Below are 72089 nucleotides of genomic sequence, written 5' to 3'. Positions count from 1 at the left end.
TGCACACATTTATTTGTTAATCCATTATTGATAAACTAATGAATGTTTCGGAAAGATTTTTCACAGATGAGAAGCGATGAGTGGAAAATTTTCCGGTAAATTCACAGCATGGTTTTGCTAAATTTGAGTTGCTTATGAGTGTTCATGAAATACGTGCGAGGTTATTGTACATATATGTCTAAACAATATGTAAGGGTATCAAACCCAGCATATATGCATGTTATGATGTAAAAGTGGGAGGTCATATATTTTATTGGAAGCTTCTCCATCCATGCATGAGAACATTATAGTCACCTTTTGATGTCATAAGCTTGTAGACATGATAGGCTGGCCACCAATGTTCTTTCAGACAAGAAGGATAACAAAATAATGGAACAAGATAAGTGAGCTATTCAGCAAAGGTCTTTATTTTATGTTAACTGGGCATAAGCTCCAAGGGATTTCCAAATGCTTGAACAGCTGGAAAAATAAGTTATCAAAAAGCAATCTATGAAACAGTTTGAGTTTTCCCATGTAGCCCACTCTTTTGAGTTTGACTGTCAAATTCAGCGTAGTTACAATCTATGTGTGTTAATATTTGTTACTTTATCGTTCAACCCATATGTTAACTTGTTGGGTTGGGACATTTCACATTATTTATACATATTCTAACACTCCCCTCGCGTGTCGGCTGGACAATTCAACTGCCCAACATGTGCACAATAAACGAGGCCCAACACTAGGACTACTCTGACACAAGGCCTTCACTTGAGCCACCAAAAAACACACACAATGGCCCACAGTTGGGATAACAACAAATGGGAGTTTAAATTGCAAAAGCTAAGGTTTGAACCCAAGACCTCCTACACCGATACCATGTTAGGATTTGTTACTTTGACATTCAACTCAATAAGTTAACTTATACGATTAGGGCATTCACATCACTTATACAACTTACATACTTGACAAAAAATTTTGAGAAAAGTTGGAGAAAACATCAACATTAGAAAAAAATAATAATAATATAAAAATAACAGCTCACAAAAGAGAAGTAACAAGTCAACATCATTTGTCAAAACAATTGATTTCCTCATTTCATTTAAAAGCTTTAAATTTCATACCCGTTCTAAGATATACTGCTCTTCAATTGGCAGCCGTGTGTTTGTGTTGCATCTCCCACTGACTATTTCCACCAGAAGAACACCAAAACTATATATATCTGCTTTTCGTGTTAACTGCCCTCGTATTGCATACTCTGGTGCCAGATAACCTCTAGAGCAACAAATGCAGACATAAGCACATCATAGTAAATTTTTGTACCAAAATAAAAGGAAAACGATAAAAAGAAATATGTACGGTCTAGAATTGACATGTGATCGGTGGTAAAGTGTTCAATCAAACAATGTTTTGAGTCCTATTTCTTGGAAAAGGAAGACTACCATTAGAACTACAATTTACCAGACAAAGATTTTAGGCCCTATGTGGTAATACATTGTGGTGTGCATAAAGCACTCTTTTACTATGACAAGTACTTTTCATATTTTTGGTTATAATTGAAAAAAAAAAATTCAAAGTGAAGACATAGGAAGGTTAAAACCTCTATTAGGGGAAGCACAATTTAGGTGCTTTTGCTGGAAGAGGAAGAATAAAATAAGGAGGATTTATATGAAAGGACTAGGAAAACATATCTTTATCTATTGAAATTTAAGCAAAATGAAATCTTCAGTATGGATATTATCATTTATATCTACTAATTCCAATATACATTTAGTTTGTTATAAAGGTCTTCCTTAAGATCACCACCACATTTAACATCTAACCATTGTCTTTCTAAAGCTTTTGTAAATACAGTGTTTCATCAAAATCACTGCTGTACGAAATGAGCCCGTATTTGGGAGGCATGTCGAGACCAAAATTAACAACAGTAATTGCGGTTTTAAATCCTGTAATTTCCCTTAAAAAGTGTTTAATCCTTAAATTTTAAACTATTTTTGCTTCAAATTCCTTTTCATCATAAACATAGTAAGACTGTTAAAATATCCACAAATCAAATACATCTATAGATGGATACTCTTGTAAAAAACTATTACTATTTACTACCCATATGACATCATAAAACCTTAAACCCCAACTCTGAATTTCAACAATCAGGAATGACAACAACGATGCATGATACAACATGGACTCGATCACAACTGTTGACAGTAAATATTTTACCATGGTTTGAACCTGCGCAGCACAATGCTTGCTATGAAGCAACTTTCCCACTAACCAACCACTTAACTTTACCTCTAATGGCTTATATGTTAATTTGAAAATAAATGCAGAATCAGAGCATTATGACTAAAAGCTGTGACTTACATGGTTCCAGCCACACGGGTGCTGACATGAGTCATGTGAGACGGGATAAGCTTTGCAAGACCAAAATCTGAGATTTTAGGGTTTAGATCTTTGTCTAGGAGAATATTGCTAGCTTTGATATCCCTGTGAACAATGTGAGGTCGTACTTCCTCATGAAGGAAAGCTAACCCACGTGCAACACCAATGGCTATTCTGGATCTTGCCCGCCAACTAAAGTGAAGACTACTATGACCCCCACCTACAAATAATACCATAGTAGAGAGTGAGCTCCAGATAAGGAAAGAAAGGATATCAACACTGAATTTCTAAACTTATTCATTGAAAGTATCTTCACAATATAATATCATCACAATATATCTAGCAGAATCTGCAAAACAATGCTCTAAAAGCTTCCACTTCATATTATTACCAAGAAGAGTTTGTGCGAGGCTATTATTTTCAAGATAGTTGTAAACCAGAATCCTATGATTGCCTTCCACACAGCAGCCATAGAGCTTAACCAAATTTTCATGCTCTATTTCAGATATCACATTAATCTCTGTCAAGAATTCCCCAACACCTTGTCTTGATTCAGCAGAAAGAACTTTTATGGCAGCGATCTTTCCATTTTTAAGCCGTCCCTGGCAATCGAAAATATATATTTTAGTAGACATATAGTGAAATGCCAAAAGTTCTTTGAGCATGAACAATGCAAATAAGTAGTTACCTTATAAACAGAACCAAAACCACCCTCTCCAATTTTATTGGCAAAAGTAAAATCATTAGTGGCAATGCTTAGTTCTTTGTAACTATAAGTTTTGACATTGTGGATTCCTGCAACTTCTGTACACAATACAAACTAATTACAATCTTCTGTACATGAATTAGCCCAAAAGTAAGGGAAATCAAGAGACAAGAGACCATGTGCTAGTAGAAGTATAGAAGACGTCAAGACAGTTAATCTAGGAATAAACAAAAAAGACAACTACAGAAATCTAATACGTAGCCTTAATTCTTAGCAAAAAAGTGGACTTGAGATTTCCGATATTTCAGTAGATTACCGTCATCAACTTCATAGGATCTTTCTGTGGAAAAACCCAGCCTCCTACTCAATCTTGGAAAACAGGTCATAACTTTATGGTACTACCGGGCCCAGATAATATATGCCAGATGTCAAAAAATGCTTGAAATATTCACTCCCAAGGCCCAGCAAACTAGACAATGAGAAATGCAAATGTTATTGCACATATTGCAAAACACAAATAAATCAAATTCAAAATATTGTGAAACTTAGCCATGAATTGCTTCAGGTTGCAACTAACTTCAAAGAATGTATTCAATATATGGAGGTCATAAGTTCAAATCTGCGTATGGCTGAGGCAGGCTAAGACCTCCGGCAGATGGGAGATGATAAAATAAAAAGGGAATATCTGAAGACAGAGGGCAGCTAAATCTGTCAAGAAAGTAAGATTGCATGAACAACATTTTAGCTTTCTACATCCAGTTAATTTAACGTCCAACATAAAAAAAAAAAAACTAAAGGAGTCTCCCCACTTCTAATAAGCATATAAAATAGAAAAATTAAGGTGCAACGAATTTAACATACCTAGATAGACTTTTATTACAAACATGCCCTAGTGGTTATTATGTAAGCTACAATCAGTAATCAATAAATAACAACATCTGTCACTGTTATCGTTGATCTCCAATTGATTGTATTTTCTTAGATATGGAACCAACAAAAATGTTCAGTATTGGCTGCATCTCTCCAAAAATTAAACGAAAGATATAAATACGAAAACTTGCATCAACAAAAAACATCTATCAGACTATCACAAAATACGTAACCAGAATTTCCTGATTATATTAGCTCCTTACGATTTCCCTTTGGAACTTATGTTGGGCATGGGTCAAAGTCAACGAACAAGCCACCCATACATGGAGCAACCAGGTTAAGGATTGCCTGAAGTACAAGCTAACTTGCTCAGATTTTACAGGAGCATAGGTAACTTAAAAGAAAGTTGATAGCAAACACCTACAGGATGAAAGGTGTCTCCTTATTTGAGTATTAAACTGATTGACAAAGCCCCTGCATAAAAAAAAACGTAATAGGGAGGGAGAGAGAGAGAGAGAGACCTGGTGGGGGGAGGTTAAGGGAATGAAGGCCCAGGCAATACTTGGCTAGGAAAATAACATCTTATTTTGAAAGGAGGATCCAAGACCATGGTTTATACAACTAGGAGAAAGGCACAGTGATAGTTACACGAGTCATTTACAAACTGATTTAGTACGTTACTGACTTTAGTGTTAAAAGAATATTTTGGAGAATTGGCTTTCTCATTCACAGTTAGATTATAGTATCGTAGGTAAATAGTTAGGGAGAGTGTATGGGCCACCATAAGCCAAATTTAACATGGTATCGGAGCAGGCCCCTAGATATGTTCTGGACAGCCTTACCTCCATCTGTTTTTTGGGCCATGGTTTACCCGTTTGTTGCACTTGTAGGGCCTTCGGATTGTCTAGCCCAAAAGTGAGGAGGAGTGTTAAGAGATAATGTTCCACATCACCTGCCAGCCTCAGGTGCACCATCCTTTCCTAAGCACAGGTCAGGCGTGCCTTTTACACTTTTCTTTACAAGGCAAGCTTCTCGCCTTATAAACCTCCAGTGTTTTTTGCATTATGGACCCACTTTATGTGTGATTAAATTTCACAGTGAATCCATGATGTGAAATTGTGATTCAACTTGTTTATGATGCTAATGTTTAATAATGATTTAGTATGTTATTTAATCATTTTGTCCTGGATATGCATCGTTGAATATGTTTATTTTATTATTTATCTTAATTATGTGCCTCGCCTCTCTAAGGCGTGTCACCTTGAGACTTTAACTCTCTGATAACAATGATGAAGGGTTTAGAGTATTCAGAAATATAACCGCAAGGCACACCAAAGGCGTAAGTGCCTTGAGTGCACTTGAGCCTTTAACTACTCTGATGATAATATGGTGTTCAAGTATTGAAATAAGTATTCAGCGATATAACTGCAAGGCACATGCCAAAGGCATATGTGCCTTGAGTGCACATTGAGCCTTTAACTACTCTGATAATAACAATGGAGGGTGTATGAGTATTGAAATAACTATTCAGCAATATAATCAGTAGCAAAATGACACAAGAGATTCTTGGAATTTCAGGTTGGAAACAAAAGTAATGATTGGACTAAAACTGGAATAATTCTAGACCATTCAACGTGCTATGCATATTAGAACAAATTCTTAACTACTTTTGCCCTATCCTCGAAGTGGACCATTCAAGGTTCTCCTAGACCCTCACGGATCACAAAATAGTTGGATCTTACTGAAGATGGTCTGGATAAACAATTCATCTCAACATAACAACAGATGTTGTAGGAAGTTCATAATTAAATAGAAGGGAGAATCAAACTGCGGAGGTACATAGAATATTGCACCAAACTGTCCATGCAACTACAAAGAACTTTCAAAAATATCAAGTTTTTCACCTGTTGGAGCCAGGTAGTAATTAGTGGAAATAAACAACCAGCAGGAGAAAAGTCTGCCAGATATATAGTCAACTAAAATTATTCTAATGGCTATCTTTAGAAGAAGTATCTTCATCCATTAAAAAGGTAAACAACTCTCATGCACAATGCTCCTACAGTGAATGGGATCGGGACAGACAGTATGTACGTAGACCTTACCCCCACATAATATGTGGAGAGACTATTTCCAGCAATTGAACCTTTGACCTCTAGATTGCACCACTACAACTCTACCCATGGGTCACATGTTCGCCTATAAAGGTAAATAGCTCCCATGCACAAGACTCCCAAAGTAGGCCGGGTCGGGCATAAGTAGGATGTACGCAGATTTTACCTCATATAATATGTGGAGAAGTTGTTTCCAGTAATTGAACATGTGACCTCTAGGTTGCATCCTTGCAACTCTACCACTGGGCCACACGTTCGCCTGTAAAGTAACAACTCTTGTGCACAAGACTCTCGCAGACCTCATCCCCACATAATATGTGGAGAGCTTGTTTCCAGGAATTGAGCTTGTGACTTCTAGGTTGCACCACTAGGCCACATGTTTGCCTAAAAAGGTAAACAACACCCATGTTGTGCACAATACCTCCGTAGTGGGCAGGGTTGGGGTCAAGCAACATGTATGGAAAGTAAAAAACTTTGCTTAAAAATATTATCATTACTCTAGTAATCAAGTAACCATTAACTACTTAGTCCTAGTTGTCTGTCAGTGAAACTTCTTGATTTGTGCAAGTATGAGTCCAAAAATGAAAAGCATCAATGAGAAGTCTAGCAGTCAAAAGACATGAAAATAATCAAACCATTCAAAGACCCTGAAAACCAGGAGGTTTGGGCATTAAATCTTCCACTCTTTTTACTAAAAATTGCGTTATGGAGATTCGCAAAGGAGGACAACGGATTACAGAGAAGGCTCATACATGTCATTTCATATGGGGATGGAGACAAATGGATGGAAGTTAAGTGAGGCTAGAAGGGCTAGAGGTCCAAGGTTTTGGGAAGATGTAAAGATGTAGAGAGAACACTTTGAAAAGAAAATTTTCAAGAATAATCAATGTGGTGAAGCAAAGGAAAAGAAAGTGTGAATCATAATTCTCCTCTAACAACCAGCTGGGCAAATATGGTGGGGGCCAGGGAGTCTTCTTTCTCTGATTTTGAATATGTGACGTTTTATGATCTATTAATTTGGTATCAAGGTATGGGGGAAACAATTGGTGACTTGAGAGGAATTGTTTTTAACATGAAACAGCAATACTGTACTATTGGCGCCTTCTTGGCAGCTGGTGCCCTGAAATACGTTTGTCTTATCCTATCAAAAGAAAACAAAGACGACTGGGAAAGCCTATAAACTATAAGGAGGGGGCTTTGTATAAATGAAAGTCAAGTATACTTCACCATCTATCACTCTTATCCTCCCCAACTTATCCAGAACCCAAACACATCATGTGCCTTTGAAAAGCCACACTAAACTCCTAAGAAACTCTAAGCAAGAGGCATAGTGACTGCTTTCCTATGCCTTAGTTTTAACAAGTCAAGAGCACCCAAACACTTACGCAATTAAGAAAGATAACCTTTTCAGGATTCATCTTAGGAGTCCATTTATATACATCTGCATATTCTCGTTATCAAAAGGGCAGATGACTACAACAACAAGCTTTAAGTAAATTTTCAATTCAGTCTTCTTCTTCTTTCCCTGGTATTAGAAAACATTGTCCACGGAATACTGTCCACCCCTCTTGATAGTTCCCATATCAAACTCATCTCAGCCTAGCAAAGTCAATTCAACCCCTTCTTACAACTTCTCAACCCAAAAGGCCAGCTCAAGTTAGCTTTTAATACCATGTAAAAAATTATACCCTTCTAACATAACCAAAAACCAAATTGAACCCTAAACCCAACATATTAATATAACAAATTCAGCACATGGAAACCCCTGTACAGATCAAGACAAGGAAAAATCTCGACCAGAAATAATACAGATCAATACATCAATCGCAGAATTCATCAACTAAAAAACCCAAAACTCGAAAAGAAGCACCACGAAGACATAAAAACAAACTAAAAACACAAGCGGGATAGAGTAAAAAAGAACAGCCGGAAATTAAGACGAACCCAGCTAATCAAAAACGTAAACAAACAAACCCAAATAACAAACGTACCTCAGAAAAAGTACAGATCGAAAGAGAACGAATGATGCGCTGCGCAAGTTGAGAGAGTTCAAAAAGCGCAAGATAAGAGTCGGAGAGCAGCAGTAATTTTCAGATGTGGTTGTTGACAAAGTCCAGCAAGGAAAAGACACGTTTTGGCTGGAATTCAATTCTTTTAACTCGGAGTCTCGGAGGCCGACAGAGGAGAGAAGACGGGTGCCGGGGCTTCGCTGTAAAAAAATTACAGCAGGCCCCGTTGTAATAACCATTTTAAACAAAAAAAAAAATTTATTTTATTTTGAAAAAATTATAGATGTGTAGTTTATGGTCTAACGAATCTAACGATATTTTTTTTGTTCAAAACAAAAATCATATGATATATGAAAAATGCTTAACAATTTTAGATCGTCGTATGTAAACTCAAAACATTCGGTGTCTGGATCATGATGAATTTGATTTTTGTTTCTAACAAAAAATATATCGTTGGACTCATTAGATCATAAACTACACATTTATAATTTTTTCAAAATAAAATAAAAAAATTTTGGGATTCAAATTATCTACGGCGGGATCTGCTGCAATTTTTACTACAGCAGACCCCTGCCACCCAGAGAAGACTTGACTTGGAAGCGCATGTCAGATGTGGTGTTCCCACTAAAATGTCAACGATTCTTCATCATGACGATAATAATTGCTTATCCAATTATGTTTATTGATGACAAATATTCAATTAGGGGACCGTTAAATACACCATTGTTTTTCTTAAATACAACCCTATAAAGTTTTAGAACCTTTTGGACTATAATGCTACTTTACAAAATGATTAAAAAGTACATACTCAAAATTTAATATGAAAAAAATATTTAATATTGTTAAATACACCCCTAATTAAAGAGTTTCACTACCATGATGAGTATCTCACATCGAAAAAATTGGGATACCAACTCTAGTTTATAAGGATCCAAGGCACCCTCACCTGGTAAGCCGATTTTCTGGGTTGTAGTTCTACCTTGGGCCTTATGGGTCGGGGTGGGTATTCATCATTGGTGCTTTCATTGAGAGAGTCACGTTCCAGGAGAGGGTTGTCGTCTGAAGGGCGAGCGGAGCCGCCGTGGAAGTCGGCTGTCCAAGGGGGTGGTTTGATGAGTATCCCACATCGAAAAAATAGGGCTACCAACTCTAGTTTATAAGGATCCAAGGCACCCTCACCTGATAAGCCGGTTTTCTGGGTTGTAGTTCTACGTTGGGTCTTATGGGGTGGGGGTGCCTTGGATCCTTATAAACTAGAGTTGGTAGCCCTATTTTTTCGATGTGGGATACTCATCATACCACTAATACTCTATCTTCTCCGTTGGAATTCTATATTGCATATGCCGTCATATACAATCGGATGCTTGCAATCATGAACTTTGATGAGAATTTTAGTACCACCAATACAACTACTACGATTTCATTCAATATTTTATGAGAGTTCCACTACTATTTCACCAATACCACTACCAGTATGATTTGATGAGAGCTCCACTACCACCAAATCACCCATACTATTACTTCAATTTCATTCTAGTAGAGTAGAATTGGTCATCAAGCTCCAATCATAAATTTTTATGATTTTTATTGCAGGTCCTTGAAACGGTAGGTATGATCGTCAATGGATCTAGAGAGAGATGTTGTCAACCATGCAAATAATGATAATTTATAGTGTATAGTTGATTACACTTCGAATTTCGCAACACATGAGGTACTTTCAAAAATTTGTGTTTTTATTTAGTCTTATTTTTTTTTCTTAGTTATTTAAAAAGTTAATGCTCAACCTCATAGATGTTCAATGGCAAAGATGCGATGATAAAATGAGCTCGTGAAGTTGCAAGGAGGAATGGATTCGTATTAGTGATCAAGAGGTCGACAATGACTGAGAAGCAAAGAAAACCTCAACTTACCCTTGCATGCGAGCGAAGTGGAAAATATAGAAAGTTTGTCGAAGCTGATCATGATATACCCGAAAATAAGAGAAGAAAGGGAACCGAAACAAAAAATGTAACTGTCCATTTACTCTAAGAGGGAATAAAGTTTCAGACAAAGACGAATGGATGTTGCATGTAGTGTGTGGAGTTCACAATCATTTAGCGGTGGTGAATATGGAGGGACATTCGTTTATTGGGCGGTTGAGTCTTGAAGAAAGTAATCTTGTTGCCGACATGTCAAACTCTATGGTACGACCCAGAGACATCTTAGCAACACTCAAACAAAGGGATCCTAATAATTGTTCTATCATGAGAACTGTTTATAATGCACGTGTAAAACATGGTGTGAAGGAAAGGGCGGGTAGGAGTCAAATGCAACAATTGTTGGGAAAGTTGAAAGAGAGAAAATATCTTGAATGGCATAGAAGGAATGATGATACACAAACAGTGAGAGACTTATTTTTTGCACATCCAACAAGTGTCGGCTTGTTACGTACCTTCCCTGAGATTTTGATAATGGATTGTACGTACAAAACAAACCGTTACCAACTTTCGTTGCTTGAAATCGTTGGGATAACATCTACTAACTTGACATTCTCAGTTGCATTTGCCTACTTAGAGGCTGAACGCGAAGAAAATTACATTTGGGCACTATCGAGATTGAGAGAATTGATGAATGAGAATGAACTGACTAGATGCTTTGTCACTGAAAGGGAGTTAGGATTGATTAATGCAGTTTCAATAGTTTTTTCAGATGCACGACAGTTGCTATGTAGGTGGCATATTGGGAAAAACGTGTTGGCTAGATGCAAAAAATTGTTTCGCACTACATAATGGGAGAAATTTAATAGTTGTTGGTCTAATTTGACATGTTCAACAGATGAGTCAAGCTATATTCGAAATCTAGCTGCAATGGAACAAGAATTTTCTTCAGTTCCACAATCATTGAGTTATATAAAAGAGACATGGTTGTACAACTATAAAGAAATGTTTGTGTCTGCTTGGATAGACAATTATCAACACTATGGTTCTACAACGTCAAATAGGTGAAAATTTTATTGCTCGTTTGTTTGAGAATGTCATAACATTAATTTACTTAAAAAATTATGATTTACTAATATGATAATTTTCTTGCAAGGCTGAGAGTGCACATTCGAAATTGAAAAGCAAACTTGGCTCAAGTCAAGGAAACTGACACATGCTGGAACAAGATCCATACTCTTTTAGAGTTTCAACACACCGATATAAAAGCATCATTTGAAAAGAGTATGAATGTGGTGCAACACAACTTCATACCCAGGGAATTCAGGGAGCTTAGAGGGTTTGTGTCTATTACTGCTTTGGAACACATCCTGAAAGAACACAAAAAGGAGGATGGCATTGGCTTACCTAATTCAAACACATGCGGTTGCCCGATTAGAAAAACTCATTAGTTACCTTGCACCCATGAGATTGTAGAGTATAGACTGGAGGGATGTCCTATAACTCTATCATGTGTGGATATTCATTGGAAGAAGCTGCAAATAATAACAACTCATAAAAAATCATATGATGATATAGGGAATACTCACGTCCCTGAAACACAGATACCTTCTGTTGTGGAAATCATTGAAAGGCTCGATGAAGCTGGTGATCATGAAAGACATATTTTGATCGGGAAGTTGACAGAGATTTTACGACCTGAGACAACCCATTTAGTAGAGCCAATTACTAAGTTGAAAACCAGAGGACGCCCAAGTTCAAGGAAACATCATAAACTAAATAGTTGTACCCATAGCGAACCGTCTGCATTTGAAAGGAAATTGTCGATAAATGAAAGTGTGCATCCCCCTACACACAATGTCCGTCCAAAAAATCATGTACAACGGAGGCTTGAGCGTCCACGTTTGAGTTATCAAAATCTTATTGTAGGTTTCTGTAATATCCTGGTCTAATTTTACACTATTCATAGTATCTTCTCGTGGTGGTTGAGGTGGAGGGAACCTCTGTGTTGGTGAACCGGTATTTGAAGGAGTAAAAATTAAATTGTGATAAAATTATAAAAATATTTTTAATAAATGGGGAATTTTAAAGGAAAATTTTTAAAGTAAGAATTACTTAAATCGGATTTAAATTTGATTTGTTATGAATTTTTGAAGTTAATTATAACAATTTAGTTAGGGGCGTTTTTGACAGATGGGTGTTTTTGGTAAGTCAAAGTTATTATAAAAGAAAACTTAAAATCAAAAAAAAAAATAATAAATAAAAATTCTTACGCAGTTTCTTCTCTTCTTCCTTTTCTCTCTCCCGTACATCTTTGTTACTATTCATTTTCCGAGTCCGACGACGGTGAGCGACACCACCGGTATCAAAAGAAGCGTATTGACGAGACGAGTATAACCCAACTTGAATCACGTCGATCGGAGTTGTGGTTAGGGAGATATCAGAGTTTGAAGTTCCGATTTCCTCGGATTTCTTTTGGTCGATCCGGCCGATTCCGGCAACGGTTTGACGTGTTTCAGGTACCTATGAGTTTATCTCATCGAGTTCTTCAATTTGATATAAGATTTGACAGGTTTGGGTGGTCGGATCGCCGGCGATGGGGTTAAATGGGTTTCCGGCGAGTTGACCGAGTCAGGCCGAGTTGACTCGGTTGACCGGAGAGTTGACTCGGCTGGGTACTATTTGACCCGATTTGACCCGGTCGGGTACTATTTGACCCGGTTACTGACCCGGTTACTATTTGACTATTGACTTTGACTCGGTTACTATTTATACGTTGACTTTGACCAGTACTATTTGGCCGTTGACCATAGTTGACCGACCGTGTTTTTACAGTATTTACATATATCGTGTTTTTCGGTGTAGACGGTGGTCACGGTTGAGATTCGGAGCGGGTTAACTTTTGGAGTTAGGGGTTGTCTGGGACGCGTGCTTGGTTTTAGCACTCTGATTTCCAGGTAGGGGTTTCCTTACTCTTGCATGTGACTTTAGAGTTCCGGTTTACGGACTCTGGTGATATTATGGTTTTGTCGGTTTCCGGGGGTGGAAATACGACATATTTTGCATGTTGATTTTTATTCCCTGTTATATATATATCACTGTTGGTATGTTTTCTGAGAGTGAGGTGATTGGAGGTGTTGGATGTGGATGTGGATATGGATGTGGATGTGGATGTGGATTGTGGGCCCATATAGGCGCCCAAATGATCAGATATGGATTTCTGATGGATGATATATATACATATACAGACCGGATATATACCGGTGGACCGTCTGAGATGGGGTGCATCACAGGGGACGCCCTCTGGTGTAGGCTATGCTATCGGGATACCCGATCCTCATCCAGTTTCGGTGTGGACCTGGATTGGGAGACACCCTACGGGGATTAGGGTGGGTCCAGGGGTGTGATGGATTGTTGGAGATTGATGTGGTGATTACAGTGTTGGATAGCCTTATCGGCTACCATTTCACTTGATTGGATTGGTGTATGGATTTCTGGAGACCAGTGTTGGTGGTTCCAGTGTTGCTTAGCCTTATCGGCTACTGTGCTATTTGGTTGACTTACTGATGGATGTATATTTCCTGTATTGCATACTATGCGTTTCATTTCTGGATTTATCATTATTATTTATGGGTATTGGCGTTTCCTCTCTACGCCCTACTGAGCTTTGTGGCTCACCCCTCTTCTTTATCCCCTTTCAGGTGAGTTGGATGTAGGTGATGGCGGTCAGCAGCGGGATGCGTGAGCTGGTGTGTAGCCTTGGGCTGACTCTTAGTGGGTGTGGGAACTTTTTGTATTGTATTTGTATATATCCTATATGGTTTGGTATCGGGTAGATACGTTTTATTCTTCCGCTATTGTATATGTATACAGGTGGATGTACCTTGTGGATAGTATGGTAGTTCTTATTATTATTATTATTATGTCTGTTGGGTTTAGTCGTAGATTTGGGATCTGGTTCGGGGGATGGGGTGTCCCCTGCCGGTCACGTCCCTGTGGTATAGGTATACCTCGGTGTATCTTAGGAGAGAGGGGCGTGACAGTTTCCCTGCAGGTCTACATCCGTATATTGAAAGTGTCCAAGATGTCATTTCTGATGGGCATTGTGGCTTTAAAGCAATTGCTGGGTTAGTTGGCTATGGTGATGATGGTTGGTATAGAGTGAGGACAGAGCTATTAGCAGAGTTAGACTCACATCCAGTTACATACGAAAGGTTGTATGGAGGGGATTCCATAGTCCGTGAACTACGATATGCATTGAACTACCATAAGTTCAATGCCCCATATGATAGATGGATGATAATGCCTGATATGGGACATATCATAGCTACGTGCTACACTTGTACATTGTGTTTGATTTCAACAACAATGCTTGACTTTTCTTCCATTACGAAGAACAAAAGCATCAAGTCGCCATCCACTAGAGTTGACAATTGGCTTTATAAATGGAAATCATTTTGTAAAGGTGTATCTTAGCTCTCATTCCACCAATAGCAGTGTTTTGGCAACATTTTCGAGACATAGATATGTTGGGGTGGGAGGCTATTTACACACCACGCATTAATCGGTTTAAGAGTCTTGTAGGATCAGAGACAGCAACAACAGATTCGATTGATCTCACAACAGATGGACTTATCTAATGTACTATTAGTGCGTGGAATTTTTGGGCTTTGACGTTTTGGCCTCTGATGTCTATTTAGTCTACTATTGGGTAAATGTTTGATGTGGGGTATCCTTTTCTAGTGGAGTGGTCTATATACTTTAGCTCTGGTTTTGTGGGCTTTGGTTTACTTTTGGCTCTACAGTGGTTTTCTTGCTTGTGGCGTTGTTGGGGCTCATCTTCTATTTCTTTTGGTATTTATGATGGTTTGTTGGGCATTATTTGGCTTTTGATGTTTTGGGAATTCTCAGTTCTGGCATGCTGTGGGTTTGGGTTACTCTTGTTTTGGGTTGCTTTGTAGCCAGTGGCTTGTAATTTATTTTCTCAGTATCAATAAAATGCACACAGATTTATCAAAAAAAAAGTGCTTGGAAATTTAAGCATTTGATTCTGAAGTATTTTCTGCTGTTTAAGGTCAACATCAATAATTAATATACATGTTAGCTTCTTAATTTGCTTGTGTAACTACACTCTGGATTACTTATCAATGATATTTTCTTAAATTTTCTAGTTACAGTGACACTTTTGATATTCTTCTTACCTCAAATAGTGAACTTTTTCATGTGCCTTGTTGTTCATTTCATTTTGTTGCTCATCATGTGCCTTGTTGTTTTGCATTCTTTAGATGACGAGGCACTTAGAATAACAAGGCACTGCTGATAGTTTTAGTTTGTGATTTCCAAGCCCACATGTTACTACTTAATGTCACTATAGGCCACTAGAAGGAATCATGCATTTTTAGTTTGGAATTTTTTTTGTCGAACATGTTTCTCAAACTTGTTTCTTGACAGAACAATGTTTAGAACTAATAGATTATTTAGTCAAAGTGTTGTATTTAACAAAAATAGTGTGGATGTGCTTTAATAAAAAATGATTAAGGGTATAATAATAAATTTAGGGTGATGTATTTATAAAAACACATATATTTTAAATTTATGTTGTAGTGTATTTAACAAAAGTAGCGGTGCATTTAACCGCCCCCATTCAATTATTCTCCCTCCCCCACAAGACCCTCTCCTCCCAGACCTCATAAAATGTAGTAGGCTTTTTTACTTGTAGATGTGTTTGGTGCACTATTGCTATCAACGGTTGGTTCTTGTAAATATTTTCACTCGGGCCGATTTTTTTATTATTCAATATGTAATAATCAATGCCCGATCAGTCATGTGGAAACTTCGGTATAATCGACCATTCGGTTTTGGGTCGGGATTTTTAGATTTTATAAAAATGGTCTTTTTTGGTAATTGTAATGGAATGAAAAACTTAATCAGCAAATGCCATATTAGTATCTTTTTGATAAATGTCGAACACATAGGTACAACTAAAATTCTTTCTTCTACATAAATACATGTGATTCCACATAATCCCGAAATGGTCATTTTCCAAAAAATATGATATATCTGATATGTATTTTGTTTTTTTGCGTTTTTCTTCTTCTTTCTTGTTCTTCTTCTTCTACATTGGTTCCAATAGAATTGGTATCAAGTTTAAAGTTAGGGTGATTATGGATTAAACGATATGAAGGTTGAGTCTTGACTACACAAATTTGAGTAGTGGACACAAAGCCAACCATCCTAGGCTACCAACAAATATCCAGAGAAACAAAAAGTAGATGCCCAAAGCCTTTTTCCAAAATCATACCTACAAAAGCTAAGAGCATCCATGGCAAGGGTATTGTTACTAATGTTATTGTTTTCAAAAAGTAATATTAGACTAATATTTACATATATTATAATATTACGGTTTTGAAAAAAAATAACATTAGACTAATATTTATCTACATTATAATGTTATTATTTTGAAAAATAAAAATATTAGCATACCTATTTATAATGCTATTGTTTTGAAACAGTAACATTATACTAATGTTAATGTTTTGAAATAATAACATTAGACTAATATTTCTATAGACTGACTTTACATTCAAGCTAAAACACAATATTTTGTAATGGAACCGCTAATAGAAACTCATGTGACAATCACAATAAATAACAATTAAATTATTTAACCAATTAAAAAGGAATAATCATAAAAGTTTGATGGGTAAACTAACTTCTTATCTCCATATTCGATAAAGTATTATTGAAAGTGGATTGTACATGTGTAGAGATAGTAATAGCTATTAGGTCCAAAGTTGAGCAAATGTCAATACTTGTTGAAGAAAGTCTTAAGCCGACATGACTTGGATTTATTGGCCGAAAGAATGGCATTCTATGCAGGGCATGTTTGCAAATATGAATAGTTATATTAGGGTAAAAATGTAATTAATCATTTTATGGGTACTTAGGTGCCCATAAGTTTTTTTAGTTCCACCTAGATATCCAAAAACTCTAAAATGGGTACAACAATTTCTAACCACAATTATGGTTCCAGTACCATATAATGTTGGGCTGCACCAAAATGACACTTGCATGGTTAGAATTCCTAGACAATTCTTAAACCATATTTTTGTCATTCCAGAATTGTTCATTTTTGGACAATTCTCAAACCATTTTCAATCCAAATTCCTAAAATATCGTTGCCTTTATATGTTTTTAAGCTAATACCCTCACAATCCTCACATTAATACCCTCGCAATCTCCTGTTCGGCCACCAAGATGAACCACCATGTCTGGCCATTGATTCTAGCCAATGACCACCCAAATTTATATCCCATGCCACCAGCAACAAAACTCGATCATCCCCAGCTCAAACAATGCAGGATTTTAGCCAAAAATTGCCATTGAAGTCATTGGCCATCGTGGACAAAAAAGGTTGAACCGGTCGCCGCAGGTCGCTTCATCAGTGACCACCACCACCATGAATCAACTCTCAAGGCCAAAGGCTACATGTTCCACTCCTTGGCCGGCCATAAAATTCACCAAAAAGTGCAAACCCAGTTCAGACCTGATTGGAACCAAAATGGGTGAAGCATAACTTTTTTTAATCTTAATTAATTTATTTAATCTTTTTTTATTATTATTATAAATTTTTTCTTATTTATTTTATTCAAATTTAATGCATAACACCCCTACACTTAATTTACAAAACAATTTTAACACCATATATGCTACCAACAAAAGTGCAACAAAAGACTACCAATATTTCAGGAACCATATATGCTATTTTCAAAATTGTTTACCGAACGGACCCATTAAAAGACTTTTTTGAGCACTTCACTTGCATTACCTTGGCGGCACACAGAAATCACATATACTTTGCCGCCATTAATTGTAAGCAAGTAAATTTCCATGATCACTACAAACCACATTGAAGTACACAGAACCATGAATCAAAATTATAGAATTCTAACTCACTAGGTTAAATCTTCATTACAGACTACGAAAACAGATTGAACATTTAGAAACACAAAACAAGGAATCAGAGTCACAAAATCTCAATCAATAAAAATGGTAAGAGAAAGAGAGAAGGTCGGGAGAGATGCAATTGAAGAGAAAGAGAGAGAGTTGACACACAGAATGATTGAATGCCTATAAACAATAATACATACCATAAGTCACAGGTGATATACTATATATAATTTATATATTAGTATGTTAAGTGTTAGGTAGTATACTAATGAAGAGAACCACGAGTAGGTCAGATGTCTCATAGAGGTCTCAAGTTCGAGCCTCCCCCATCCTCCTCCTCTGTATTAAAAAAAAGAGTAGTAAACTATAATATTTGTTATATTGGTTGGTTCGGTTTTAACCGATGATTTTTTTAATAACCAACCTAACAGTCTGTTCGGTCAGCCAATTAGTCTTTTTTTAACGGTCCTATTTAGGGAGAAGGTTGTGAGATTGGGGCAATATAAATTCTTGAAAATTTATGTGAAATTTTCAACTGTCAATGTTAACAGTTTTTCATTTACCAAGGTTCAAGGTTTTTGGAGGGAATTAAAAAAAATAAATATATGGTGAGAACGAAAAAATTGAAACACTCGATGTAAAAAAGACACTTGATCAAGTGGCAGATTTAAGGGGGAGGAGTACCAGTCAAGGATGAGGAAGAAACCCGAAAAATCAAATCGAATGGACCAAATTCGGTCTAAATGGTTCGTTTTTTCGCATTCTCAGTTCAATTCGGTAAACATTTTAGGTACACCTCAATTTTTGGTATTCGATCGATTAAAAAAATTGTCACCAGCCTACTGAAATAACCAAATATGCATTAAGTATAAAATATTATATATTTGTTGGCCCTCTTTTGGGCTCAACTAGAGATCTGTCCATTTTGACCTTTGGGGATAGGAGTGTTTGTAATGTGATAATGTGTGTTTCGAGCATGTCAGGACTTATTGTTAGTCTAGAAGAAAAAGATGTGTGATGGATGATGGGCCACATCAAATTATGTCATAGATTAGCTTGCACATATAAAGAATAATTTTTAAAAATATATATATATGAAACACCAAAGATTAACTTACACGTATTACCATACAAGTTGCACACACTTGTCATTCAACAATGACAAATCTGTTCTCAACTTGTCAAGTGTTACATTATATATAATTTAGTGAAAAAGTAATTAAATACAACTATATAGTATAGTTATGTATAACTATTTAGTATATTATGTACTTCTATAATATAACTATATACTTACATATTATACATTTAAATATATATTAATTTATTATGTATTATAAACCCGTGGTTCAACCTTCATCGTGTCGGTTGAATCTCGAAAATCTTGAACCTTCATACTACACGGTTTAATATATGAAACGGTTTTTAAAACTATGTTATAAAGGGGAGAGTGAGAATTCTACTAGAAATCCATAGGAGAGCTCTGATTTATTTAGGACATAGTCTCCATTCTCCACTTGAATTAGACTAATCCATTTTCATCCTTGAATAGGATTTAAACACAACGTTTTATCCATATCCTTGAGTTGGATAGGATCTTATCTCTTATCAATATAATATCTATGGGGCTTATATTAATTGTTTAGCTCAAACCCATATTGGACGAACCTGACCCAATATTTCCAATAACTACCACGAACTTCAACTAATTAACAGTGAATTGATGGTCTATTAGTTAGTGTTTGATTAATCTTCTTCATTATTTGCTAATATCAAATACGTATTGGTTGATTTGTACCTTAAAATTAAGGTTTCCTGTATTTCAACATATACCTAATTTATAATAAAAATGCCTATTTATAGTTTGATGAAAATTAATCAATAAAGATGATAGAGTTATAATAGTTTTAAAATAAAAAAAATCATCCAAAATTATTTTTAAAAAATAATATTATATTCTCAAATTTTGTAAATATATTTTATAATAGAAAATTCTATTTAAAAAATAGTGTTATATTCTCATATTTGATTCCCCTTTTGGATTGACTATTAAATATTTTATAATATTACATACTTGAGCCAAGAAAAAGAAAGGGAAATACTGTGTAGAGAAGTCTTTCAACCTTCAAGCACAAGAATAGCTAGATTGTATGATTGGAAGAGTGTTATTCATCTAGATTGTCATTTAACCTTGATCGAAATCCGTATGTTATGAGTTCTTACTTTTATGCTGTCAATAACAGTATCAGTGAATATAAACCTGTAGGGTACAACTTTTAAAAAAAGTGTGATTGTGTAGAGTTTGTTGCTTTGAATTAAAAGCACATAAAGTGAGAAAGCGTTAAAACTTGCAATAAATGGATGGAGTGATGCTCAAAGGAGACCAATTATCAATTTTATGGCGATAATAGAAAGATGTCATTCAAGAGTTGGGTCATTCAAATGTGATTCATGTAATTACGGATAATGCGCTTGATTGCAAGTTTCTTGGACTTCTAATTGAGGCCCAATATCCACATGTTTTTTGGACCAATTGCATTGTCCATATTTTGAATCTTGCAATGAAAAATATATGCTCTGCGAATAACACTTAAGAAAATACATTTATGCATGATGAATGCCATTGGATCACAGATATTGTTGGAGATGTCATGTTTGTAAAGAATTTCGTCATATGTCACTTAATGAGGCCGACAATGTTCAATGAGTTTGTGAGTTTGAAATGCTTGCATTTGCTCTTACACAATTTGCTTTGGCTATTGTGATGCTTTGACGGTTTAAGCTTATTAAAGCAGGTTTCCAGTCTATGGTTAACTGTGAGAAATAGTTAATCTTATAGGGATGAAGATGTTGAGAAAGTAAGAATTGTGAAAGAAAAATATTGGATGATCTATGTTGAAATAATATTAAATACATTATCTCTTACACGTAACCTATATATGGAATGCTTAGAGTTGTTGACACAAATATCCATTGGATTCACTTAGTCTATGACATGTGGGACTTAATGATTGAGAAAATGAATGCTTCAATTTATAGGCATGAGAGGAAGAAAGAAAAAGAGCCTACATTTTATTCTGTGATGCACTTAATATTAGTGAGTCGTTGGACAAAGAGTATGACATAACTTCATTGCTTGACACATTCTTTGAATCCAAGATAAGAAATTAAAAATATTTTTATATTTGAGTTTAGATTAAACATCTAGTGTCCATGTCCGTGTATGTGTTTCCAAGATTGTTGACGCAATAATTCTCGCAAATGCACAATTGATTGAAATAGTATAGATAATTCAAGTACGAGGTTGAATCTCTCAAAGACAAGTATAGCTTAATTGTATTACCTAACTCAATAAACTAAGTGAATACAAGCAAAGAAAAGAGAGAAGATAATTAAGCTAGAAAGAAATAAAATTCAGAATGTTGTTGGAGATTTTGTAGACAATACGAGAAAAGGCTAGGAGTAGTGAATTCACCAAGCAGTCAAATTATAAATCATAAAGATCAAGCAGACAATATCAGTCCCAATTCAAGGGTTGATTCTTTCTCAATTATGTTGGATCATTCAGTAGTGGTGCCAACAAGTATCATTAAGCAACGAATTAATCATGTTCGGTCGCAGTTGTTAACCCAAAGTCTATGACCCATCAAGATCTAAAGAACTATATAACCAATTAATCCTCTAAACCGTGGTCTAGGCCTTCAACAATAATAGTTTCAATTTTAATTCCATTAAGACACGTGAATTCTGGTAGTTCCTTAGTCTTTGCTGCTTCGTGCTTGAGCCACAAGTTTTCTTTTCCATATTAGTCTTGGATTCACCTCAAAGTAAGCATTGAACTTGGGCTTAAATCATGGGGTTAAGAAAGCTTTTTTCACCACTTTTGTACCAATTAACATACAAACAAAACCCACAAATATTCATATAATATTCATCTTACTACCAATGAAAAGAGAAAAAAAACAAGTGTGTAAAGTATGGTATAAAAATATATAAAATATCATGCTATTTGCTGTTGTTTATTAGCTCTTTTATGCAATGGAAAAAATCTAATGACTTTGACGGAAGTGGCATGCCGATAGGGAGCTTAGACAAAATGAACTATTTAATTTTCATTGCGGTGATTCTTGACCCAAGGCACAAGCTTGAATTTATTGAGTTTTCATTTAATCACATGTATGGGAAGGACGTTGGAAAGGAAATGAAAGAGAATGTGTGAGTGTTGCAACTTTTGAGATGTTCAATGATTATAAAAGAACATAATCACCTAACCAAAGTGGCTTGTGTATCATCGTTTTTTTGTTTGTGGTGTAAATCCTATTTACAGTTTCTCAATTTGTATGTAGAATATTGAGAAATTGTCGAGTGGCTGAACAAATTCCAGAGCAACTTGGGCAAATTCAAAATTAAGAATATGTAAATTAAAAAAAATAAAATAGATAAATTTTTTTAATTGATAAAGATACCAAAATGGATAATTTTTGGATACCTGTTGAAACATGTTAAATTGGTAGAGATACCAAAATAGATAATTTGTTTTCCAGCCATGGACATGGTCTTAGAATATGTCCAACCCGTAACACAAAATAGGTAAAAAACTATTTTTGGTTATCTTTTTCATTTTCACCCTTATAATCGGTACCCTAAAGTCTTACTCATTTTAGGTATTTTATTTTTCGTACCCCAAATCTGGGGTATTAGATAATCTTTTTTTATTCACTATTCTGGTTCTTCAAAACACTTCGCGTGAATCCAACATATGAAGCTAAATTAAAAGTACCCAAACATTAGATGCATTTGTAATTATAAGTTAAATTAAGCCCCTGTTTGGTATTAGTGCTGTTTTTAGTTTTGGTTTTAAAAAATAGAAAATAAAAATAGTGTCTGTTTGTATATTGTTTTCGTTTTCAAAAATTTTAAAAACAAAAAAAGAGGTTTCAAAAGTTTTTAAAACACCAAACACACAACGATCCCTTTTCTCTCTTGCATGACATGCATGCAGAACTTTGGGCCCGGGCCCTGGCCGGGATCTGTCACGGGCCGGACTTTAGGATTGGGCATCGAGTCGACTACAGGCCAGGGTCGGTTTCGGGCCGGACTATGGGACTGGGCATCGGGCTTGAGTCGATCCCGGACAAGGCTCCGAGACTTGGCCGGGCTACATGCGCTGGTCGGTTCAGAGCCGTACTGCTTGCCCAAGTCGATCTCGGCTGGGTTTTGAGCTCGATTAGATCCCGAGCAGGGCTTCGGGCCCGGGTTGTGTCTGATCCGGGTTTCAGGCCTAAATTGATCTTGGGCTTCGACACTGGTCTGTCTTGGGCCGAACTTCGGACACTGACTTTTTCTATCAATCAAGAGCAAAACTTCACGATATCTCACATGTCGATCTCATATTGAATCAAATTTAGATTTTCATTTTTTGTTTTAGATACGCAACCAAATAAGTAGTTAAATTTATATTTTTATATTTTATGTTTTTGTTTTATATTTTTGTTTTCATAATTTTTGGAATTGAAACCAAATATGACGTAACAACACTTAAAAATAATTAAGTTGAAAAATATTAAAATATTTGATATGATGAGGAAATGGTATATATGGTTGAAAAATAGATTTTCTTTAAAATAAGGGAATTGTACATCAAAAAATGGGGTACAGTGGTAGAGACTAGAGACTAGAGACTAGAGATGCGCTTACATACGTAAAGAGACTGTAAATGAGCCGGAGGCAGGCCCATGTAGAGCTTCTTTTCAATAAGAGCTTTTTAGGGCTTCGTCAAGGGTTAGCTCACTCACTTTCAGACAGTATCAGAGGCCAGAGAAAGCTTTAGGGTTTCTCTTCAATGGCAATTAAAGTCTCTTGATTATAACTGAGTTGTTAAAGCAGTTCTGGGGATCTAATGTGAAGACATGAAACACTTTCACTGTTGGTTTTGTTTTTTCCAATTTTTATTTACACTGGATCACAGACACAAGTGTCAGAAAAAAAGGAAACTGTGATATTATTATTCAACTTCTGAATTGTTCCTTTTCGGAAACTTTCATGTGAAGCAATTTGGGTTGAATCATCAAACGCACTGTCTCTCTGTTTTGTGCTTTTTTTTAATCTGTACTGTCGGAGCTGTGTGTGGTGTTTCATTTGATACCCGTGAAGTCGGTGTGAAGCTTTTTCGTAATTTTTGACTGATTGAAGCTCGCAGTAATGGATTCCATCAATTATTTGATGTACCGTATTGCGGAATACGGAGTGTCACTGGTACATTTCTATGTCTATCGATAGCGGAATTCTGTGACTCGGATCGGAGGTACTTTTGTAGGATTTCCTTTGACCTTCTTTAGTAGCAGCGATGGAGGATATTGGGTTGGTCCAGCAAGGCTGGAAATGGCTTCAAACGCAGAAACATGTAAGGTTGTGCACGAAAACTGCAGTGGCGACTGTGAGGGATAAGGTTGGAGTCTTGATGGAGCGGCATTGGCCAAAGGTGTGCAATTGGTGTTCTAGGTTTGGGCGATTAGTGTGCTTTGTGCTGATCTACTGGAAGGACTGTGTTGTGAGGGGTGTTCAGTCTGTTACCGAACTGGGTTCAGCTGCATTGTTGGTTATAATGTGGAGTTGCTTTCTTAGCCTCACTTCGATGTCTTGCTTACTCTACGTGCTTCTGAGTATGGTATGTCTTTTAACGCTATTTCCATAATCTCTGCCAGATTTTGGCTAGTTGAATTTATGATGTTTTTAATTATACTGTGGCACATTTGGGTCATGCTAAACTGTCAATTAGAACTTGTTGTCATTATTATTGTTTTATCAAACTCATAGAAAATCTAGATGCCGGTGGTTTCGCCCTTCTACATCTCACCAAAGACATCCCCATAAGTAGGAGGATATGGTTCAGCGATTCATTATCTGTCTTGCATAAAAACTTTTTCATGTAACTGGCACTTCTTTTAGAGATTGTCCATCATTAAAATATGCTCCAAGTTAATTCCCTAGTGAATATTGCCATTTTGAATGTGACACTATTTGTGATAAGGATGGGTTGGCGCCTTGGGGGTGGGGCGCACAAGGTGTAGTCTAATTGATTTTGTCACCCAAATACAAATTAGGTCTGATTGAATTGTAATGAACAAAAAGGCCTGCAAATTCTTCTAGCCCTTTGTACATTGCTTCTCTCATAAATTCAATGTTCCACACCACTTCATTGCTAATTTAAATGAAGCAATCTGGCACAGAAGCAGTTTTTCCCCTAGCAAGAGTAAATATGGTAGGGAATCTTTGAGGTCGGCTGCACTACACTATAAATCTCAATCAGTTATGCTTCTTCTCCCACTAATGAAGGAATTATTATTCTATTAAAAAAAAAGGAATTGTTATTGCTCCTTTCCCACAAAAGGCCTAATTTATTTCTCTCTTCTATACTCAATGGAGGTGGACGGATCTGTTTGATTACACCTGTCGTTGTTATTTTTGTTGTTATATATGGTTTTTTTATTTAATTATCATGAATTGAGTTTCCCATTTGGTTAATCGTGGAAGCTAGTATGAACATGAAGCATTTTTTTTTTGTTTCAATTTGTAAGATTTATCAGCCACCTATTGAAGACTCCAAAACAATTAGGCAAGAGACGCAAAAAGTTTTGAATTTATTGCATGATTGAGATTCTGGACCACAACTTAAAGATCTCATTTATACGAATGTGGTACTTCTAGTTCTTAGTTTTTCATCCTAATATTCATAGTCCTTGTGGGATTATGAAATTTGCATGGCTTAGTATTTGATTAAATCACACTTTTCTGCCTTTCTTGTCATCTTGTAACCATTTAATGGCTTTGCTTTCTGTATGCTGCATGCAATATGTTCCCTGAAAAATTCATATTTATGCATCTTTCCTTTTATGATGGCTAGTTTTTTTTTCCCACATGCCCACGAGTGAGTTGTCAAGTGCCCTCCTATTGCTGTGAGAGTAAGTTCAGGAAAAAGGACCTTTAGAGGGGACAATGACCAACTTGATTAATCTTGATGAATATGACTGTATTCTTTTATGTTCGCACTGGTAATTTATCGAATAGCGCAGCTTGTATGAAACAAATCTGAATAATGTGCTGACATTTGGAGTCCATATTTTTTAGGGTGCTGCTGGAGTTGCTGTTCGGTATTTGGGTTACACTCCTGGAATTTTCATCGTGGGGCTCTTTGCTATTTTGATAATATGGATGTACGCTAACTTTTGGATAACGGGAACATTGTTTTTAGTTGGAGGTATGTTAAAGTTCTTTATTTTTGGCCTTTGGACTTTAATTTTATTACTGTTTTCTGCTGTGTTTTTAAAACTAAATTAATGTTATTAATATTTTCTGCTGTGTTTTTACTTACTAAACTAAGTTAATGATGATAATTTTAACGATTTGATGAATGATCATTAGTTTTGTCAGCACTAGGGATCCTGCATGATTCTGAACAATGAACGGCAAATCTTGGCCTAGTGATAATGTTGCTTCACCAAAACCTGGTTGTCACATGTTTAAACTGCGGAAATAGCCTCCCTGAAATGTGTGGATAGGACAGAGTACATATTGCCTTGTTGGACCCACCCACCACCGTTTGAGCCTTGTGCTCATGGTGTTGTTTCCTTTTTCTATGACCGCATAAAATGGTTGATCTATTTTTTGTATAGAGTTAGCTTTCCAAAAATGACATGAATATAGCTATGTTTCTTGAAATTTTTTTTTTCTTTTGCAAATATATGTTAGGTAGTGGGAACTCAGCTAAATTGTGAAGTATGCATCTTCATATCTTTCTCTTTCTTTCTGCGGGCCCCCAACCATCCCCTTGCGCACCCGCACGCCAATATTTCTTCTGTTTGTGCTGTGTTTGGTATTGGTTTCCATTAGAATTTAATTCCATTTTCACAGCTTTTATATTCATTCATTTACATGGAGAGCTAAATATGTTGATCTCAGTTGGTCATACGTTTTAAATTAAACTACTCGAAAAGTCAATGTGGTTTGTGAAAGACATTTTTTTAAAACTGTTCATTGATGTTACAAAATAGTGTAATCAAGTCATTCCGTCAACTTGGTCAGTGTATGTAACAGAAAATGCCGACTTGACCATTACTTTTCATAGGAATACTTTTACTGCTCGGCTAGCAATATCTAATGTGACCGAATGACGATGAGATTGCAGAGAAATGAATCATTAAACGGGCTTTGATCTCCAGTTAAGCTGTTAACTGTATCTTCTGAAAAGTAATGGCCAAGACTGCATTTTCCATCACAACCCATTGACTCTTGTTGACAGAGTGACTTGACTGCCCAATTTTGTAACATTCAGTTACCAATTTGACCAATAAATCTTTCATTAACCAAATGGAAAATTTAGACATGTTTTGGGGATCTAATGTGCACTTTCCCCTAAATTTTATCTCTTGCCAAAATAGGAGAAAATTCTAAAATTTTAATCTTAAAGAAAAGTAAGTTAAATGTTTTCCTTTGAAATGAACGATAAAAAAATAATATTAAATGGTGCCACCCCTTTACTAGGTGAATGAGATAATAAATCTATAACATATAGTAATATATACTCATTAATGCTAAAATGTATTTGTTGTTGTTAACATTCAACCTATACCAAAAACAAAGATAACCATCTGTGCCTAACAACCAACCAAGGTTACTCCTCTTCTTGGAAAATTCATTTGTTTTCTTTCATCCAAATAATCCACCAAATGATTGTGGGGAGATGATCCATAAAAACTGGTTCTCCGTACTGTTTGGGAGTAAGGTTGTGATGTTGTGTGCATTTGCTCTCCTAAGATCCTGTCATCACCATGAGGGCCTTGTACATTGAGTGTCATTGACTAATACTATAACCTGGATGGATGGAAAAACAATAGTTTAAAATTTTGCTTTGTTCCTTAGGCTGTATGTGTAGAAGAAGTTTTTATAAAAGTGTAAAGTATGACTCCATGTTACCAAATCAGATTTAACATGTGTTTCTGATTTCCAGATTGGGTATAATGGAGTACAGAAACCAGTGAAAACATTTTTTCACCACAGATCAACAGTATTGATCATGGTTTCATATATGACTTAACTTGAAAAAAATAATTTGTAGTCTAAACCCAGTGAACAAATTTGATAGGAAAAGAGGTTTATTCTACCATTCGCGGATGACTGTCAAAAATTTCTTCAAATGGTGGAAATTAGAGCAAAATAGATTCTTGGACGTTTTGAAAGGGAAACAATATGACCAAAAGAATTTTGAAATTCACAGTGAGATGGTATTATGGTCTTAATTTTATACCTGTGCAGTTTATGCAGTCTTTCCAATTGTTTTTAGTCTTTTTCCTTTAACATTAGGTTTAAATGTTGGATTTGTTTTATTTGAGTTCCTCCCTGTTTTAGGATAATAGGTATATGGGGAGTTTCAAGTTTAGTGGAATTAGGAATTAGAATGTCCGCAATTTTAAACGAGATTGATGACTCATGATAACATTCTGAAGGCTTACCACTTGAGTCAAAACAATTGCCAACAGTATTTTCTCCACAATGATTAAACTTCTAAATTTCTATATGATCACCAACCCCTCTGGAATGGATCCCTCCGGTCATCCATTCTTCTTCCTGCTACTTGGATGCCTAGAAAAGCCACCTGGCCTGCTTTGAGGAAAGGAACTTACCTGTCAAATGGAGCAAAATTAAGAGATTCAGGCGAAGCTTGTAGTACTCTGCAGAAGCACTACTGAAGGTAGGAATCAATCACAACTACTGCCAACCATCAAACCTACAATAGATCAACTGACACTCACTTCCAATATAGAGATTGAATGTACTCTAGTGCACTACACTCAATTGCTGATTACCTAATGCTGTAGATACCCCATTCGGTATCACAATAGGATGTAAATTAACAGGCACGGACAATTGGTCAATCAAATGAGGAAGATATTGCACAATTGTAAGGCGAAGGTGACTGCACTAATCTTGTTCAAAATTCAAATAAAAGAACAAGTATTTCATCAATGAATTTCTCAGCACTGCTCGGGCTTTATCATTACTGCATTTTTCTAAGACTCTAAAGAGAATGGATTGGAGTGTAGATGTGCCTTGTTTCATTAATGCATGGTTTGGGGCTCATTGCTAGATGCAGTAGCTTGTGAATCTCCCCGTTTGTCCTGTTTGCACCTCCTTGGTGCTTCAATAAATCCTGTTTTGCATACCTTAGATTATCTTTAGTTGTTCATTATTACTTAGATCTATAATCTATTATGCATAGTTAAACTCTTATGGGTCTGCTTTTTTAGTACAATTCTTCTTTTGTTGCTAGAACAACGGCAAAAAAAGAAAGAAGAAAAGATCTATTATTTATGAAAGGTATATCCAGATTCAAATTAAACCATTTCTTAGTGTTTTCAAATAGCTGTTTAGTTTTGTATCGGTCCTATAGAGGATGACGCGGATGAAGTAATTTACATAAGACCTGAAAAACCCATTTGCTGTCAATCATCTTGCAGTTGCAGGTGAGTTATGTCCTATGATGTTTTATGCTGTTAGCATACATTTTCCTATATTTTGATTATGTATCAACCATTAGCTATCATTAGCTATCAACCATGTTCTCACATGCTGTGGACGGTGCTTCTTTAATATGTTATTTTTATAATACTTCTGCAACCTTTGAATTTTAAAAGTCGTTTTTCAAATTCAACCTTGTTGATGAGAATTTCCCTTTCTCTCTTCACATTTGCAATTTCATGGATTTGGGAAACTTTATTTTTCTTTGTGTTATTGCAGGCTATCTATTTTCACTTAACCATGCTCGGTTGGTGGTCGTTATGGAAACTATATACACAATTTATTGGGTCAAAATTCGAGTTGGATGGCTAGGAGTTTTTATCGCAATTAATCTTGCATTTTTCTCAAGCGATGCATTAAACCTTTTGCTTGAATGGTGCGACAAAATGAGTGAAACCACCGATGAGCATGAAGATTCAAAAAAAGCTGTGGAAGAAGATGACTTCTCTGCAGATTGTGAATATACGATTCCTACTGATGAACCTGAGAAGCAGCGCGCTTGCAACGCCTCCAGTAAACCAGCTGGGAGTTCCTGTGTTGTTAAGCAGCAGAAAGAGTTGTCTGCTACCACGGCAGTCAAAGGAACTAATTCGCTCGATGAGATGAAAAGAATATTAAATAGCAAAGATCATTATGAAGCACTGGGTTATCCTTGTCATAAAAAAGTTGATGCCTCAGTTTTGAAAAAGGAATATCATAAGAAGGTATGTAAAAATTCTTTTCTTTCCACCTCTCCTTTCGTTACTAACTGTAAACCATAGTTGTCCTAGCAGAATTTATTACTTGATGGGTTTCTCAGGTTTTGATATTGCCTATTGTATACGGGAGCTCTCTCTCGCCCTCGGTCTAAGCATTTCGTCCATTTCCCTCTTTTCCAATGAAGTTATACTATGCTTTCCCGGGTCTCTGTTTGTTTTTTTCTTCCACTCCTTTTATTTCTTTTTGCCACATGCAGAGATATTTTGGTTTCCTCATCCTGTGTGTGTTCCTACATGATGGTTGTCTTATTTCCTTGACATCAGCTTCTTTAAATGCATTGTGTTCAGGCCATGCTCGTGCATCCAGATAAAAATATGGGAATTTCGTTAGCTAGTGAATCATTTAAGAAACTTCAGTGTGCTTATGAGGTAGGCATATATGTTTCCATCTGTTTTTACCTCTCCTCTGTTCATGTATGTAATTATTATTTTTGTGGTCCTCTTGTTTGCTCATGATTGCATAATACTTTTAGGTTCTTTCTGATTTGACAAAGAAGAGGGACTATGATGAACAATTAAGAAAAGATGAATTCAGGACTAGGAATGTCTGCCAGAAGTCATATCATACCTCACATCAGGTATCTAATGGTTGGTTACATATTGTTTAACTTTTCCAGACTTGTAAATCTTGTATAGTTTGTCATATGATTAGCTGTAGTTTATAACTAGAGGAAAAAAGAAAAGGTAAATACAGTTGAGCTTTGCTTTGTTTGTTGTTTTTTGGGTCTTTAGTCAGGTGTGGTTTATGTAATATCAGCTGCCCTTATTGAGTTTATGATCCAATCCTTATCATGCTACTGATCTCACACATGCCTAACTATTCGTCAAGTGTCTATGCTCTCATGCAGTATTGAAACCATTTCATTTACCAATAAGAGAAAAACCATGGATAAATTATGAAGTAACCAGCAAGTATCTTGCTTTCTATGATCCTTCATTCCCTTTTAGTATGTTGGCATAGGCCGCATTGCTGAAATATAAATCTGTGTCAATTACTCAGCTTTAGTTAATGAAAATGTGTAACAACACTTCTATATGAACAGGATGGTCGGGATTATTGCTCTGAAGAGTCTAGGTGTATAGAGTGCACAAAATGTGGCAGTTCACATATTTGGGTGTGCACAAATAGGAGTAAGGCAAAAGCAAGGTGGTGTCAGGTCTGCATACTTTCCTTTACTTGATTATTGTGCTCTCTCGCTCTCTGCATATGCACATGTGCCTTGCAGTAAACTTATTTCGGCTTCAGGATTGCTGTCAATATCATCAAGCCAAGGATGGAGATGGATGGGTTGAATACAAAGGCTCATTGGTGTATGATAGGCCTAAGAAGGTAATTTCCTTTGGAGGAATGTTCATGGTCCCATGTTTTTCATTTATTCAGCTTATATTCATTTGATTGTGTAACTAGGAATTTAGAGAACTATTTTTTCATTTTTCGATATCAAAATGGATTAGAGTACACAATACATTATGGTGATTAGAGGAAGGTTCTCTTCAATAATTTTTTTTTACTTCCTTCTTAATCATCGGTACACCAAGAGGGAAAGAAGTTGTAGAAATCCATCTTGAAAGCTGCTGATTTGCAGCAGTTTAATGCTCGATGGCAGTATCTTAAGCTTATATCGTGTTGATTGATGTACGACAACGCTCAATTAGGGATAAGAATTACATTTCGGAGCTAATAAAAGATTTCTGTTGTGGATGAACAAAAGTATTTTGCAATTCGCATTTGCTGGATGTAAGAATGAGACAACACGGGAGTGAAAAATAGGTCGATTTTTGCTACATCCTAATCAAACCTATCATTATAAATTATGGAAATATGAGTCAAAGACATTTAAAAACATACTTTTCAGCATTTCTTTCCCATAATCATAGTTGTCACAAGTGCATGCCTTGCGCGCTTAATCAAGAAGCGAGCCTCGCTTCATCTTGCGCCTTGGATGCTTCAACAATGGGGCTTGATTATTGTTGGGCTTTCAGTTACGTATTTGAGAAAGCCCGACTCCTGTGCCAGCTTGTCTATCCCTAGAGCTCCTTCGGTTTGCTCCGTCTTCTTCTTCCTTCTCCTCTGTTGATCGTGCCTCTCTTGCGCTTGCTCCATCTTCTTCTTCCTTCTCCTCTATTGATCGTGCCTCTCTCTCTCTCATGTTCCGTCTTTTTCTCTCTCCTCCTCCGTCGATCGCACCTCTCTACGCCTCTGTCTCCCGCACGGTCGGGCCTCTTTCTTCTGTTAATATTTTAGGTCTGATCGATTACATATTTACATATTTTTACTTTTATTTGTTTATAAATTATATATGCGTATATAGTGTTTTTAAAATTATATATTCGTGTATATAGTGTCAGGACTCCATACATTATTTTATTTTCTCAATGGCTCAATAAATATTGAGAAATTAATTATTATGTATTTTGGGAAGACTGTATTTTCATATATTTTGTACCTGTTTTGTTATTAGTGAATAGCTTGTCTTATGTAGAAAAAAAAATAATTTTTTCATAAAAAAGGTGCTTTAGTTGATACAAAGGTGGAGATTGAATTACAAGTTCAAACAACTAACAAGTACTGCTGTTGAAATTGGAAATCATAGAACTTTGTGCTTATCTAATACTTAGTAGATAATACTTCTCCACCAAGCCACATCTATTATGTAATTTTAACTTGTAAGACATGTTGAAAAGCTTAAAGTTGAACAAAGAGTCTAAATACTGACATCTCTGGGTAGAAAAACCTTGGTTAGTAGACCAAAACAGACCAGACAAGGTATCAGAATTTCCTCTTGTATATCATTGCCAAATTGGCTACATTGGTCCTGCAAATTACTGCTTCTTGAAGTAGCACATGTTAGTCCTGCAAATTACTGCTCATCTTATATGATTATTGCTTAACTTAGCTTGAATTTGTTTATTAAATTTACTACATAATTTATGAATTTTGCGCTTCGCGTCTTTGAAGCGTGCGCTTTGAAACGAAGCGTTGCCTTTTCGCTTGAAGTACACTCTTTGCGCACTTGATAACACTAATCAATTCCTCATCTACTCTCCAGCATTTGGTTAAACCTGAGTTACTGTAATGTAGGACAAGTTACCTAGTTTCTTTTGGTAATAAGGAGAGTTCAATTATTTCCTTTTCTTATTAGAAGTTCTAGTCTGAGTAAGAATTCTGAACCGGCTGTAAAAGCTGTTATTTTTGGGTAGTTTTTGTAATTCTAGTATAATTATATTACTCTCTATTTTTAGTAGGATTAGTTTGATGTGTCTATATAAAGGCGTGAATCAGCTTGTTAGAAACAACTTTGCTATTGAATAAACTTCAGTTTTGCTGCTTAGAGGATTTTCTCTATTTCTCTGGTGGTGTTGCTGGGGTCCTCCATTTCACCTCTGCAGTTTTGTCATGAAAACAAAGCATGCATAACCGACATCATCACCTTCCAGCCACCACTCTTTCACGTTCTCAAGAAAGCCTTCTCTTTTATCCACCAATTCTCAAAACGGAAAGGAGCTGGCCCCCATTGAAACTTCCCGATTCGAGAAAGATGGGACCATGATCAGAGATTGGTCTAGGAAAGACCTTCTGAGATTCTCTGGGGAACAAATCATACCAGGTATCTGTAATCAAGAATCAGTCTGGTTTAGACATCAAAGGGGACTTTCTCAAGCTCGACCAGGTGTAGTTCCCACCCATTAGTGGAAGGTCAACTAGTTTTAGCTGAAACACCAGATCCCTGAAACTATTCATAAACTCTTCGGCAGCACTCACATTGTCTTTTGGAAGCCGAAAGGACCTCGTTCAAATCCCCACATACCTATCTATTGTCTTGTCTTATTTTGAATGCAAAAGAAATTTATTGCAAGAGCATCAAAATGGTGCAATTAAGGAGTTACAACACTGATCTGACACTGTCAAAGAAATTAATACAAGTGCCATTTAGCCTAGATTCTAAAGTATTAAGCCAGTTAACAATGAAGAAATCAATATTTTTCTCTTAATTTTGAAAGACTCCTGTTGCTCCTTTCCTTCTAAACTAGCTCCTTTCTTTCCAAACTTAGGCCGGCAGTGGGCGGGGTGGGGATAGGCAGGATGTACGCAGACCTTACTCCACATAATATGTGGTGGAACTGTTACCAGGAATTGATGATGATTTAATTAATTGCTTGAAATATCAGAATTTTATGATTTTATTGAAGCTGGAGTATGAGCTAATAATGGGTTTATTCAAGAAATGGGGAGAAACACTGAACAATGTATTTTAGAATCTCCAGATGACTCAGAAATCTGTTTTTGAAGAGAATTTTATTGAGTTTGACAACAAGAGAGTGCAAATCATGCTTGATTTCTGGGTTTTTTAGTTTTCTATCATAGTTTCATCCATGCATGGTTTATCATTTTTAACGGGGACGTTTTGTTGATCCATTTTGCATGGGGATTTTATTGTGTTGTATATATTAACTCGGTTACATGCCAAACACCCTGAGCTCTTAATTCTAGGATTTATACACAACTTTGCTTATTCTCCTTATATATCTTGTTTTAATATCTTCTGTGTTTTTTTTTTTATTATTTTTTTTTAATGAAATCTGTTCAGGAAAAAAAGGTTAAATGGCTTTTGTACTCTAGTTCAACTGAATTTCAGCTCCTCTTATGCTGAATCATTATCGAATTATTGTGCCAAATATCATCTGAATTCATCATGTTGTGAATGATTTTCTGTTACCTGTTATGTTTACCATTTTGAATCTTTGATTATGGGTTTCAGATGGAAATACCACGTGCCTTTGTTTGTGCGGAGAGCAAAATCTTTGATGTTTCAGAATGGGCTATTTGTCAGGTCAGTTTATTTCCTCCCTATTTTTCCAAGACTCGTGCAGTTAACTCTCGGTGCATGGAAAGTTCACGATGGCTCTTGTATGGGATATCTAAATTTGGTTCTTAAATTTGTTGTTGTTTCAGTGTTATATTGCTGGTGTTTGTGTGTTTTGCTGAATCCCGAAGGGAAAATAACTTTACTGCCTAGTTGCATATTTAGCTCCCGAACATCTTACAACTAATGAATTCATTGGTTTGCAGGGAATGGAATGTAGGCCAAACACTCATCGACCGAGCTTCCACGTCAACATGGTTGGTTTGGGGAAAACGCAGCAAACTAACTCAACCAGATTTCCATGGGATTTGGATGCTGAAATGATGGATGAGGATGGGGAAGAGTTTGAGTTGTGGCTTCAACAAGCTTTGGCCTCTGGCTTCTTTTGTGAGACATCTAAACGAAGAAAGAGCTGGAGTCCGTTCAAGTTGCCCCAGAAGAAAGGGAAAAAGAAGTGGCGAAGGTCATCAACCTGAGGTTGAGGGGATCACAAGTTCTGTTCCCCTACGTAGGTGAGTAAAATGAACAATGTTTTTTTCTCACTCGAAATTGCGCTTGATTTTGGCTGTGCTCTCGGTTTACTACGATAATTATCTTCAGATTTATCGTATCTGATGAATGCATCCTGACATCCGAGGAAGGAACGACTGCTATAATTTGGATGAGTTTTTGGAAAAGGCTAGTGTTTGACCGAAGTTCCATCATTTTGAAGCACAAGCTTGAGAAGTAGTGTTTCTGGGTTGCCCAAATGTTATCTATCTCAGAAAGGAAAGGAGATGTAGAGGGTGGGTGGGAAGGAGGAAAAAGACAGAAAATAGTGAGAAAAAGAAAACAACTAATATCTTTTTAACATTCATGGTAACTAAAAAAGACGTATGCTAATAACAGATGTAGAAAATCAGTTCTATATTTTATTCTCTCCAGCCATGATACAATTTGGAAATTGTCTTATTAGTTTGTCTTATAGATTCATATAGTCCGCTGTTGGGACAAGGCTGATGATGATGCATGATACAACTTGCTGTTGATACTTGCGACTAAATGTATATTATATAACTTGTATATTTTTCACATACATTTATTTATAAAAAATTGTATATTTTTCATACTGCTATATGTACTAATGCATAATGTTTTATGAAAAATATACATATGGTTTTGTTTAACTTAAAAGAATTGAGTATGAAAGAAAAGAATGTAATAATTCCCCCTCCCGCTAATTTATGTGCCAAAGTGTAAATGCACCCTCTTTTTTATTCTATACACTTTTTTTTTCTCTATACACCCCTGTCCCACCGTTGACCCGATTTCTTTTATATTTTTTTAATTTATAATTTTTTTGGTTTAAAAAAATATTATTAAAAAACAATATTATTAAAAAACAATATTGTTATCAATATAAAACATTAATCAGAAGTTATGTTTACAATGAGTTGAGATACATTTATTGAATGAAAAAACTTCTCATAATGACGGAGTTGTTTCTCATATGGTGACCATTCTGTTGTTGCACAATCATATTTGTATGAAAACCACTGGATCATAATAGGGGGCATCGGATAATTCTCACGCATGAATACCTGGACAAAGTGGTTACCATTCATATATCCAATAGTGATGACATTACGTTCTGTATGTGGAGGTGGGATGGCTCACAACGGTAAAAAAGTCAAAGATTGTACATCGATTATGAGATGCAAGATGATGTTGTACCTTGATGCGATAAGATGTCCCATATCAAGCATATTCATCCAACAGTTGATTGGTATTGGTTTATTTTCTTTGAAAAATGCAAGCGCATTTTGAATATAGCATGTCCGCTCATAACTGCCAAACAAAGATATACATACTCTTCCCAAAATGTTCTTAGCTCTTCAATTAAATCACGCCTAACAAAAGACAAAGCAAATTCACTTCCTTCGAGACCTAACAAGCCAGCAATAACTTTGAACCCACAATTATCGTTGGCTGCTACATTGATGACATTTACGACGTATCTTCTCAGTATTAGGAGAAATTTGTTGACATAACTTGGTGATGGAACTTGTCGTCCTCGTCTTGATATAGTTGATGAAGCAATGCTAATTGATGAACAACTATGACGATGAGGTACATATGTGTGTGTGTCAATTTTTAAAAAAAAGTTATACAAAAAAAATAATGTATGAAAATACCTCACTTGATCCTCCACTAGATAATCTTAAATATTCGGCCCATAACCTTATATAACTATCCATAACGTTAGAAAAATATTATAGATAAGTTACTTAAATTGTAGTGGATGAGTAACTTAATATACAAAAAATTGTAGAGTAGAACATACGAAAAAAAAAAGATGTAGAGAAAATGATAATAAAGACATGTATTTATAATACTTGAAAAGGGTATTACAATAATTTAACATAAGTATAATAATAAATAACATACAATAAATATACATCATAAGAATTCAAACTAAAATAATTACAGACATACAAAAGAATTTATATCATAAAAATTATAATTCAAACTGAAATTATTACAAACATACAAAAAAACTCACTTCATAAAAATTCAAACTAGAATAATTACAAAAATACAAAAAAATCTCACACCATAAAATTTATAATTGATATAGTTAGAAACATAGAACAAAATATTAGTACAAAGTATTAAAATAAAAATTCTAATATTATTTTTTAATAGTATTATTTTTTGAGCCAAATAAATTAAAAATTATAAAAATATAAAAAAGGTGGGGTCAATGGTGGGACCAATGTGGTGTATAGAGAAAAAAAGTACTGGGTATATAAAAACGTGTGTGCATTTAAATGAACCCAATTTATATACCTAACCTAACAATTGGTATGAGTTAGTATGGATTAAAACTAAGAATGGAGGAATGTTAATGAAATTAAATTAAACTAACAAAGAAGTAGAAATTCAGATTTTTTTTACTAAGATGAAAGAACAATACTAGGACAATGATTTTACCTAACAATCCTATCACAAACCTTCAATTAACAATCATGCAATTTATGATTCTAATTCAAGGGTTAATTCTTTCTTATATATATTGGTTCATTTGTTCGTGGTACGGTGTCAATAAATATTATTTAACAATGGACTAATCCTGTTCGTTCGCAATCGTAAATGCAAAGCTAATGACTCATTATGATCTAAACATAAAGAAAGCATTCATTGATCCCAAAAATTCCCCTGGTCATGGAAATCTTCAAATACCTTAATGAGATGACCTTTAATGAAATCCAAACAAGCTTTGTAGAAAGCCATAGTGAATCCATCCGGCCCAGGAGCTTTGTCACTATTACAGCTCCACAAAGCTACCTAGATTTCATCCTCTTCGAAAGGTGCCTCAATTGAAGATGCACTTTCATCATGAATTAGGCCTCCAGCCATGACTTTTGCGGAAGAGACTTTTGTAAAAAGCGCCAATGACCTTCTCAATCTCTTTGGGGTCTTCCATTTCACCTCTGCAGTTTTGTCTTGAAAACAAAGCATGCATAACTGACATCATCACCTTCCATCCATCACTCTTTCACCTTCTCAAGAAAGCCTTCTCTTTTGTCCACCGATTCTCAGAATGGAAAGGAGCTGACCCCCATTGAAACTTCCCGATTCCAGAAAGATACCATGATCAGAGATTGCAGACCTTCTGAGATTCTCTGGGGAACTAATCGTACCAGGCATCTGTAATCAAGAATCAGTCTGTTCTAGTATCAAGGGGGACTCTCTCAAGCTCGACCAGGTGTAGTTCCCACCCATTAGTGGAAAGTCAACTTAGTTTGAGCTGAAACACCAGATCCCTGAAACTATTCATAAATTCGTCGATGCAGCACTCACATTTAGTGTTTCTGAAGCCGAAAGGACCTCGTTGAAATCCCTGCATGCCTATCTATTGTCTTATCTTATTTTGAATATGTTCCACACGAAATTCCCACATTGGAAAGATAGAAAGAACTTGTGTGGTTTATATGGCATGAGGGAGACCCAACTCATTGGCTCAAACTTTTGAGTTAGATGAGTTTTCCTCCATTGCCAAGTAAACCCAAATGTGTTAGACCCATGTAACATGGGCTCACCCCCGATCCAAATTCTTCTCTCTAGTCATGATACAATGGCGAGAGATACAATTTGAAAAACTATCTCAATAGTTTGTCTTATAGATTCATATAGTCGACTGTTGGTAGATTCATATAGTTGACTGTTGGGACGAGGCTGATGATGATGCATGATACAAATTGCTGTAGATACTTACTACTAAATGTATATTATAGAACTTGTATATTTTTCGTCTACATTTAGTTATGAAAAATTGTCTATTTTTCATACTGCTATATGTACTAATGCACAAGGTTTTATGAAAAATATACATATTGTTTTGTTTAACTTAAAAGAATTAGGATCAACGAGAGCTATCTCGGTTGGCAATTGGTTGGGTTAGGTATATGTGTGCTCAAGATTCGATTCTCATGAGAAGCAAATTTTTTAACCGTATTTTAAAAAAATAACTTAAAAAGGATTGAGTACGAAAAAAAGATACGGATATAATTGTTTTTGTCGAACACAGTAGTTGTTAAAGATACGATTCAATTGAAATTTGTTTGAAACTCAAGGTTTTGTATTTCTTCAATCTTGAGTTTGAGGGATGATGTTAGAGATATTTGAATCATATCATTACATGTTTGATCTTTTTTCACCTCAAATCAAATATTAGGATAGTCTTTATATTCCAATTACTATTTCATATGAAGTTGGTCATGTATTATTCCTATGAGTAGGGATTCTTTTCATTGTATTTGTTTATTGAAATAGAGTATCTGACCAAGGTCACAGGTCTCTTCCAAAACCAAACCAATAAATTATTAGGGGATATACGCATAAGGATAAAATGTGAGTTCTTTTTTATTCCAATAAGAATAAGTCAGAAGAAGATTAGAAATAAGGACAAAAGTTATAAACTAACCAAAATATTCTTTGTAAAAGACTAAAAGCACACTTTGAAAAAGAAAACACAAGACCCTCTCCCTTGCAAAATACATAAAGGCTTAAAAAACGTGACCTCATGAATTAGACAAACCTCACACTGAAAACCTCCTCGCCCTCCGTCAGATATCTTTTGTCGATCTGCCCTTGATTGATCTATTTCATCGATCCCTTTCTTCGTCATATCCTACGCTGTCATAACTAACGAAAGTTCCGTTATTCTTCTATTGATTAAAGTTCCTCTAGATCCTTCAATCAAATTTATGAGTTTAGAAGAGATAGATCTTCTAATAAGAGAGAAATAGAGAATGAAAATGAAAAGGTCGTCCTTCAATTGTCATAAGCATATATGATATTATTTCTGTTTTGGATCTGTTGGTATTATATTTGTTTAGGATATGCTCAAATTATATCTGAAAAGGTACATCATATTTCTTCTTTTTTTTGTATTTTCTTTTTCTTCTGGTTCTGGTTATGATAGATATATTTTTGATAAGTTGTATTTATCTCTTTTGGATCTTTTGAAATTTTATCTGTTTTTATATGTTATCTGTTACTCATAATGTTATTTGTTTCCTCAAAATATTATTGTTGCATCATAATTTCATTTGTCATAAATTTTCAAAAGAAATTTGTCCCAAACACATGGAAAAATAAAACCAAAATCAATCTCACTTCCCTAAAAATTTACAAATAACATATATAATTAACAGTCCAGAATTTAAAAAACGTTTTTAAAAAATTATTTGTCAATGAAAAATTATATGTTCACGAATATAATCATAAAATCTTAAAAAATAACAAAAACAATAAGATCACATCATTACATGTCTTCCTATTGTGGTTTCATAACATTCCATATCTGTCACGTCTAATTTTCATTCGCCAATATAAAAATAAGATATTTTGCAAGAAACATATAATATATATTAGAAACATATAACAAATAACAAACAAATTACGACATATTAGAAGATCTCACGGGCATAGTGGACTGTTGTCGTTGGACTATCGATCAAGGCCACCGACCCACCAAAGGGAAGCACCGGAGCAATACGACCAACCCCTAAGGAACTTATTGCTAATTTTTCCTTAATTATTATATCATTGATTTCTTTTGTTATTTTTTACTTTATGTATCATTCATGGTAGTAGAATAAGGTTTAAGGATGACAATGGGTCGGGTACCCTTCCAATTAGAGAATATACCAAAACTGTTTTCATTTAAGGTACCTATTACCAAAACTGTTTAAAAAACCATTTAAATTTTCAAAACCAGAACCATTCCATAACCGTTTACCATCAGATACCCATTTATTATTTAGCTTTTAATATTTTTTTATTTTTTCATAAATGATTGGATAACCATTTCCAAATCCGCAAATTCAAACCCTAACCCGTCCCAAACCTGAACCAAAATCCGAATCATGCATTAAAAAGTGAACAAAATAACCTAATTAATAATGTAAAACAAGTCTGCAATAAATCACAATATCTAAAAGTCTACAACTAGTCAACAACGTATATATAGTCACCAATAAAACAATATGATTTGTTATAAACAAAAATGTATAACTCGATTAATTTTTTAATATAATTTGATTTATCATGTTGTTATAGCAAGATCTATCATTATATTATGTTATTTTATTTAAATATGATTTATCTTGTTGTAATTTATAAATATAGTAGTGTACTTTTATATCGTATGATTTAGAATATTATTATTATAAGTCACTTGTTTGTTATAATATATTTTACTACTAATGTAATTACATTTCTTTTTGAAATGGTTCGGTACCCTAAACTTAGTATCAAAAACCAAAATCGACCCTAAACCATGACGGGTTTTAAACTTAAAACCAAAACCATTTCCAAACCCTATAGGATCGGTCTTCGGGTTGTAAATGGATCAAATATCGTACGGGTAGTGCTCGGGTCGATTTTTTTTTTGCCATCCCCAATAAGGTTTGATGAACTATGATAGAAATGGTGTGGTCAATCGTGTCCAGCATTGGATTGTTCATTCACCTTGTATTCCATGTTCTTGCCACCACACGATGAAATTGAGGACAAAAGGGGATTATCCATAGTTTCATGTATGTGCCTTCTCTTCCATGCCCATTCCACCAAACGATGAAATCGAGGAAAAAAAGGAGATTACCCATAATTCCATGTATGTGCCTTCTCTTCCATGTTTGTGCCTCCAAATGATGAAATCTAGGGTTGGTGAGAATTTTGGGCCAATGAGAAGACATTTTCATGTGCTTCGAAGATCCCAGACCTTTAGGCTTATGTATATGATATACATATATGTATTTGGCTTCTTAATTTATGGCTTATATACATATACAATTTTTTTTTATGTGAATCTGTTTTGTGAACCATGTTTGTTAACTTCATCTACAATCATTGGATCTGATCAATGGCTGCTGATGAAGTCCAACTTTTAACCCAAAATAACGCAAATCAGGATGTCCTCCCTTGAGTCTTCTTTCTCCGCTCTTCCCGAAATTCCCACCTCAACGCTCTCTCATATATTCCTTCATCTTCTTTAATCATTTGATTCCTAAATTACTACAAGAAATTAGCGATTTTCCAACCGCTACATAGGATGGAAATTGGGGAAAAATCGGTTGGAAGTCTTATTTTCCAACCAATTTTTAACTAATATATATCCATTGGTAAAAACCTCGTTGGAAATTTTGTTCCAACCGATATTTTCGTTGCAAAAATTTTACATTCCGTTGAATATTTTTTTGGTAGATAATTTTTTCATTGGAAATATTTTTTCCGACCGTTTTAGAATCAGTTGGTTATGACAGCAAAAAAAACAATTTCAAATATTTTATATTTAGTAGGAATTATTTCTCCATAGTAATTAATACCAACCGATATTTTTGTTGGTAAGTATTCATATTTAAAAAAAACTGTTGTACCAACCGAAAAAATGGTTGCAAAACAACACCGCACAATCGATAGGTAGAGATACATACCAACCGAAATAGCGGTTGGTAAGGTTATAATAAAATAAAAAATAAAATTTAATTATACTTTATGCGACATTTAAAAAACTCTTCCAAAACAGATAATTGACAAATCTAAAACCACTTCAGATAAAATTTCATCAAATAATTCAGTATATCAAATGGTATTATCAATATATCAACATAATATTCAATTAAATAACTTAACACAAAGCAATTCAATCCTATCCATCTTCCTCACTCTCAACTCCTTCATCTTTCTCATCCTTACCTTCATCTTCATCCTCCCCACATTCATCTTCATCAAGTGGCAGTTGAGATGAAGTAGAAACCCCATGAACAACTTTGACATTCATTTGCTTGAAAAGAAGACTAACCATGTCGTTTTTTTTATTAAGCTTCTTCATTGTCGTGGAGTGCAAACATTTGTACTGGATATTTTCCTGCTGCAATGATTCTAGAGCAGCCGACTCAGCTTTTCCATTTCGTTCTGTCTCTAACTGAGTATTAAACTCAGCACTAAGTGAAGAAACATGAGTCCTAACTTTTTCTTAAATGTATTCATCTTCATCCCAACGATTTGAGAAATTTGAATGCCGGGAAGAAGCATCTGACACCATTATGGACTGTAAACCAAGTCCATACAACCTTCCTTTTCTCTTCCCACCAACCGTTTCATTTCATACGTCTAATTCAGATGGTAGAGGTTGATTAGCATGTTGATACCACTGTGGATTGTAAACCAAGTCCATCTCACATTACATTTGAGCACATTCATACATATATCAGTAGTTGTTCGGCATTTTAATTGTGTAAAGACAACTATAATTGTAAGATTATTAAAAAAAAAGGCGACTACCATACTTCTTTAGAATTAAACCCCTCAGCATATACATAAAAAGAGCATATTTTTCCCATAATCAGTAGGAAAAAAACAAACAAGATGGTAAACCCAAAAATGGTTATGTAAATACCAAACCAGATACCTGAGCTTGGTGATTCTTGGTTTGTCCTTGGACAAGCGGTTTCTTGACAGCATTGGCAGGATAGAACTTTGGCAATTTTTTTGGGGCGTTGATGGATGCGTCAACGATAAGTGATGATGAATGCAACTATGACAATAGGGGTGGCGTTGGTGATGGGGTCGAAGGCTGGGTTTGAGAAAATTATGACTCTAAAATCAAAGAGAATTAAAAATCTTACGAGGAGAAGATAATTTTGTTTCCAAATGATAAAACCTAAAATCAAAGAGAAGCTAAGAGACAAAGACATGAATCTTACTAGCAGAATAGAAATTAGTTTGGCAAGCGATGATAGGTGGCGTTGGTGACAGTTATGGCGACGATGACGACCAGTTGTGACGACAACATGAGGTGGCAATGGGGATGGCATTGAGAGACGGTAGAGAGAAGGGGAGGATTTATTTTTTTTCGGAGTATATCTGCGTGCAAGGGGAGGGGTTTTTTTAAAGTTGCAATGTTTTTTTTTTGTTTCCAACCACAATTTCGGTTGGAAACAAAAAAAATCTATTAAATTAAGATTAATTTATTTTCCAACTGAAATTTTGGTTGGAAAAAACAAATACAGTAAATTTTTTTAACATAAAATTAGTTTCCAACTGATAAAATCGATTGACAAATTAAATCTCAATACATTACTTATAAAAATAATTAAATTGATTTTTCAACAGCAATTATCGATTGGAAAATAATCTGAATGTTATAAAAAAACAAAATAACATATTCCAATTGAATGTTCGGTTCGGTTGGAAGTATTTATCAAAAATTAAAAAAAAAGGTTTTATAAGTCAGTTGGAAAATCAGTTTTTCCTACCGATTTTCCAACAAATATTTTATCGATTGGTAAATGTTAATATAATGAGAAACGGTTGGAAATCGGTTGCAAATTCCAACCAAAATAATCGGTTGGAAAAAAGCGATTGGTTTTCTACGAATTTCTTGTAGTGAATTCAAATCGACATACCCATTCCCAACTCGAAGCCACCGACTCAAGTAGCCCTAAACTAACCTAACCACATCTCGACCCTTCCCTAAATCGACACAATCCAAAGTTGATTTAGGTTGGCGAGCACCTAGATTCATGATCCTGACAGCAACGACGTGGTTCACGATAGCAACGATGACGACGTGGGTTCACATCATGTACCTAGGTGGATTCAGCAGCTGTGACGATTTGGGTTCATATCGTGAATCTAGGTGGATTCAACGATCTCTTCCCCAACCACGATGAAGACCAACATTGCAAGTTAACAGTTCGGCTTTTGCGTGACAATCTTTGACCAACCAAACCTTTTGAGATTCTTTATAGCTTGTTAGATTGGTTATTGTGTTTTCAATATGATATTAAACAGTTCAACCCCTCACTTTATATAAGTATGCATAGATTCCCTAAGTATTCTCTATGCTAGCGTAATTCTTTCATAGCATGAGCAGGAAGATTTGACATTGAGAAATGTTTACACCAGAGGGCATATCTTTAAGGATCTCAACGATCTCAGCCCCAAGCGCAACGAATACCAACAGTACAAGTTAACAATTTAGATTCTGGGTGACAATCTTTGACCAACCAAGTTTGTTCATATTCTTTGTAGCTTGTTAGATTGGTTCTTGTGTTTTCAATTTAATATTAAACAGTAAGACTCCTCGTTTTATATGAAGTATGGATAGCTGCCCCGAGTATTCTCTATGCCCGCGTAATTCTTCCATGAGCAGGAAGATTTGACATTGGACAATGTTTACACCAAAGCACATGAGTCTTCCATATTGTATATGCCTTAGGCGTATCTTTAAGTATTGTTTTCCAATGATAATGTGAATATCCTACTCAATTTTGGTGTCTTACCTCAGTTTTGATGTAATTTCTCTAAAACTTTTATCAACAATTCATTTTCATGTAGTGAATCGATACAAAACATCTTCACAAATTTAATCTACTTTGTCCATTATCTGGTGTGCTACCTTTCATGCAAGAAGGTCATGATAGTTGAAACAATACAAAACATATTCAACAGCATATCCATTTGACAGTAAAGTAAACAAAAAATCAAATGCAAAGCTGATCCATCCATATAAAGAAAAAAAAAAGGTGCAAAGCCATCTGGATGAAATGTCGAGTGTACAGTGTGTCGCACAACATGGTTGAAATATCAAGTATGATATCCACAACTTCTTTATCATCTAAGTCTATGTAGTAAAGAGTGCAAAACCATATAGAAATTACATGTCCAACAAAAGAAAATAAAAATAATTTGTAAAGAACAATTACAGATTTCGGCCATCCATAAATTGTTTAGTATAAGCCATTGAATATTGATGATCCTCCATTCCTGTAACCCCAAAATTATAATGACTATCAACATTTCATTTTAACCAAAAATCAAATCTATCAATGAATCAACTATACTTATGTAGAATTGACATAAGGACAATTCCTTTTGTCATGTGCTTGCCCTGCTAACCCACAACCATTATAATGCCTTTCGTTCTTAGTAGCAATTTCTTTATCTTCTTAAAGTCTTTTTCAACCTAAATCACTTTTGCTTAGCGCACAAAAACACTAAAGCACAAAACACACCTAAATCCAAAAAGTCAAAACACACAAAATTCCCAAGAACAAAGCACACAAAATTCCTTTGTTGCTAGTCAGATAAATAAAATTTAGCATGCATTCTTCTTTTTTAAGACATTTTTTAGAAGAGTTGAAGAATAATAACCTCAAACTCTGTCTCTGTCTGTCCCATCTATAGTATTTCTTCCATTTCTATCTATGTCTATCCCATTTCTGGCAAATCTTCCATTTCCTTCATGGTTTCTATTTCAATGCTTGCAATGCAAACTGAAATAGAGCTACTCATTACTATAAAACTCAATCATCTTTACCCAATCAAACAAACAAATGAAACAAACTAAAATCATCTTACTAGATTTGTTGGGTGATTTGGGAATGGAAGAGGGAAGAAGAGGGTCAACTAAAGGTCGAAGGAAGATGTCTTGCGTTTTGGGTTGTACCTTTATGGGTTATTTCGGGTTAAAAGTAGGATTTCATCTGTAGCCGTTGATCAAATCTAACAACTGTAGATGAAGTTCACAAACATGATTCACAAAACAGGTTCATATAGGAGAAAAGTTGTATACATACATATATATATATATATATATATACATACATACATATGTAGGCCCTAGGGCCTATGAGCTAGGCTTCTTCAAGCTCGGGCTCAATTCGTTATGTTAAACGAGCTTCAAAATAGGCTCGAACACAGCCCCTTTGTCACACGAGCCGAGCTCGGGCCAGGCTTATAAAGGATCGCTCGTGAGCGGTCCTTAGGTGGCCCGACCAACTTTCATCCCTATCGACGAACTCACATGAAAGAGAGAAAAAGAAAATGGTGCGTAAATAATTCAATAGGGTAAGAAGTTTGTCAAGAACCCGAATACCAATGAGACAAATATCCAGGCAAGCAACCAACAAACAACAACGTATATAAAAATTAGTATGTCAAGTTTACAGATATAGAGGATCAAACCAATAGCAATAGCAATAGCAATAGAAACAATGCTTTGTTTGGCATGAACCCAGCGTGGTCATGATACCATTTATGTGGTTGTTGATCCATTCTTGAATATAGCGCACTTTCTTCCTTGTAAGAAGAATATTGATGCAAGTCATGTGGCTGACATTTTTTTATGGAGGCCTATCATTTATATGGCCAACCACTGTCCATTGTGTCAGATAGAGACACTCACTTCTTGAGTCATTTTCGGAGGAGTATTTGGCGATTGGCGAACAATGATTTGGATTTCAGCTGTCTTATCATTCTCAGACGGATGGATAAACTAAGGTTGTGAATCACTCTTTTGGGAATTTGTTGCGCTGCTTGGTGGGAAACCATCATAACTCTTGGGATCAAAAATTAAGCCAAGGATATTTTCCTACAATCATTCTGTTAACAACAGCATATGCTACAATCCATTCCACATTGTCTATAGTGTCGTCCCTCGAACCCTCTTAGACTTGGCTGTTGTTCTCGATCTCAGACATCCTAATGGAAAGGCTGTAGACTTTATTGCTAACTTGCAATAGGTGTATCAAGGCACACAATAGCTCCTACTTCAATCCACCGCTAAGTATAAGCAGCTAGCAGCTAAGAAAAGGCGCCACGTGGAGTACTAGATTGGTGATTTTGTGTGGGCCGTTTTGACCAAGGATTGCTTCTCTGCAATTGATTATAATAAGCTATCAGCCAGGAATATCGGGCCCCTTGAAATCATTGAGAAGATCAACCCCAATGCATGTTGCATGAAACTACCTAGTCATATTCGCACCGTTGATGAGTTCAATGTTAAACATATCTTTCCTGTCCATGATGAGTCCTATTTATGTTAGTTCTTCATTTGTAGAAGGACACACTATTTTCTTTAATTATTGATACCTTGAAAGGAGTGATCCCTAGAGTGATTCTAAAACATTGAGAGTGATTCTCATCTTATCTTTCCACAAATCTTTGTTATTCATTCTTGCTTTTCAACTTGTCGAGATTGCATTGTTGGATCCCATCAACTTGGTATCAGAGGTTTGATCTTGCAATGCTGACCAGAATTGGTAAACATTATTCAAATGGAGTTTGATTTAAATTATCCAAACCAATAAGTGGAGCTTTTGTCCATTCTGGCAAAACAGCTTCCGTCTCTTTCTCAAGCACTTCAACAACTTCCCGAGTTGATGGAACAAGTGAAGCACTTGATTGAGCAAGTGAATCAAATTTCGGGCCAAGTCAAGTCTGTAAGCCTATAAGTAGTAGAAGGCAGTGGAACGAAGGTTGTTGAGGTACATGTGGAGTTTGAAGAAGATCAATCACGGCAAATAGTCTGACACCCAAAACAATAGTTTCCACCACAATGATGAACGTTACGCTCGTTTCCATTCGAATATGAGCCTGAATATGTATGTTACCAGTAACTTTCTCATATTTCATACGATCAATCGGAGCATGTTATGAGGTAGATCAAAGAGGACATTCCAGAGTTTGATGAAAATTTAGAGTTCCATGAAGTCATGGATTGGCTAATCAAGGTTCATAATTTTTTTAACTAGGTTGGCATGACTTAAGAACAAAAGCTTTGGTTCATCAAAATGAAACTCAAAGGGCAAGCATGTATCTGGTGACAGAGTCTAAAGGAGCAGCGCTACCACTCTCGTTTACCATAAATATCGGATTGGCATGACATGAAACAATATATAAGAGAGGAGTACTTACCTCACAACTATAAGAAGCTGGTGTACTGAGAGCTCTTAACACATGAGCAGGGTTAACACACTGTCCATGAGTTTAATACCAAGTTCCATGAGTTGATTGTACACTCTCGGATAAAAGAAGATCCACAATAGTCACCAGCTCGATATAAGAAGGGATTGCACGATGATATTTGTAAGGAACTTGAGATGGCCAGATTGGAGAATGTTAGAGAAGCCTCCAACTAGCATTAAAGATTGAAGCTCGACAAAAAAATCACCAAGGAAGGAACTAGTACATCCCTATCCAGAGTTGGAGTCAATTTACCAATTGCACAACACCTCCAAATTAAACTTCTCTTACTATCATGCCAATGATGGAGATTACTTTACCACCAGCAATGGGACAAAGGGGAAAGGAAGTCAATGGTCTAAAGTGTTACAAATATGGTACTATAGGACACTACGCTTATGCATGTCCAGGAAAAGGGTGACGCATAGCTTTAATTTGTGAAGGAGAAGAGTTGGAGATTTATGGGGACGATGAACAACTTGACCAGCCACCACTTGCGGGTGAAGAACTGAAAGCATCAGAGCTGTCGATGTGTGTGATGAGATGCATTTTAACTGGCCAAATTGTTGAATCCGAGTATGAAGATTGGTTACGAACAAATATTTTTTGTACTCAATTTGAAAGGGATGGAAAGGCATTGGAGACAATCATCGATGTTGGCAGTAGCATGAATGTCATCTCAAAAGAAGTTGGTTCAAAGCTGGGACAACAATTACAACAGCATCCGAATCCATATTATGTCGAGAAGATTCATGATACCAAGATTCAGGTAAAGTAAAGGTGTCTTGTTTCATTTTCCTTAGAAACGAAGTTTAAAAATTCAGTTTGGTGAGACATAATTCTGATGAAAGCTTGCCATCTCCTCTTAGGCCGACCCTGGCTATATGACATGGACGCATCACATCAAGCTCGACCAAAAACTTATTCCTTCATGTATGAGGGACAACGAATTACTCTTTGTCACCTCAAACCACCTGCTATAGTCCTACAAGATTCTGCAGAAGGCAAAGTCCTATCAATACAAAAATTTATGGAGGTCGGTAAAGTGCCCCAGTTAATTTATTCTTGTATTACCGAAGAGATCAATATTGCAGTTAATCCAATGAATATCCAACAATTACGGCTCTCTTACAAGAATTTCAACAGTTATTTTCTAAAGAACTTCCTTTGCAACTATCTCTGTCTCGAGGTATTGAATATGCGAGTGACTTAGTTCCTGGAGCCTCATTATATAGCTTACCTCATTTTCGAATGACACCCCGAGAGCATAAGGAATTACAAAGGCAAATCCAAGATTTACTCACAGAGGGATTCATTCAAGAAAGCATAAGCCTGTGTTCGGTATCAACTCTCCTTAATCTGAAAAAAGATGGAACGTGACGTATATGCATCAACAGTTGAGCAATTAACAAGATCACTGTAAAATATAGGTTTTCTAGTCATTGGCTTGATGAGTTGTTAGATCAATTAAAAGGCGCATCAATATTCTCCAAACTGGATTTGCAGAACGGATATCAAGTTCGGATCCGAGAAGGTGATGAATGGAAAATTGCATTCAAAATGAGGGATGGTTTATATGAATGGAGGGTGATTCCATTTGGACTGACAAATGCGCCCAGTGCATTCATGAGGATGATGAATCATATACTACGACATTTTATTGACCACTTTGTAGTCGTATATTTTGATAGCATACTACTATTCAGCCAGGGAGAGGAATAACATCTACAACACCTTATAGAAGTTCTACGAATCCTACAACAAGAGAAGCTATTCATCAATAAATCAAAATGTGAGTTTTTTGCTAACAAAGTTAAATTCTTGGAATTTATTGTTTCTGATCAGAGATTGAGTGTTAATTCCAACAAGATTAAGGCTATTACTAGCTGGCCTACTCCTAAAAATATTTCTGAAGCCCGTGGCTTATTTTTACAAGCGATTCATTAGAGGTTTCAACACCCTAATGGCACCTATCACAAATTTCTTGAAGCACGAGACCTTTTAATGGAGTGATGAAGCAGAAGCAGTCTTTGAGAAAGTGAATAAAATAATCACCCAAACACCAATTCTAAGGCTACCGAATTTTGACAAGGTGTTTGAACTGTCTTGTGATGCATCCCAAGTAGGAATAGACGGGGTCTTGAGTCAAGATGGTCGACCCGTGGCCTTCCACAGTGAGAAATTGAATGAAGCCTATAGTCGATATTAATAAGGAGTTTATCCTAGTCACGGACCATGACTCCTTTCGACATCTTAACTCTCAGCAGAATCTCAACTTTCGGCATGCATGATGGATTGAAGTCTTATAGTAGTTCACGTTTGCAATCCGACATAGAAAAAGCATAGAAAATAAAGTGGTCGATGCGTTGAGTAGAAGGACGTATTTGCTCACTAATATAATGGTCAATGTTGTCGATTTTGAAGAAGTTCGCAATCAATATTTGGCATGATCTATCAAGTGCAAAAATGGACAGTGTCACACCTTTCAATATTTTTGACAGGTATTTATTTCATAAAACCCATCTATGTCTTCCTAGGGGTTCCTTAAGAGATTTTGTTGTCAGGAGCTTCACGTAGGAGGTTTAGGAGGGCATTTCGGCAAGGAGAAGACATTGCATTTAGTTCAAGATCATTTCTATTGACCACGAATTTGGAAGGATGTATTCAAAATAGTCGATCATTGTCAAGTGTGTCAATTCATCAAAGGTTCGAAGCCCAACACAGGACTCTATACTCCTCTACCCGTTCCTCAAAATCCTTGGGAGGAGCTCATTTTAGATTTTGTGGTTACTTTACCACGAACTACTTATAGGAATGACGCTATACTTGTCGTGGTCGATAGATTTTCTCGCATGGCACACTTCATACCTTGCCATAAAACAAATGATGCCTCACATATAGCATCTTTGTTTCTGCGTGAAGTTGTTTGCATTCATGGAGTACCACGGTCCCAAAATTTGTTAGTCATTTCTGGAGGTTATTGTGGAGTGTTGTGGGAGCTAAGTGGCAATACTCTACTACTTTCCACTCACAGACGGATGATCTCACTGATGTAACAAACAGAAGCTTGGGAAACTTTTGCGTTGCTTGGTTAAAGATCGTACAATGACGTGGGATCAATTGTTCTTTCATGTAGAATTGGCTTTTAATTCATATGTTAATCGCACATCTGGTTGAAGTCCATTTGAAAGTGTCACGCCCCTCTCTCCTAAGGTATACCGAAGTGTACCTATACCCACAGGAACGTGACCGACAGGGAACACCCCCTCCCCCGAACCAAATCCCAACCCGATAAACATATATATAATAATAGCTCCTACAATGTGTCATGGTAACAGTATATACCATATATACAAGCACCTAAACCACCAAAGTACGTATATAACAGTGGAATAATAGAATATATCTACCCGATACCAAACTGTATAATATATACAAAATACAATACCAAAATCTCATGCCCTGCTAGAAGAGTCGGCTTGAGGCTACACATCTGCTCACGCATCTCGTCACTGACCGTCATCACCCGCATCTAACTCACCTAAAAGGGAATAAGGAAGAGGGGTGAGCTACGAAGCTCAATAGGGCATAGAAAAGGGAACACCGATATCCAGAATAAAGAAATTAAACCATATGATGCAGAATATAAGGTACAGTAAATAAATACAATCATCAGTGACCCAACTAAGTAACATGGTAACCGATAAGGCTATACAGCACCATAACCACATACCGGTCTCCAGAAATCCATAATCCGTACCCCAAAATCCATAATCCATAATTCATGATCCATAATCCATAATCCACCCCTGGACCCACCCTAATCCCCGTAGGGTGTCTCCCAGTCCAGGTCCACACTGAAACTGGATGAGGATCGGATATCCCGATACCATAGCCTACACCAGAGAGCGTCCCTTGTGATGCACCTCATCTCAGACGGTCTACAGGTACGTACCCGGTCTATAAAGATATTATCCGTCATAAATCCATGTCCAATAGATTGGGCTCCTATATGGGCCCCATAGTCCACACAACCACCTCCAATCACCCCACTCTCGAAAACATACCAGCAGTGATAATCAACAGGGAATATAAATCAAACATGCAAACAGGTCGTATTTCCACCCCCGAAAGTCGACAAAACCATAACATCATAAGAGTCCGTGACACGGAACTCTAGAGTCACACGCAAGAACAAGGAAACCCCTACCTGGAATCGGAATGCCAATACCAAGCACGCGTCCTTGATTAACCCCTGACTCCGAAAGTCAACTCGCTCCGAATCTCAACTGGACCGTCTATACCGAAAAACATGATATACGAAAATCCAGTGAAAATAGGTTCGGTCAACTATGGTCAACGGTCAAACAGTATCTTACCGGGTCAAACGGGGTTAAACAGGGTCAAACAATGTAAAATGGGGTTAAACAGGGTCCAAAATCGGGTCAGACCAGTCAACTCGCCCAGACTCGATCAACTCGGGTTAACTCAACCCAATGGTGTCACTGGCGATCTGGCCACCAAAATCGACGAAACCCTACACCAAATTGAAGAGCTTGAAGAGATAAACACGTAGGTATTTGAATCAAGCCAAACCGTCACCGGAATCGGCCGGATCGATCGAAAGAACCTACGGTGCCCGAGACTTCAAACTCAGATATCTCCCTAACCATAGCTCCGATCGACGTGATTCCACTTGGGTTATACTCGTCTCACTCCTGCGCTTCTTCTGGTACCAGCCATGACCATCACCATTGTTGGAATCACAAAGTCACCATAAGAGAGAAGCATGCACGGGAGAGAGAAGATTGTGTGAGAAAGAGGGTGTATTTGCAAAGAATTAAAATCTGGGTATTTATTTAGCTAATTCATCTTTTCACTGTAGTCCCTATGGTTTTACGAAAATGCCACTCACAAAATGTAAAAATCAAACTAACTTTAAAAATTCGTGATAAATCCAATTTAAATCCGATTTGAGTGATTCATGCGCCGAAAATTTTCTTTTGAAATCTTCTATTTATTAAAACTATTTTCATATTTTCCATTAATTTAATTTTTATTCTCCCCAAATCCCGATTCATGATCACCGAGGTTCACTCCACCTCGATCAACGCGTCAAAATACTATGAATAGTGTAAAAATCAGGTCAGGATATTACATCCTTCCCAACTTAAGAAAATTTCGTCCCCGAAATTAAAATCATACCTAGGTAGTGAATAACTCCGGATATTTAGCTCGCATATCAGACTCCAACTCCCAGGTCGCCTCCTCTGCTCCATAATGTTGCCATATCACCTTGACTATGGGTATGGTCTTCGATCGTAGTCGCCTCTCTTGTCTATCTACAATCCTGATAAGACGGGTCTCAAAAGCAGCGTCCTCACCAATCTCCAAGGTAGACCAATCTAATATATGAGAAGGGTCCTTATGGTATCTCCGTAACATAGACACATGAAATACACCATGTACCCCTGACAACTGTGGGGGTAACGCTAACCGATAAGCTACCGTCCCCACCCTTTCCAAAATCTCAAATGGTCCTATAAACCTCGGAGCTAGCTTCCCCGCTCTCCCAAATCTCTGTACCCCTCGCTTCGGACTAACCCTTAGAAACACGTGATCCCCCACCTGAAACTCTAGAGGTCTACGTCTCCTATCCGCGTAACTCTTCTGACGTGACTGAGTTGTCAGAAGTCATCGCCGAATCACTGTCACCACCTAAATAGTCTACTGCCCTATCTCTGGACCTAATAACGGTCTGTCTCCAACCTCAGACCAGCACAACGGTGATCTACAAGATCTCCCATATAATGCCTCATACAGTGTCATCTGAATACTGCTCTGGTAGCTATTATTATACACAAACTCCACTAAAGGAATATGAGTCTCCCAATCTCCTCGAAAATCCACCATACAAGCTCGAAGCATACCCTCCAAAATTTGAATAGTACGCTTACTCTGCCCATCAGTCTGAGGATGAAAAGCTGTACCGAAGTTCAGTTTCATCCCCAAAATATCCTGAAAACTGCCCCAGAACCGAGAAGTAAACCTAGGATCCCAATCGGACACAATACTCAATGGTACGCCATACAACCAAACTATCTCCTGTACATATAATCTGGTCGACGACTCAATCGGGTCTGTCTGACGAATAGGCATAAAATGAGATGTCTTTGTCAATCGATCAACAACAACCCAAACCGCATCATGTCTCTGCGGAGTCATAGGTAAACCCTGTTGGAGTTCCCATTAATGTGGTCCACATACAATTGATTTATTTGATAAGAGTTGTATTGAGCCTCAACTTCTAGTGACCTAAAATCTAATGCCTTTTGGGTTGGTTTGCTACTTAAAACTCTAACTGTGATGGACGGTTGAGATTAAGGATTAAGGGAAAACTTAGGTCCTCTCCCTATCTATAAATAAGTTACCAACTTCCATTTAAGTAACGTTTTCTTTTTACAACATAAAAGATTTAATAGAGAAGGGAGAGAAACCGGTTTTCAGAGATTGATCAAGTTTTGCTATTTTCAATTAAGAAGCAATGGCTCAAGGTACGCTCTCTTGAATTACTTTTCTGATGTATGTGTGAAGATCACGTTGATTGAAGATCCTAGGCAGATCAGTTGTATGATACACTCATGATTAAACTATGAATGTTTTTTTTACATGTGGTATCGGAGCAGGTTGTCAATCTCGTGTTGTTCCCATAAAAATGAAATTGTGATCCTTAATGACTCAAAGAGGTGTCTGATGTGTGATGCATGACTTCATGATTTGGTCGGAAATTGATGAATTGTAGACATGGTTCCTAGCACTGATTTTCCTTTTACTAAAGTTTAAAATATAGATATTTTGAAAAATCCATGATGCTCGGTTTTGAAATATCGATATTGTTATAGTATAATTGATATGTGGATTTCCAGTTAACCATTAGGCAATGATCACTGGTGATGAGAAAATTTATTGCTTAATAGTATTTGTGATATGATTGATGATTTTGGATTTTCTTTCACGATATATGAAGAATTTGATCTGATGTATATAGTTGTGAATAATATATGCTACTGTTATATGGGTTATTGTGGCCAAATTAATTGCACAAGTATGAAGATGGCACCCGTCCATGAATAAGTGGGCTATAAGTCCACTGCTAATGACTATGGACCCTAAAAGGCCTAATGGTGATATAAATAAAAATCCAATAATTTAGCATTTAGTATTATTAAACTCATAAATTAATGCTCAATTAAGATGGTTTGTTTTTCACCACAGTGATTAATCCCATAATCATGAGTATTAATATTATTGAATTAATTCGAACCATGTATGTTTTGGTCGCCCACAGGTCCAGAAATTCTGGTTTCGAATCTAATTGTTGGCATTAATTTATGGTTTATTCGAAAATAATTAGGTTGCCCACAGGTCCAATTATTTGTTTGAATAAACATTAATGGGTAATATTTTGTTGCTTAGAAAATAGTAGTTCATCCACAGATGCCTATTTTCTTAGTCAATTAATATATTGCCGTTTATTGATTATTTATTACCTTGAATATATGTTGTAATATTTATGTTTATTGTGAGCATGATTAATGTTGCAGCTGCTAACACTGTTCCCGTAGCCCTTCATTCCCAAGCCGCCAACATCTCTAGGTTTGATGGAACTAATTTTTCTGACTTGCATGAGCAAGTACTATTCAGCTTAGCAGTCTTAGACCTCGACATGTGTCTTCTTGAGGATGAACCTGCTGCTCTCACTGATGAGAGTAGTGAGGATGAGAAGGCCATTCACAAAGCATGGTCTAGGTCTAACAGACTTAGCCTTATGTTCTTGCGAATGACGATTGCCGCAAACATCAAAACCTCTTTACCTGAAACACAGAAAGCGAAGGAATATCTTAATAATGTCAGAGATCGCTTCCGCACTGCTGACAAATCTCCTGCTGGAAAACTTATGGCTGAACTTACAACGATGCGGTTTGATGGTACTCGTACCATGAATGAACACATAATTGAGATGACCAATCTTGCTGCAAATTTAAGGACTTTGGGCATGATAGTGGATGACTCATTTCTCGTCCAATTTGTCCTTAATTCCTTACCTCCTGAATATGGACCTTTTCAGATCAATTACAACACTATTAAAGATAAGTGGGATGTAAATGAAATGAAAAGTATGTTGGTCCAAGAGGAAGGGAGACTTAAACAGCATAATGGTCATGTAGCGCATCTTGACATGAAAGGAGCTGGAAAGAAGATTGGTAAAGGCATGAAACGTAGCCAACCCAATCACAATAAGTCCGGAACACCTGCCTCTAAGAAGGAAAAGAAAAATGAGAAGTGTCATTTATGTAAGAAAACTGGACATTTTCAGAAAGACTGCGCAAAACGCAGAGCATGATTCGAAAAGAAAGGTAAACCCTTGTCTTTAGTATGTTTCGAATCAAATTTAATTGAAGTTCCTTCTAACACTTGGTGGATAGATTCTGGATCATGTACACATGTTTCAAATACGATGCAGGGATACCTTTTGACCCGGAACACAAAGCCAAATGAAGCCTTTCTTTATATGGGAAACAGACAGAAAGCCAAAGTTGAAGCCGTAGGAACCTTTCGTTTGATCTTGAATTCTGGATTTTGTTTGGATTTGTCTGATACCTTTAATGTCCCTTCTATTTCCCGTAATTTGATTTCATTGTCCAAACTTTCCCTTAATGGGTTTTCATTTAATTTCAATGATAATGGTTTCACTTTACACAAAAATTCTTCTCTTGTTGGTTCCAGAATTTTGTTGAATGGTTTGTACCAAGTAAACCTTGAACCCAATTTTTCCCAATCTTTAGTTACCTTGCATCATAAAGTTGGAACTAAGCATAGCTCATCAAACGAGCAATCATCTTACTTGTGGCATAAAAGACTTGGACACATATCCAAAGAAAGAATGGGAAGATTAGAAAAGGAAAGAATCCTCCCAAAATTGGATTGGTCTGATTTTGAAGTATGTGTGGACTGTATTAAGGGTAAACAGACCAAACACACTAAGAAAGGTGCTACGAGGAGTACAAAGCTCCTTGAGATAATACATACAGCCATTTGTGGACCATTTGATGTACCATCTTTGAGTGGAGAAAAGTACTTCATCACCTTTATAGATGACTTTTCACGTTATTGTTACCTATATTTGCTGCATGATAAATCTCAGTCTGCAAATGCAGTAGAGATTTACATAACTGAGGTTGAAAGGCAGTTGGGTAAAAAGGTGAAAATTATTAGATCTGATAGAGGTGGTGAATTTTATGGAAAATTTGATGAATCAGGGCAACGCCCTGGACCTTTTGCTAAACTCTTGGAACGTTTGGGTATTTGCGCACAATACACTATGCCAGGTACACCTTGGCAAAATGGTGTAGCTGAAAGGCGCAATCGTATTCTTATGGATATGGTTAGGAGTATGATAAGTAATACTGATTTACCCCGATTTTTATGGATGCATGCTCTTAAAACCGCAGTGTATATTCTAAACAGGGTTCCTAGTAAGGCAGTTCTGAAAACACCTTTTGAATTGTGGAAAGGATGGAAACCTGCATTATCACATTTGCACGTTTGGGGTTGCCCTGCGGAAGCAAGAATATATAATCCACATGAAAAGAAACTGGACCCAAGAACATTATCTTGTTACTTTATTGGGTATTCAGAAAAATCAAAGGGGTATATATTTTATTGTCCTAACCATACTACCAGAATTGTGGAAACCGGTAATGCCAGATTCATTGAAAATGGCAAAGTCAGTGGGAGTACTGAAGTAAGGGATGTTTCCATTCAAGAAGTCAGAGTACCCCTTTCGGTGCCTCGACCTCGGGATGATATTGTTGCTCCTCATGTAGTTGAACCAATCAACAATAATGAGCAACAAGTGAATGGACAACAACTCGAACTTCCCATTACTGAAACTGTCGTCACTGAAGATGTTGTCAATGCACCACAACACGAAAATATAACATTAAGACGTTCCCAAAGAAATAGGAGATCGGCTATTCCTAATGATTATGTAGTGTATTTACAAGAATCTGATTATGATATTGGCAGTATAAATGATCCGGTGACATATTCACAAGCCGTTACATGCAGTGACTCTGCTAAATGGATTGATGCCATGAATGAAGAGATGAATTCTATGGCCTCAAACAAAGTCTGGGAGTTAGTCGAATTGCCTAAAGATAAGAAATGCGTTGGATGCAAATGGGTTTTTAAAACCAAACGTGATTCAAAAGGCAATATCGAACGACATAAAGCCAGACTTGTTGCCAAAGGATTTACTCAAAGGGAAGGCATTGATTACAATGAGACCTTTAGTCCCGTTTCAAAGAAGGACTCATTAAGAATCATATTAGCACTGGTGGCTCATTTTGATTTAGAGCTACACCAGATGGATGTGAAGACTGCTTTTTTGAATGGGAGTTTGGAAGAACAAGTCTACATGGTACAACCCGAAGGATTTGTACTTGAGGGAAATAAACACATGGTCTGTTTGCTTAAAAGATCAATATATGGGCTAAAACAAGCTTCTCGACAGTGGTATCTTAAGTTCCATAGTACCATTACTTCTTTTGGGTTTAAAGAAAATACTATTGATCAGTGTATATACCTGAAAATTAGTGGGAGTAAGTTTATGTTCTTAGTTCTGTATGTTGATGACTTACTGATAGCCAGCAATGATCGTGGTTTACTACTTGAAACTAAGTGTTATCTTTCTCAACACTTTGAAATGAAAGATATGGGTGAGGCATCCTACGTGATAGGGATAGAAATATTCCGGGATCGATCACGTAGATTGTTGGGTTTGTCTCAGCAAGCCTATATTGAAAAGGTTTTAGAAAGATTTCACATGAAGAATTGTGGTCCTAATATTGTTCCAGTTCAGAAGGGTGATAAGTTCAGCTTACGTCAATGTCCTCAAAATGAACTGGAACGTGAACGTATGAAAGATATTCCATATGCTTCTCTTGTTGGAAGTTTGATGTATGCACAAGTATGCACACGACCAGATATTAGTTTTGTTGTTGGGATGTTAGGCAGATATCAAAGTAACCTGGGACTTGATCACTGGAAAGCCGCAAAGAAAGTGTTAAGATATTTGTAGGGAACTAAAAGCAGCATGCTCACATTTAGGAGGACTGATCATCTTGAGGTGATTGGATATACTAACTCAGATTATGGAGGATGTCTTGACAGTAGAAAGAGCACTTCTGGGTATGTATTTTCATTGGCAGAAGGTGCTATCTCATGGAAAAGTGTTAAACAGAGTGTTATTGCATCATCCACCATGGAGGCCGAGTTTATATCTTGTTTTGAAGCTACAAATCATGCATTGTGGCTGCGAAATTTCATCTTGGGACTTGAAGTAGTGGACTCCATTTCTAGGCCTTTGAAGATTTATTGTGATAATATCGCTGCAGTTTTCTTCTCAAAGAATGATAGGTATTCTAAAGCTGCCAAGCACATTGAGATGAAATACCTATCGGTTAAGGAACAAGTTCAGAAACTAAGAGTGTCAATAGAACACATTAGTACGAGTGTTAACATAGCTGATCCACTCACTAAAGGATTGCCACCAAAGACTTTTATGCAACATGTTGAACGGATGGGTCTTGAAAGTGGTAATTAGATAATAGTGGATAGCTTTGTGCTTGATTATTTGACATTATATTTATGAGATATATCTTTGATGAGTTTCTGAATATATCAATTTTGTCTCTTTTGCAACAATTGTTTCATGCGTGAGAATTGCTTATGTGACAAAAATAGTCTTTTCTAAAGACATTATTGGACCATGAAGGTAACCCAAAATTATAGACTTTTGTATAATTCATTAATGGGTAGTGCTTGGAAGGGACTATGCTCTTGAATTTGGCGCCCACCGCCATGACTCTCATTGATGTTTTATCTATTATGATGTACTAGTCAGGTTGTGGTTCAACTGATAATGCGCGCCTTATGTCGATTCTTATCAAATATGAATGTACAAATTGTCATATGGACCAAGTGGGAGACTGTTGGAGTTCCCATTAATGTGGTCCACATACAATTGATTTATTTGATAAGAGTTGTATTGAGCCTCAACTTCTAGTGACCTAAAATCTAATGCCTTTTGGGTTGGTTTCCTACTTAAAACTCTAACTGTGATGGATGGTTGAGATTAAGGATTAAGGGAAAACTTAGGTCCTCTCCCTATCTATAAATACGTTACCAACTTCCATTTAAGTAGCGTTTTCTTTTTACAACATAAAAGATTTAATAGAGAAGGGAGAGATACCGGTTTTCAGACATTGATCAAGTTTTGCTATTTACATAACTAGAGTCTACGTAGACCCATTGTTCTAACATGAAATGAAAACAAATCTCTAGGTATTGCTTTTGTTAATGGGTCAGCTACCATCTATTTGGTGAGAATATGTTTAAGGGTAACTTCTTTCTGGTTGACCATAAGTCGGATATTATGATAACGGATATCAATATGCTTTGTCTTCCCATGATACTTGGGATTCTTTGCATACTCCAAGGCGGCCATGCTATCGGAGAAAATCTCGACAGGCTTTTCAATCTGAGAGGTAGCCTCGAGATGTCGTAAAAAACACCTTAACCAGACGGCCTCCTGGACTGCAGCTGAACATGCAACGTATTCAGCTTCCATTGTTGATAGAGCGATGCAGCTCTTCTTTTTGCTACACCAAGATATTGCTCCTCCACCAAGGATAAACACATATCTAGAAGTGGATTTTCTTTCGTCTCTATCACTGGCCCAATCAGCGTCACTGAATCCAGTTAGTTTTAGGTTTCCTCCACCATAGCAGAGGATTAGATCTGTGGTTCCACGAAGGTAACGAAATATTCTTTTCACGGCTTCCCAGTGGGTAAGACCTGGATTACTTTGATATCGGCTCACTAGGCCAACTGCAAAACAGATGTCAGGACGAGTACACAACATAGCGTACATCAGACTTCCAACTGCACTGGCATAGGGAACCTTGCTCATCCTATTTCTTTCTTCGTCTGTCTTAGGGCATTGATCAAGTGATAAATATCGACCTTTTTCAACAGGGGTATCAACGGGCTTTGATTGATGCATGCGGAACTTCTCCAAAATTTTCTTAATATAATTTTCTTGAGACAAACCAAGAATTCTTTTGGATCTATCCCTCATGATCTTGACGCCAAGCACATAGTTAGCCTCACCCATATCCTTCATTTCAAAAACGGAGGATAGCCAATCTTTCATGGTATTAATCATCCCCATATTATTCCCAGCAAGTAAAATGTCATCTACGTACAGAGACAGGATCAAAAAACCTTCCCTTGTCCTTTTGACATATACACAATGGTCATCTTCAGTCATTTCCATGCCTACCAACAAAATTGCTTCATGAAACTTGAGATACCATTGTCTAGATGATTGTTTGAGACCATATATGGATTTTTTAAGACGGCACACTTTGCCTTCTTGTCCTTCTGCCACAAAACCAAAAGGTTGATCCATATAGATCTCCTCATCCAGCTTCCCATTTAAGAAAGCTGTCTTAACATCCATCTGGTGTAGCTCCAAATTTAAATCAGCTACTAGTGCTAGGATCGAGCGAATAGAGACAAATCTCACCACAGGAGAAAAAGTCTCTTCGTAGTTTATACCCTCTATTTTGGTATAGCCTTTCGCTACAAGTCGGGCTTTATGCTTGTCAATTTAGCCATCGGCCTTCCTTTTTACTTTTAAGACCCACTTATTGCCAATGGCCTTTCGGCCTGGTGGAAGGTCAACCAAGTCCCAAACTTGGTTCTTTGCCATTGACTCCATCTCATCGTTCATGGCAGCTAACCAATCATTGCAAGCAGGTGATTGAAGTGCTTCTTTGTATGAAGCTGGCTCATCTACATCTAACATAGAGCATAACAACGCATATCAGACTCCAACTCCCAGGTCGCCTCCTCTGCTCCATAATGTTGCCATATCACCTTGACTATGGGTATGGTCTTCGATCGTAGTCGCCTCTCCTGTCTATCTACAATCCTGATAGGACGGGTCTCAAAAGCAGCGTCCTCACCAATCTCCAAGGTAGACCAATCTAATATATGAGAAGGGTCCCTATGGTATCTCCGTAACATAGACACATGAAATACACCATGTACCCCTGACAACTGTGGGGGTAACGCTAACCGATAAGCTACCGTCCCCACCCTCTCCAAAATCTCAAATGGTCCTATAAACCTCGGAGCTAGCTTCCCCGCTCTCCCAAATCTCTGTACCCCTCGCTTCGGACTAACCCTTAGAAACACGTGATCCCCCACCTGAAACTCTAGAGGTCTACGTCTCCTATCCGCGTAACTTTTCTGACGTGACTGAGTTGTCAGAAGTCGCCGCCGAATCACTGTCACCACCTAAATAGTCTGCTGCCCTATCTCTGGACCTAATAACGGTCTGTCTCCAACCTCAAACCAGCACAACGGTGATCTATAAGATCTCCCATATAATGCCTCATACAGTGTCATCTGAATACTGCTCTGGTAGCTATTATTATACACAAACTCCACTAAAGGAATATGAGTCTCCCAATGTCCTCGAAAATCAACCACACAAGCTCGAAGCATACCCTCCAAAATTTGAATAGTACGCTTACTCTGCCCATCAGTCTGAGGATGAAAAGTTGTATCGAAGTTCAGTTTCATCCCCAAAATATCCTGAAAACTGCCTCAGAACCGAGAAGTAAACCTAGGATCCCAATCGGACACAATACTCAATGGTACGCCATACAACCAAACTATCTCCTGTACATATAATCTGGTCGACGACTCAATCGGGTCTGTCTGACAAATAGGCATAAAATGAGATGTCTTTGTCAATCGATCAACAACAACCCAAACCGCATCATGTCTCTGCGGAGTCATAGGTAAACCCATCACAAAATCCATAGTGATATGCTCCCACTTCCACTCAGGTAATGAAAGCGGCTGCAACAATCCAGCGGGCCATCGATGCTCTGCCTTTACCTGCTGACAAGTTAGACATCGAGTCACGGTCTGTGCCACGTCTTTCTTCATGCCACTCTACCAATACTGCCTCCATAAATCTCGATGCACCTTGGAAGCACCAGGATGCATCACAAATCGTGACTAGTGTGCCTCCCGAAGTATCTCCTCTCGTAACTCTGTATCCTTTGGAACCACTAATCTACCCTGAAATCTAACTCCACCATCAATGCCACTGACCCATCCCTCTATATCCTCAACGTCATCAAATAATGCATCCCCCAACTGTGCATCCAACGCTCGCTGTATAAGTGCCAGACGGGCAATCAAACTCCGTAAACTCAATACGTCTCCACGCTCCTCCATATCCAGTCGATACTGACTAAGTATATCCACCAACCCAAACTCCCGGATAGCCAACCGATCTGCAACCAATCTCCTACTCCAGGCGTCAGCCACTACATTGGCCTTGCCTAGATGATGCTGTAAGGTAAAATCAAGGTCCTCAAGGTACTCCATCCATCTGCGTTGTCTCTGGTTCAAATCCCTCTGAGTAAACAAATACCGAAGACTCCTATGATCTGAGAATACCTCGAATCTCTCTCCATAAAGATAATATCTCAACTGTTTAAGTGCGAACACCACCGCAGCCAACTCCAAATCGTGCACTGGATAATTCCTCTCATGCGGCTTCAATAAACGTGAAGCATATTCAACCACTCTCTCCTGCTGCATCAGAACACAACCCAATCCAACTCCTCTGAAGCATCACAATACACCTGATAACCAATACCTCTGTCTGGTATCACCAACACTGGAGGTGATTAGAGTCGAGTCTTCAACTCCTGGAAAGCCTGCTCACACACATCTGTCCACACAAACGGAGTATCCTTTTGCATCAACTGTGTCATCAGCATTGCAATCCGCGAGAACCCCTCAATAAAACGTCAACAGTAACCTAATAATCCCAGGAAATTACGAATCTCTCCTCCATTCTTCGATCTCCTCCATGCTATCACTGCCTCCACCTTAGCTGGATCCACCGCTATACCTTCCTGAGAAATCACATGCCCTAAAAATTTCACCTGAGTCACCCAAAACTCACACTTACTCAGCTTGGCATACAGTCTATGCTCTCTGAGCATCTGCAACGCAATCTCTAAGTGTCTGACGTGCTCCCTCTCAGTGGCTGAACAAACCAATATGTCATCAATGAACACAATCACAAACTAATCCAGATACGGCCTAAACACCTTGTGCATCAAATCCATAAACGTTGCAGGTGCATTGGTTAACTCAAATGGCATAAGCAAATACTCATAATGGCCAAACCGTGTGCAAGAAGCTGTCTTCGGAATATCCTCCTCCCGGATCCTCAACTGGTGGTACCCCGATCTGAGATCAATCTTGGAGTAATAATGACTGCCCCTCAACTGATCAAACAAATCATTAATCCTCGGCAATGGATATTTGTTCTTCACTGTCAGCCTGTTCAGCTGCTGGTAGTCCACACACATACGCATCGTACCATCCTTCTTTTTCATAAACAAAACAGGTGCTCCCCAAGGTGAAGTGCTCGGTCTGATAAAACCCAACTTCTGGAAACCTGTCAACTAAGTGTCCAATTCCTTCAACTCTGCTGGTGCCATCCTATACGGTGGTATAGAAATCGGATCTGTGCCTGGATACAGCTCAATCACAAAGTCAATCTCGCTCTACGGTGGCAACCCCGATAAATCATTAGGAAAAACATCCAAGTAATGCTCCACAACCGATATATGGATCGAAGAATTTTCCCTAGACGTTGAAGTAATCAAACCCGCTATGACACAATCAGTGTACTGAGGATTATCTAGAAAATGTGGACACGGAAGAAGTCTCGTCCCACGAAATCTAACTCTCCTCGTAGGTGTAGTTAATGTAATCCTACTCTCAGCACACTCTATAATCGCCTCATACCCAGTCAACCAATCCAATCCGAGAATAACATCAAAATCAATAAATGGCATCACAAACAGATCGGCTCTAAACTCATGGTCTGCGAAACTAAATACACAGTCCCTACAGATACCACTAATCACGGTACCTGGTCCTAGGGGTGAATCAACTATAAATCTCCTCGCCACTCCCGTAATCTCTAAACCCAAGGCCTCAGCAAATGATGCAGAAATAAATGAATGCGTAGCACCAGTTTCAAACAAAACACGTGCCCAAGTACTGAATAAAAAAAACCTACCTCCCAAATGGTCTCGCTCTGCTGGTACTGCATCAGGGCCGAGTCCATACACTCCACCTCTCTTAACCTGCTACTGCTGAACTAATGGCCTACCCCGTCCTGCAGGACCCCTCGGTACTGGAACCGGTGCTGGAACTGGAGCTTAAACTCTCTGACCTCGAGGTAGTGGCAGTGTAGGTCCTCCACCCTGTGGACAGTCTCTCCTAGTATGCCCTGGCAAACCACACCGAAAACATAACGGGTTGTTTGCCATAGGGCAATCCTAACGCATATGGCCCACATGACCACATGCATAGCAGTCCTGATGCTGCTGGTCCGGCCTTCGAGCCTATCCCTGCTGGTCTGATCTCTGCCCCTACTGACCCTGTCTAGGACCTTGCTGTCCCTACCTAGGTCCTCGATAACCCTGCCTCCGACTCTGAGAACCCTACCCCTGACTCTGCTGCTGGCCCGAGTATCAGTCCTCTGTCTGTGCTGACTACTCTCACTAGTAGCAGATGTAGAACTCTCAAGCTTCCTCTTATGAATCTCCCAATAATCCTTAATCTCCACTAAAGTCCTCTCAACTCCGAGTGCTTTATCAATACACTCGCGATGGGTAGTGATAGTCTAAGCCCCTAAATGAGGTGAAATCTTTGGCGACAATCCTCTCCTAAATCTCAGTATCTTCTTTTCCTCTGTGCAAATATACTCCTCCCCATATCGCCCTAACTCCTCAAAACGAGCCTGATACTGCGTCACTATCATGTTCGGAGACTAAATCAACTCAAGAAACTCCTTAGCTTTAGCTACAAGCACTGTCTGTGATACATATTGTGCCAGAAAAGCTGTCTCAAACTCTGCCCACGGCATACCCTCTCTGCCCCGACTAACTGTCATCACCTCCCACCAGGTAAAAGCATCCCCCTCTAGAAACTCAGCAGCTAATAAAGCCCTCCTATTCTGCGTAGCTGGCGAAGCCACTCCTCTTCTACCACTGGATCTATCACTCCCCTATAAATCGGAGGGTTCGTCTCGCGTAACTCGGCTAGCTCCTTGATCAAAGTATCAGTCACTAAAAAGGAGCTACCTATGCTCCACAATCTGTCTTACACCCTCTTGTAACCCACCCAGAGCCGGAACTAGTGCTGGAACCTCAATAGGAGCCTGTAATGCAACTGGGGCAGGAGCGGCAATCTGTGTCACAAGTCTCGTAACAGTCTACCCAAGAGCTCGCACCAACTCCGTAACATCCCGAACCTCTTGTCGTAAAGTAGTCACCACTGCCTCTACCTCTACCCCCGGTGGTGCTGGCTGTACCGGTGTTACCTCCTGATCCTCCTTAACATCATCCACTAGGTCTATATACACTCCTCACCTGCCCCTACCCCTCCCACGTCTTGCACCCCTACCACGTCTCGCAACCTTACCTCTCCGACCTCGCCCACGCTCTAATAAAGTCACCTCGGGCACACCCGACTCACCTACCCCCTGAGGCTCATCCACCTCTTGTCGTCCCCTACCCTGTCCCTGTCCTTGCACCTGGTACTACGTGTGTCAACCATATCTGAAAATGTAACACACGTACACATAAATCTAAAAGCAAGAAACACATAAATAAAAACTCACCAGGTTAGCCGGGAAGCACATGATATGTAGCCAACGAGATAACCTAGGTAACGTAATCACTGTAAGTACCTAAACCTACAGCTCCGATACCAAACTGTCACGCCCCTCTCTCCTAAGGTATATCGAAGTGTACCTATACCCACAGAAAAGTGACAGACAGGGAACACCCCATCCCCCGAACCAAATCCCAACCCAATAGTAAAACCTGATAAACATATATATAATAATAACTCGTACAATGTGTCATGGTAAAGTATATACCATATATACAAACACCCAAACCACCAGAGTACGTATATAACAGCGGAATAATAGAATATATCTACTCGATACCAAACTGTATAATACATAAGAAATACAATACCAAAATCTCATGCCCTACTAGAAGAGTCGGCTCGAGGCTACACATCTGCTCACCTGAAAGGGAATAACGAAGAGGGGTGACCTACGAAGCTCAGTGGGGCATGGAAAAGGGAACACTGATATCCAGAATAAAGAAATTAAACCATATGATGCAGAATATAAGGTACAGTAAATAGATACAATCATCAGTGACCCAACTAAGTAACATGGTAGTCGATAAGGCTATACAGCACCATAACCACACACCGGTCTCCAGAAATCCATAATCCGTACCCCAAAATCCATAATCCATAATTCATGATCCATAATCCATAATCCACCCCTGGACCCACCCTAATCCCCGTAGGGTGTCTCCCAGTCCAGGTTCACACCGAAACTGGATGAGGATCGGATATCCCAATAGCATAGCCTACACCAGAGAGCGTCCCCTGTGATGCACCTCATCTCAGACGATCTACAAGTACGTACCCCGGCATAAAGATATTATTCGTCATCAATCCATGTCCAATAGATTGGGCTCCTATATGGGCCCCATAGTCCACATCAACACACCCGTCAATCGAGTCAACTCGCCCAGACTTGGTCAACTTGGGTGAAATCAACCCAATGGTGTCACCGGTGATCCGACCACCAAAATCGACGATGTCCTACACCAAATTGAAGAGCTCGAAGAGATGAACTCATAGGTACCTGAATCAAGCCAAACCGTGGTCGGAATCGGCCGGATCGACCAAAAGATACCACGGTGGCCGGAACTTCAAACTCCGATATCTCCCTAACCACAGCTCCGATCGACGTGATTCCACTTGAGTTAGACTCGTCTCACTCCTACGCTTCTTTTGGTACCAGCCATGACCGTCACCGCCACCGGAATCACAAAGTCACCATGAGAGAGAAACATGCACGAGAGAGAGAAGATTGTGTGAGGAAGAGGGTGTATTTGCAAAGAATTAAAATCTGGGTATTTAATTAACTAATTCATCTTTTCACTGTAGTCCCTATGGTTGTATGAAAATGCCACTAACAAAATGTAAAAATCCAACTAACTTTAAAAATTCGTGATAAATTCAATTTAAATCCGATTTGACTGATTCTTACGCCAAAAATTTTCTTTTGAAACTTTCTATTTATTAAAAATATTTTCATATTTTCCCATATTTTCCCTTAATTTAATTTTTATTCTCCCTAAATCCCGGTTCATGATCACCGAGGTTTACTCCACCTCGATCAACGTGTCGAAATACTATGAATAGTGTAAAAATCAGGTCAGGATATTATAGAAATTGTATTCGAAAGGAATCCCCATGCCCTAATTGATTTACAATGACTATGTTCTCCACCACATAGTAGCAACGCTGCTACGGAGCTTACTAAACACCTCGAAGAGTTTCACAAGGAAGTCCGCAAATGGATTTCAACCCAAAATGACTTGTATAGTGCTTAAGCCAACAAACACAGGCAAGAAGAGACTCTTAAGATAGGAGACATGGTACAAGTACCATTACGTCCTGGACGATTTCCACCTGGTTCATAGCACGAGCTACATGATTGTAGGATCGGGCCATCCCGTATTATTTAGAAGATAGGTGCCAATGCTTACCACCTAATGCTACCACCAGACATGAGACGTCATCATGTTTTCAACATTGTTGATGTAGTCAAATATCATGAGGTGATTAATGATGAGAGCTCTGTAGTTTCGGAACCACATCTTGTCCCTGTTATAAGTACTCAATCAAGACGAATTCATTCAAGATATTCTTGATCATAAACTTGTTTCAACCTGATGGGGAGGATATCATAAGTTTCTAGTACGATGGGCTGGTAAACCTACCACTAAAGATTCGTGGGAGAATGTTTACGTTGGTTTCCCAGTTAGGCCCCAACCTTCTGGAGCAATATTTTCGTTCCCATTCAACGGAGTTGAATCTTCTACGGGGTGAGGGAATTGGCGCAGAGCACATTAGACAGAATAGGCCACAGGTTGGGCCTTACATCAGAGCCCAAGAATATCTACCATCTTTAAAAACATGGATCTCTAAGGATGATGCACAATCTGGGGAAATCATGTTTAATACTATAGAGGAGGAAGTCAACTGCAAGATTAAAGGAAGACTGAAAGAAGTTAAGGCAACAAAGTTGGGGTCTGAATGGAATAAAGACAGGGAATGGAAGATGGGAACAAATCGTGGCTAAGAAGAAGGAGTGATGTTTACTTATTAATAATTAGCTTTATACAACTAAGGAATTAGAGTCCTATTTATGTTAGTTCTTGATTTGTAGAAGGACAAGTTATTTTCTTTCATTATTGATATCTTGTAAGGAGTGATTCCTAGAGTGATTCCAAAACATTGAGAGTGATTCTCATCTTATCGTTCCATCAATCTTTGTTATTCATTCTTGCTTTTCTACTTGTTGTGATTGCATTGTTGAATCACATCAGATGTAGATAAGATTGCTAGTGTGTTTTTGGAGAAGTATGAGTGGAAGGCAGATTGCCTTTCCTAGAGGAAGGCCACAAGTTTCTTCGAGGAAGGCAAACATATTTTTGGATGAATATGGCATATTGCCCTTCCTCGTGGAAGTACACAAATTTTCTCGAGGAAGGCAAACTTTTTTTTTTATATAATTTCTTTTATTTTCTTTTATAGCAATTAAGATTTTCCCTAGTTTTTTGTTTGGACTTCTACTCTTTAAGGTTGAAAACTCTCATTAGAGAGGAGGTTTGGTTTTTATAAAATTAAGAGACAATAATCTTTTTTCAATTCTTTAATATTCATTCGAATCAATAAAATATTGAAGCTTTAGATCTGGTATTCATGTGTCCAGTCAACATATTTAAATACACTTGTTCATGATAAGTAATTGTTTTTTCCACTACGCCGTCCTACATTATTATCCTTATTTTAAGATATTACAATAATCTCTCTAGCACCCCTAAGCTTGTCAATTTAAATTGATTTCACTTATTGTGAAAATGAAGGCTTAATTAGCGAGATTTCATTGACATTTATCCTATTTTCTTAATTTATTTTATATTTAAATAAAATAAATTTTTTTTCTTTTTAACTATTTCTTATTGAATTTTGTATATTGTCTAAGTATTCATATCTTGCTAACACAACTATTTTTATATAAGGAAACCATATATTTATTAGCGTTGGTTATTTTGGTATTAGGCTACAATTTGTTTTTACATGTTTTTGTTATATGTCTACTAGCACTATTATAATCTTTATCGATAATTTATAACAAATATTATGGGTTGAATACCAAGATATACGTATAATTATGATCATAAAATCTTTTTTCATATTTGTAGAAACCGGTTTTCGTCCGGCCAAAAAACACACAAAAAAAAATAGAAAAATGAAGAAACATAAAAAATGAAGAAAAATTCAAAAAGCCATTTTTGGACCCACAAGCATGCAAAGAGTCATTAGTCATTG

General features: G+C 37.1%; 4 protein-coding genes across 4 annotated transcripts in view; 3 read left to right on the top strand and 1 right to left on the bottom strand.

Moving 5' to 3' along the window:
* Positions 1-8203, bottom strand: part of LOC119985744 (cold-responsive protein kinase 1-like) — a 9490-nt gene extending 1287 nt beyond the window's left edge. Inside the window, exons 1-6 of the mRNA XM_038830121.1 lie at positions 8037-8203; positions 3381-3533; positions 3047-3162; positions 2750-2960; positions 2341-2578; positions 1101-1251 (exon numbers count right to left, since the gene is read on the bottom strand). Of these exons, the coding sequence (XP_038686049.1) occupies positions 1101-1251; positions 2341-2578; positions 2750-2960; positions 3047-3162; positions 3381-3450 (786 nt within the window). The 5' untranslated portion in view covers positions 3451-3533; positions 8037-8203. The remainder of the gene's footprint in view (positions 1-1100; positions 1252-2340; positions 2579-2749; positions 2961-3046; positions 3163-3380; positions 3534-8036) is intronic.
* A 15489-nt stretch (positions 8204-23692) lies between these two features.
* On the top strand, positions 23693-36225 carry LOC119985135. The gene is made up of 10 exons (XM_038829322.1): positions 23693-24587; positions 26048-26177; positions 29714-30198; positions 30541-30621; positions 30726-30830; positions 31296-31409; positions 31499-31582; positions 35013-35084; positions 35324-35629; positions 35718-36225. Exons 1-9 carry the CDS (start codon positions 24267-24269, stop codon positions 35591-35593), a joined length of 1662 nt encoding a protein of 553 aa, XP_038685250.1. The 5' UTR covers positions 23693-24266; the 3' UTR covers positions 35594-35629; positions 35718-36225.
* Positions 36226-51821: 15596 nt separating this feature from the next.
* Positions 51822-56183, top strand: LOC119985540. The gene is made up of 3 exons (XM_038829832.1): positions 51822-51916; positions 52228-52467; positions 56102-56183. Exons 1-3 carry the CDS (start codon positions 51822-51824, stop codon positions 56181-56183), a joined length of 417 nt encoding a protein of 138 aa, XP_038685760.1.
* A 645-nt stretch (positions 56184-56828) lies between these two features.
* LOC119985002 lies at positions 56829-58133 on the top strand. Its single transcript, XM_038829147.1, has 2 exons — positions 56829-57679; positions 57742-58133. Exons 1-2 carry the CDS (start codon positions 56989-56991, stop codon positions 57753-57755), a joined length of 705 nt encoding a protein of 234 aa, XP_038685075.1. The 5' UTR covers positions 56829-56988; the 3' UTR covers positions 57756-58133.
* Positions 58134-72089: the final 13956 nt, after the last annotated feature.

The sequence above is a fragment of the Tripterygium wilfordii genome, chromosome 19 (assembly GCF_013401445.1).
Source record: "Tripterygium wilfordii isolate XIE 37 chromosome 19, ASM1340144v1, whole genome shotgun sequence".
In the NCBI taxonomy this organism is placed as follows: Eukaryota; Viridiplantae; Streptophyta; class Magnoliopsida; order Celastrales; family Celastraceae; genus Tripterygium; species Tripterygium wilfordii.
Note: the sequence above shows the minus strand (reverse complement) of the source record. Positions and strands in the feature narration are given on the sequence as shown.

What these genes read in the sequence shown, in the direction of transcription:
- LOC119985135 (XM_038829322.1), top strand. Translation starts at nt 24,267, where the DNA reads ATGGAGGATATTGGGTTGGTCCAGCAAGGCTGGAAATGGCTTCAAACG. An exon ending in TCTACGTGCTTCTGAGTATG is followed by an intron (nt 24,588 to 26,047) that starts GTATGTCTTTTA and finishes CATATTTTTTAG; the next exon opens with GGTGCTGCTGGAGTTGCTGT. An exon ending in CAGAATGGGCTATTTGTCAG is followed by an intron (nt 35,085 to 35,323) that starts GTCAGTTTATTT and finishes ATTGGTTTGCAG; the next exon opens with GGAATGGAATGTAGGCCAAA.
- LOC119985002 (XM_038829147.1), top strand. Translation starts at nt 56,989, where the DNA reads ATGTTTATTGTGAGCATGATTAATGTTGCAGCTGCTAACACTGTTCCC.
- LOC119985540 (XM_038829832.1), top strand. Translation starts at nt 51,822, where the DNA reads ATGTTGTCGATTTTGAAGAAGTTCGCAATCAATATTTGGCATGATCTA. An exon ending in CCTTTCAATATTTTTGACAG is followed by an intron (nt 51,917 to 52,227) that starts GTATTTATTTCA and finishes AACTACTTATAG; the next exon opens with GAATGACGCTATACTTGTCG. An exon ending in AGACGGATGATCTCACTGAT is followed by an intron (nt 52,468 to 56,101) that starts GTAACAAACAGA and finishes GTATCGGAGCAG; the next exon opens with GTTGTCAATCTCGTGTTGTT.